This window comes from Helianthus annuus, chromosome 10 (genome assembly GCF_002127325.2).
Source record: "Helianthus annuus cultivar XRQ/B chromosome 10, HanXRQr2.0-SUNRISE, whole genome shotgun sequence".
NCBI classification, from domain to species: Eukaryota; Viridiplantae; Streptophyta; class Magnoliopsida; order Asterales; family Asteraceae; genus Helianthus; species Helianthus annuus.
Genome location: NC_035442.2, coordinates 10,413,502 through 10,485,590, shown reverse-complemented (window position 1 = coordinate 10,485,590; position 72,089 = coordinate 10,413,502). Strand labels below are relative to the sequence as shown.

Below are 72,089 nucleotides of genomic sequence, written 5' to 3'. Positions count from 1 at the left end.
GTAATCGTTCTGATCATTGTTTGGTCTGTTAGTTGGGCCGCTAATAAAGGTTAGCGGAACGAATTGAAAACACGTATTGTAATTTTGGTAAAAGTCGACTTGAAAACTGCAATACATGTTACAGGCATTAAAAACTAAATTCTTGAATTAACTGATCTGATATTTTAAAAAAATTGCCTATAAATGACTGGGCGTTGTGTGCCAATTACGTAAAAATTGATTTGAAAACTGAAGTACGGGTTACAGGTGTTGACGTTGTGTGCCAATTACGTAAAACTTCTGACGTGGTGTCCACATCAGCTAGTTACAGAATTCGACTACTTCGTCCGCATGTATAACCCGGGTTATAATACATATTGTAATTTTTCATTAAAGTTTCACAGCGTTAAATCTCGAGTGGCTACACCTCGCAAAAAAGTTTTTTATAATCTAAATTGAATAATAGTGAAATTTGATTACTGTTTCGTAACATATCATTAAAAATGCCTTACATCTTTTGCTAGGAGTCCTTCAAGGTTAAAATCCATCAGGGCATTAACAGTGGCGAGTGTCATCAACAAAAACTGCAAAAATTAAACTTTTTTTTTCAAAAAATGTTTTTAAAAAATAGCAAATAAAAGATATTATTTTTTCATCGTAATACCTCAACTTGTTGATGTAACGACTGTACATAGTTAATCATTTCATCCAACATAACTACTTGCCTGTGACCTTAAAAAATATGAGACATATTCAGTGTATGTCATGTACATATTCAAGTTTTTGGAATCAAACTCACTAATCAATTCAAATTCAATAACTAACCTTGCTTAAAGGAACTTCATTCTTTCACTAAATTTTCCTAACAAAATCCTAACAACTGTTCTAATCAAACATTTATACATCTAACATCAACTAATCAACTATTTAACCATTTAATTTCACTCAACAACAAAATGCGAACAACACAACAATGAAAAGACGGATTTAAACACCATACCTGAAGACACACGGAACTAATTTTAGGGTTGATTAGTTTGGTTTATGTTTCTACCATAAGGGTTAATCTTCTTATCACTTTCTGAGCTCCTTAATGATCCATTAATCCTGCAAAACAGAACATCGTTAGCTCGTTAAGAGGGGAATATGGGGGTTTCCCTCTTAACCAGACTCCGGTGTGAGAATAAGTATCTGCTTTGAGGAGATTAAAGTGTGTAAAGAGTGAGAGTCGAGGGAATAGAATGGTTTAACCTACGAATAAAGGGTCCTATTTATAGCCGGAGAGGTGTAAGAGGATGTGGGCTGATGGGCCTTGGGCCGGAAGGCGACAACATAGCGGATATGCTCCTTGTCTCACTGGTGTCGACCGTTAGTGTCTTCTAGAAGTTCTCAGGTGCTGGCGCACCTTGATTGGAGCCACGTGTCACTTTTGTCGGCCTTGTTGTCCCTCTGCCATCAGCAGGTAAGTGGAGATCGTGGGGCAGATGTCTCTGCCCTGTGATTGGTGCCACATAGGCGTCCTTGTGTACTCTCTGTCTCCTGCACGTCAGACGATCGTGGAGCATGATTGAGCATTGCATGGAGGACGCGGATTGGCTCTTTTCTTCTGCCACTTGTACCTTTCGTACCTTCTAAAGTGGCCCTGCGGCATAGCCCTGCGCGACCTCTGCTGGACACGTAACTAGCCCGCGCAGGGTATGTGTGGTTGAAGGCTCTTGTTCAGAATGCTAAGTGTTGAATGTGTTGTTTTATCTTGTTTAGACCTCGTGCGCGGTCATTGTGTGATGACGGTTACCGCGCGAGGTTGGTTATAAGCAGATTGATAAATAAGGAGTATGGTCCTGCGCACGACCTGGATGAAGGTCTGCGCGGCTTTCTGGGACCATACCCCTTCAAGTCCCCCCAGTGCAGTGCTGCACCACGCGCAAGGCAAGTGGTTGGAGCTCTGGACTTAGAAAAAGTGCGAAAAATGCTTGCCTTGTGTTGGGTAGGCGCGCGTGTAAATGTTTGACATTTGCTACGGCGTGACTACTATACCTGGCTGTTGGTGATTCTTTGCTTCTGATTGTAGGCGCGCAGGCTTGTTGTATAATATCAATATGCGCGGCCTGAGTGACTTCTGCATGAAGCTTGTAGTAATTTCGGGCGGGAAAATTCTCGAATTTTGAAATCTGACAGGTTGGTAAGAAACGTCGTCGATGGCGACGTTTGAGTTGACCGCTGACACTCCCGTCATCAAGTTGTCTCTGACGGTTTGGTTCTGTCAGGAGAGTGAGGTCCACGCGCGCGTGGTAACCGTCGCTCCGGGATTTGCGATTGACGTGACAGTCGCTGATTGGGTATGCGCGCGGTGAACCCGGCACGTCTATTCATCGCATTAAATGCGATGAGTATAAATAACCGTGGAGATGAGAGATTGGATCACTTTCTCTTCTACTGTTGCTATTTTCTCTCTTATATCTTCTTTGAATCTTCAAACTCAATAGCAGGTCTTCAAAATTCTTAGCCGATCTTCAAGCTTTTCATTAGTTTCGAAGTTTCGTTGAATATCAATGGCTGAAGAGCATCATCAAGAAAATCCTAGTGAAGAAGGTCCCGTTCCTATTCTTAAATGGGACTTAGGGTTGTTCGAGCAGATTTCACGGAGTTTCCAGTTTCCACCCGAATGGGATGCAAGATACCCCGGTCAAAATCAGACGGCCGCCGATGCACCGCCGGGGTATATCACGTTGTTTGAAGATTTCTTCTTACAGGGTAACTTCCGGTTGCCGGCGACAGAGTTCTTGGCCCACATACTTCAGTTCTATGGGTTCCATGTTTCGCAAATGAGTCCACCTGGAATGGTTAGAGTTCGACACTTCGAATTTCTCTGTCGATCCCATGATATTGAGCCGACTGTGGAAAGGTTTAGAGCCTTCTATCAACTGATCAGAAACATGGGCTTCTACTCATTTGCCAGTCGAGGGGCTGCGAAGATGATACTTCTGAACCCTCCTAAGAGTTTTCATGACTAGAAACAGAAGTTCTTTTTCACGAGGAGGTGATACCGGTTGCCATGGTCTTCCGCCCATGGTCCGAACCGATCGAGAAGGAAGAATTGGCGATTCCCAAGAAGGAAGATTGGTATCTGAAGCTTTCTGCCACTCTAAACCGAGTGTTTGGTGACAATGTTCTGGTCGCGGCGCAGATGAGTGACCAGTGGCCGCATGATAGCAAAGAGGTGCCGGTTTTGAAGTTTGAGGATAGAGGTTAGTTGCTTCCTTAATTTTCTGCTTACTTTCGCTGCGTTTAACTGTTGAATTTTGAATGTAGAGGCACAACTTTACCAAGCTACCTTCCCCAGTTTTGATGGATCCATGGGCGTGCGCCTGTTGAGGTCAGGGGAGCAGTATTGATATCATAGGATCAAGCCGCGCTTCATGTATCCAGTTCCCGGGGCTTTCGCCGAACCGCCTACTGCAACCGAAGGTGCGCATATACCTAATCCTCGTCCCTTGCGCGCTTTGATTTCTGCTGGGAAAGGGATTGTCTATCTTTCCAGCGAGGAGTCTGTGGGGTCTTCGAATGGCGAGCTAAGTTCCTGGTCTAACATCTTTGCAGGTGTGTTGCGCGACCTGGGTATTAACCCCGAAGAGAAGAAGAAGAAGATAAAGAAGAAGAAGGTTATCACCATTGATGCTGATGTGACCAGCAAAAGGGTGGGAGTAGCTGCGCAGCGACCGGTGCTGCTGATAAAGGTACTCTACGCTTTCGGTAGAGTAACTTGGAAGATTATGTGATTACCAGTGACTCACTTGAAGCTTTGTCGCGCGTAGGTGAGAAGAAAACAGGTGCTGCTGGTTCAAGGAGCTCAGGGAGCGCGGGTTCTCGCAACCCAGATGCTGGAGCCACCCCGTCTTCTCTCGCGCATGATGAAGAAGTGGAGGAAGAAGAAGAGGAGGAGCCTGCTGCGAAGTTGTTTGTTAGGAAGAGAAGTAGAGAGGAGACCACAGCTGGTGTGTCTGCTGCGTCGATTTGCTAATCATTCCGGTAGAAACGGAGCTTGTGCCGATTTGCTAATCACTCCGGTGGTTGCATGACTCAAGATCCGGATTCTATCCACGAGGTTCACCGATCCCGGGTTAAACGTTAAACTCCGTTCCGAACAGTTCACCGGTCGGATTTGGGTGATTCCTGTCCGAGCAGGAGAAACAAATAAGAAAGAGGGTTCTATGGTTCGACTCGTTGTCAAGATACCTCGATATAACGGCAAACAAACCAGAACAACCAAGTGTTAGACGAACAGGCCGACCAGGTCAGGATGCTGACCGATCGGACTGCTGTCCGAACGGACAGCCAGCCGATCGGACAGTCAGCCGATCGACCCGGCCAACCGATCGGCTAGCACATGGTCCCACACTTGAGCAATTCATTGAAGTCTAGTATTGAACGAACCGCTGTTCGATCGGACTACCGTCCGATTGGATTACTCTTCGGATCATGAGATACTATGCTTCAACACTTAGTCGATTTTCAACGTGTTCAACGCGTTTGGAGTGCCACCCGTCGAACAGCCATCCGATCAGGTGACATCCTGCTGAGAACCTATTTACTGAAGTACCTAATCGATCGGATAGCCGGCCGATCGAACGACTGTTCGATCGACCGACCTGAAAGGTAAAGATACTTCAATGTTTTCAAATGCTACAACAAAAAAAGAAACTTCAAAAGTCAAACCATCATACACAAACACATCCTTCTCAAAGGAAGAAATAATGCACTCGAACAGCCATCCGATCGGCCTACCGACCGACCGGACAGCTATCCGAACGGACAGTCAACCGAACGGTCAGCCGTCCGATCGGACTACCGTCCGATCGACCAGCTGTCCGACCCTGCAACACTTGCTTTCCGTTTTACGCGTTTCTTATCGGTATGGGACGTATTATATAAATTGAATAGTAATGATAATTGTTATGGAAACTTCTAGACAATCTGTTTCGCTCAGTGCCATGCCCCGATGATTCCGCCATCGGTTGGGGTGTGATAGATTGGTATCAGAGCCATAACTATAGGGAATTAGGCAAGACTCGACCTAGTCCGGGTCGATGTCTTAGAGACCTAGACTATAGTTAGGAACCAACAGACCGAGCTTATGTGCTATATATCCTGCTATTTCTTGCCTACACTACACTATCACCGCACTCGAATTTTCAAAGATGAGAAAGCGATTTAGCCAAGATTAGGTGTGAAAGCCGCAAACTCTCGACTAAATTGCTTGATCAATGCCATTTTTATCAACTTATCAATGATTTCTTCATTTCTTTTTAATAACGAACGCTTGTTCAACGGGAGAATTATACCAAACCAGGAGTGAAATCCATATTTTGATGAATAATCTCCTCTATTTTACTAAAATCAAGGGGAAGTTGTCAAGCCAGGGGTGAAACCCTAACCTTGACGGCTTATCCATGAATTTTACCAAAAACTCTCACCAAAGCCTCGACGGACTCCAACGACCTGAACTCACGAGTATGACCTAGGGAATGCGTGCTGAATGCCCAAGAATCAAGGCAGAAACACGATCCCGAAAGTCGAAATGTGACGACAAGCCTATTGAGAATAGTCGGATCGCTTTGGGTAGTCGATGTCTAATAGCCGCAGACAATCTATTCCTCGATTTTTACATGTTTCGATTCTGAGCCCGCAACTGCTGACTCTGATGTCTCTTTGATTTTATGTGTGTTTAACTGTTTATGTGTTTAATTTTGATGTTTATCCGATTTTGCCCTCACATCGATCGGCACACACAACCCGCATTGCTCTCCTATCTCAAAACGATAACAAGTCGCTGCAAATCTAGACGAAATTATATACTATACTCGACATGCTATACGATCATACTATACTACTTGATATACTATATGCGACCGAAATATACGAACGACACGCGAGCTTTGAATGATAGGTTTCTGTATTCTGACTGCTTCTGTATGCGTATGTGTTTCTGTGTCTCTGTGTTTCTGTGCTTCTGTGCCCTAAGTGCTTACATGCTTGTGTGCTTCGGTGATTACGTGAAACTGTGGTTATGTGTCTATGTGTTTATGTGATACGTGTTTCGACGTGTTCCTGAGCTTTAGTAAGTAGTAGACGTGTGAGGTGAGATTCGATTTTGATGTGTCTGAACCTACGACGATGTCTGTTGCAGATAATGTCGTCATCTGGACACCGAACCCCACTTACTCGCCAAGAAAAGAGAGACAGACGTCTTGCTGCCATCATCGCTAAACAAGTAGCAAAAGCTGTGAGCGATGTCTATGAAAACGTCAGCAAATCATCTAAGGAGTCGAGGACTGAAGCTCCCAAAGATGCTGCCAAAACTGTTTTTAGCTTCAAACAGTTCAAGGCATGCGGACCAAAGGAATTCACCGGAGAAGATGGCCCAACAGCTATGTTTCAATGGTTTGATTCCATCGAAGTCACTCTGCGCCAAAGCGGCTGTCCAGAAAATCTCCGTACCCTAAACGCAACCGGCGTCTTCCAGTCCCGAGCTCTAGACTGGTGGACGGCCGAGCGAAACAAATGCGGAAATGATGCACCTTATGAGCTGACGTGGAAAGAGCTGAAAGCCATTATGATGGACGAATTCTGCCCTCCCTATGAACGCCAAAAGCTGGAGGACGAGTTTTGGAACATTAAGTAGAAGGATGGAGACAACGCTGCCTTGACTGCTCGCTTTAAGCAGCTCAGCATTATCTGTCCCGACCAAGTCAAGATTCCAGAGATAGCAATCAAGAAGTACATTCGAGCTCTACCCGATTGTGTTGCCGATTTTGTTCACGCCGCGAAGACATCATCAATTGAAGAGACTTACTTGCTTGCCGCCGAGATCAACGACAAACGAGTAAAAGCTGGTTTTTGGGATAAGCCCTCCAAGTCTCTGCATCAAGCCACCACTGCACCGACCGCCGAAACCGCCACTGCTCAACTATCAAAGTCATCGTGCCGCAAGAAGAAGCACAACAACAACAACTCCAGCAACAAGAACTGCTGCTCCTCTGCAAGCTGTACCGGCTCAGCAGCAGTCTCATCATCGACCAGTACCAGTCACTCAAGCGCCGCCAGCAAAGCGTGCTTACACAGGTCCCCACTCGCTCTGCCCGACATGCTCATATCATCATCCGGTGGGTCTTGCCTGTTGCTTCTTCGCTCATTGCAATCTGTACGGTCATTTTACTGCCAACTGTCGCCATGGTCCCCGCAACACCGCAGCTCCTGCTACTGCTCATCAAGCTCTACTCCCAGCCCCGCAAGGCCAACAAGCAGCTCAGGCACCCGCGATCAACGCTCAAGTCTGCTTTGCATGTGGTGACCCTAACCACTTTGCAAACATGTGCCCGAACAGGGTGGTGAAGCAAGAGCCCCAGCAGCAGCAACAACAAGCAGCACGCGCCAGAACCTTCAACATCAATGCTCGTCAAGCCCAGGCTGACAACAACGTGGTTAATGGTACGTTCCTTGTGAATGGTGTTTATGCATCGTGTTTGTTTGATACTGGAGCCGACAACTGCTTTGTGTCGTTTGAATTCGAGAAGCTCCTTAGTCGTAAACGCTCTTATCTTCCCTCGTCATTCGAAGTTGAAGTCGCTACTGGAAGAACTGTTGCCGTTAATTCTGTTCTTCGTGATTGTACTCTCGAGCTCAACAATCACATCTTCCCAATCGACCTCATTCCGATGCAGCTCGGAAGTTTTGACATTATAGTAGGCATGGACTTTCTTCGCGAAAACCATGCTGAAGTTGTGTGCTTTGACAAGATGATTCGATTCTCGCTCGAGAATGGTGATTTACTATGTGTCTATGGTGAAACGGCTTCGAAAGGTCTCAAGCTCATGTCGTGTGTGCAAGCTAGAAAGTATTTCCGCAAGGAATACAGAGCTTTCTTGGCCAACATTGTAGTAGCGGAGAAGGGAAAGAAAAGGAAGACAGAAGTTAAGGACGTTCTAGTGGTTCGTGAATTTCCTCAGGTTTTCCCTGATGATCTTCCTGGACTACCGCCAAGTCGTGATATCGACTTCCGTATCGACCTCATTCCTGGAGCTAACCCCGTAGCCAAAGCCCCTTATTGACTCACGCCATCCGAAATGCGGGAACTCTCGAACCAACTCCAAGAATTACTTGACAAAGGTTTTATTCGCCCGAGCACCTTTCCTTGAGGCGCACCAGTCCTCTTCGTTAAAAAGAAGGATGGGTCGTTCAGGATGTGCATCGACTACCGGGAATTGAATAAGTTAACCATCAAGAACCGTTATCCCCTACCTCGCATCGACGATTTGTTTGACCAACTGCAAGGTGTTACGTGTTTCTCGAAGATCGATCTACGCTCAGGCTATCATCAACTACGCATTCAAGAGGAAGATATATCTAAAACTGCTTTTCGCACTCGTTACGGCCACTAGGAGTTCGTTGTTATGCCTTTTGGTTTAACCAACGCACCCACGGTTTTCTTGGATCTGATGAATCACGTGTGTAAGCCCTATCTGGACTGTTTCGTCATCATGTTCATCGACGATGTCTTGATCTATTCCAAGTCGAAGGCCAAACACGCGCAACATCTACGTTGGGTTCTCGAGTTACTCCAGGGGAACCAACTCTATGCCAAGTTCTCCAAGTGCGAATTCTGGTTAGAAGAGGTTCAGTTTCTGGGTCACATAGTGAATAGTCAAGGTATCCATGTCGATCCTGCGACGATTAAAGCAATTAAGAGTTGGATTACACCAAAGAACCCGTCTGAAGTCCATTCTTTTCTCGGATTAGCGGGCCACTATCGACGATTTATCGAAGGATTCTCCAAGATCGCTGTGCCGCTTACCGCCCTTACGCATAAAGACAAGTCTTTTGTTTGGGGAAATGAACAAGAGTCTGCTTTCCAAACCCTCAATCATATGCTTTGCAATGCTTCTGTTCTCACATTTCCTGATGGAAATGACGGTTTCATTGTCTATTGTGATGCTTCCAACCTTGGTCTTGGTTGTGTTCTCATGCAACGGGACAAGGTTATAGCTTGCGCGTCTCGTCAGCTCAAAATCCACGAGAAGAACTATACAACCCACAACCTCGAGCTAGGCTCAGTTGTTTTTACATTAAAGATTTGGCGACTCTACCTCTATGGTACCAAGTGTACGATCTTCAACGATCACAGGAGTTTACAACACATCTTTGATCAGAAAGAACTCAATATGTGTCAACGCTGATGGGTAGAACTCCTCAACGATTACCACTGTGAGATTCGTTATCACCCAGGCAAGGCAAATGTCGTTGCCGACGCGCTCAGCAGACGGAGTTATTTGCTCAGCATTCGTAATACCCAAGCCCAACACAATCTCGAAACCCTTATCCGCGAAGCCCAACATGCTTGCTTTAATGAACGCACCTTGAAGAAAGAGAGAATCTATCACGATGGAGCTCAGCTTGTAAGCAAATCGAATGGGATCTTCTATTTTCTGGACCGAATTTGGATCCCTAAGAGGACCGAATTGCGAAAGATTTTAATGGATGAAGCCCACAAATCTCGGTATTCTATTCATCCCGGTGCCGATAAAATGTACCAGGATCTTCGTTACAAGTACTAGTGGCCGGGCATGAAAAGGGATATCGCCCTCTATGTCGGAAGATGCCTGACTTGTGCAAGGGTCAAGGCTGAACATCAAAGACCCTCTGGCTTACTCGAACAACCACCAATCCCTATATGGAAATGGGAGAGTATAGCTATGGATTTCATAACGAAACTTTCGCCCACGTCATCAGGTCACGACAGCATTTGGGTTGTCGTTGATCGTTTGACCAAATCATCCCACTTTTTTGCCAATACGGGAAGACTACAAGGTAGAACGATTAGCCCGAATCTACACCGACAAGATCATTTGTAATCATGGTACGCCTCGTGACATTATTTCTGACCGTGATGCTCGGTTTACCTCGCGATTGTGGGAAACGTTTCAAGCAGCTCTCGGTACGTCGCTTAACTTAAGTACCGCATTCCATCCTCAAACCGACGGCCATACTGAAAGAACGATTTGTACTCTTGAAGACATGCTCCGTTCGTGTGTCATAGACTTCGGTGGTAATAGGGACAAATACCTGTCGTTAGTCGAATTCTCGTATAACAACAGTTATCATACCAGCATCCAGATGGCACCATTCAAGGCCCTATATGGAAGAAGATGTCGATTGCCAATTGTGTGGCACGAGATCGGTCACTCGCAATTAACCGGTCCTGAGCTATTACAAGAAACGACTGACAAAGTCCTCCAAATCCGAGACAACTTGTTGAAAGCTCGGTGTAGACAGAAAAGTTATGCCGATAAACGACGCAAGCCCCTTGAATTTGACGTTGGCGACTACGTACTCCTAAAGGTATCACCTTGGAAGGGTGTGGTCAGATTCGGCAAGAAAGGGAAACTGGCGCCTCAATATGTTAGACCTTTTAAGATTCTGGAAAGGATCAAAAAAGTCGCCTACAGACTCGAACTACAGGAGGAACTTAGTAACGTCCACCCAACTTTCCATGTGTCAAACCTCCGAAAATGCCTGGCTGAGCATGATCTAATTATACCTCTCGACGACCTTCAAATAAACGAAACGCTACACTTCGTGGAAAAGCCTATTGAAATCATGGATCGCCAAACCAAGCAGCTCAGACGCTCGCGCATTCCTATAGTGAAAGTCTGATGGGAAGGCAAACGAGGCGCAGAGTTCACTTGGGAACTCGAAAGCGACATGAAGGCGAAGTACCCGCAGTTGTTTAAGTGAAAGTCTAGAGAGAGAATGTAGCAAAAGGTGATTCACGGTGTTGTGCAGCTTTCAGCCTAATTTCGGGATGAAATTCCCTAAACAAGGGGAGGCTGTAACACCCCGTGTTACCGAAAGTCAAAGTCAAGGTCAAAGATTGAAGTCAAAGGAAGAAAAGATCGCTAATTGCAATCTGTCTCCCCTTGCTCAATCCCTGTTTGACTTCTTAGACGGTAGTTAGTCTATTTTATGTTTACGTTGGTTGTATTATGTGGAGTAATTAATTACAATCGGATTAATCGAAGTTTATTTATCAATGCGAATCGCTTTACGACTGTGAATAATAGGAAGTAACAATGCAATAAAGTCGACTAGTCAATAATCGAGCTAATCTAATAATCATCGAACTCGAGACTCGAATTACGCAAATTTTGGTGTTAATATACGTGTGTGTGTTCCTTATGTGTTACTTGTGCGTGTCTACTTTATGTTATGTGTGATAACCAATCGAAACTCGACTCGAAATCGAAACTCAATCGAAATCAAATCATGATAATTGGTGGAGAAGCGATAGCGTGAGATATAGATGATTGTATGTTAGATATAGTGGTTGGGATTAAAAGTAATTTGAATAGGAAACTCTATCGTATTCGCATCGTCCTCAATCGAAATCGAAATATCAAAAATCGTCGCATCGAACACTCGAATCGTGCAGCTGAACGATCAGGCTACCAGCTGATCGAATAGCCAGCCGATCGGATTGCTGTCCGATCGGACAAGCTGTCCGACCGAGCTGCCTGGCCGATCGGCCAGCACTTACCTCTTATGGCATCCTATAAATACCCCTTGTCACTCTCAAACTTTCTACTTTTGGAAACCTCTGACCGACCAGCTCGTGCTCCCTTCTTTTTCTCAGATTCCTCCCGATTCCGGTAAGATTTCATTCTAAATCTTGTACTTTCTTGATCTACACGCACTCCTACACCTTTCTATCTTTCAAATCTTGATTTCTACCCGTGAAATCATCAAGATTCAAGTGTTCTAGGATGATGTCATCATGGTGTTCTTGAAGAACTTCATGTTTTGGCCTCAATCCCCCAAGAATAACTTGGATCTAACCGATTTCCACATAAACAAACAAAGATCTCTCATGGATCTAAACATTTACACGGTGGGAAGGATTGAAAGATGGTTTTCAAACTTTCTTTCAACTCTTTTACACTCAATGCCTTCAAACCGGTAGAAACGGAGCTTGTGCCGATTTGCTAATCATTCCGGTGGTTGCATGACTCAAGATCCGGATTCTATCCATGAGGTTCACCGATCCCAGGTTAAATGTTAAACTCCGTTCTGAACAGTTCACCGGCAGGATTTGGGTGATTCCTGTCCGAGCAGGAGAAACAAATAAGAACGAGGGTTCTATGGTTCGACTCGTTGTCAAGATACCTCGATATAACGACAAACAAACCAGAACAGCCAAGTGTTAGACGAACAGGCCGACCAGGTCAGGATGCTGACCGATCAGACTGTTGTCCGAACGGACAGCCAGCCGATCGGACAGTCAGCCGATCGACCAGGCCAGCCGATCGGCTAGCACATGGTCCCACACTTGAGCAATTCATTGAAGTCTAGTATTGAACGAACTGTTGTTCGATCGGACTACCCTATCCGATTGGATTACTCTTCGGATCATGAGATACTATGCTTCAACACTTAGTCGATTTTCAACGTGTTCAACGCGTTTGGAGTGCCACCCGATCGAACAGCCGTTTGATCAGGTGACATCCTGCTGAGAACCTATTTACTGAAGTACCTAACCGATCGGATAGCCGGCCGATCGAATGACCGTTCGATCGACCGACCTGAAAGGTAAAGATACTTCAATGTTTTCAAATGCTACAACAAAAAAAACTTCAAAAGTCAAACCATCATACACAAACACTGTAGCAACCCGCACTTTCATGCGTTGTTACTACCCGCTATACTCGTTACGCCTAGCACCAGAGATTCGGATCATAATGTAACTATATCAGATATATCGCTAAATCGAAGTATAATCGAATAATTATGCATATTCTCTCGCTATTACAAACCTATTTTCATAAATTATAACACTCACGATGATGTTGAGTGAGGGCTTAATCTACCCTCCTTCCTTGCCTATAAATACCCCCCCTTTTCACCCCAAACACTTGTTGTTGCTGCTGCTACTCGACCAAGACGTTCCAGCCCCTTAATCTCCCGATTTCTCGTGATTCTCGTAAGTTTCTAACTCAAATCTTGTACTTCCTTAATCTATATGCATTCCTTCATCATTCTACCTTTCAAATCTCAACTTTTAACCGTGAAATCAACGGATTTGGAGTGTTCTAGGGTGATGTCACCATGGAGTTCTTCAAAGGTGATGTCACCATGGAGTTCTTCAAAGGTGATGTCATCCCATGAAGAACAACTCAGATCCGAATGGTTTCCATGCGATTTTACACAAATCTCGTCTAAATCTATGTTTTCCAATCAAGAAGTTATAGATTTGAGATGTTCTAGAGTGATGTCATCATGAAGTTCCTATGAACTTCAAGTGTTGGCCTCATTCCACCAAGAACAACTCAGATCTAAGAAATTCCGCGATAATAATCAAGGTTTTCACATCAGATCTATACATAAAAACGGTAGAACCAGAGCTTAGACTGACCTTCTACTCAGTCCTAGTGATGTGTTGGTCAAAGATCTGATTTCTAGCAATGTTACCACCAAGTACGGGTTAAACAAAGGAAAACCGTCAAGAACGGCAAGTCCTGATGGAACGGGGTGATTCCCGGCCGTTAGAACAGGTCGGAAACTGATGGAATTTCAGTTGTTCAACACGTCACAACAACGTCCCGACCAAACCACCGAAAACACGCGAAAATCGTCGAAAAACAGCTGGACAGGCTGGCCGATCGAGCGGCCCAGCCGACTGAGCGGCCCAGTCGACCGAGCGGTCCAGCCGATCGGCCAGGCTAGCCGATCGGACGGGCTGGCCGATCGAGCAGCCCACTCGATCGAGCTGACCATCCGATCGAACGGCCTATCCGAATGGGCCAACTTTCGATCTAACTTTCGTCCAATTTCGTGTATTCCGATACCATTTAACGCGTAATCCAATACTCATGTAATCAGTCTGAAGTCAGGGCATTCTCAGGCATCATCCCGTCAATCCAACCAAATACGCACTGTGAGTATACTTGACCCCTTTTATCGAATTTTGGGTGTAACATACTTTCCTTATAAATCGAACTTATCAAACGAATGATTCAAATTGTCAATTTATCACTTGCGAATAACTGTTTACATAGATATACGTGATGCTAGTTGCATGTATGCTAGGACTTATACTCGTGACGTCCCACCACGACTAGCATAGTACTATTGGGCCCGACGGGGTCTAGTTATGCCATCGAAGAGTCGAGCATCGAGGACTTAGCTGGTAGTATCAGTTTTGTGAGTATATATGTCGTGTATTACGTCTATGCATGTGGAAATTCGCAGCACTTTTAATCTATTATTCTATTACATATCAAACCTGTATACTCGCCAATACTTTTGTATTGACATCATTTTAACGTATGTTGCAGGTTTAGTCAAAGTCTACATCAAACCAAGCTAGGAAGTCTAGAAACTCGCCTAAAATCTAGGTTGTCGGATTTGAATTGTTCGAGAGGACAAGAAATCCGTGATAACTTATGTGATTGTATTGTTTGTTAGTATGGGATAACAAATGTAATGAATATTATCGCAATATAGTCGTTATGTATTCTCTTGAGCAATTCGATTCGCCTAGTGCCGCGCCCCGATGATTCCGCCATCGGTTGGGGTGTGACAGATTGGTATCAGAGCCATAACTATAGGGAATTAGGCAAGACTCGACCTAGTCCGGATCGATGTCTTAGAAATTGACCTAGTCTATAGTCTAAGCACCCACAGGCTGACTCGTACGAACCCGGTAGCGTTTGTATTGCGCCTACCTGATGCTTTCGATCGAAATTGCTAAGTCTACAACTTTGTGTGAACCCCGCATACTACAGCTTCGCACGAAGAAGCCTTTCCTAAGGCTAAAATACTACTTAGCCTTTCCTAAGGCTGACACAATACACATGTTTTCAAGAATAATCGCATCTCACAACCGAGTGATCCAGTCAAGACCAGGTGTGAAAACCAATAACTCTCGATAGGATTGCTCGCTCAGCGCATTTTCCTAGCACGAGAATCTTTCGTTGAGTTAGGAGTGACATCCACACCTCGACGAAAGCCTCCATTTCGAAATTCTAGTGGAGCTCTCGGATTAATTCGATGAGCACAACCACAACTGGGAACGAAACCGTTAAGTCAGGGGTGAAACTCGTACCTTAATGAGCCGTTCCACTCCCTAAAATATTTTTCAAAAGTTCTCACCAGGGACTCGACCATCACAATGACTTGAGCCACGCGATGACTAGGAGGACGAATGCCATGAGCTGCATCCCAGTGGAAGCATGAATCTTCAAAGTCAACGCGTGTACACAAACTTGTTGGGCATGATTGGGTTACCTTGGGCAGTCGACGCCTAAACACCCAAGGCACTCCGAGTACTTTACTAAGCCTACGATTCACTGGCCTTACATTTCGATGAACTTAGCCACATTTGTGTGTTTAACTACGATTTTTCGCTCCCTATTTTACAAAACGCACAACTCGCACAGCCATCGCAATCCAAAACAAAGACCGAATGTTCGCAACAAAACTAATGTCTAATTGCCCGCTTTTCTCTCGCATTCTCTCTCTCAACGCGTCCTCGCGTATTCTAAGCCATAATATGTGTGTGTAAGAATAAACTACAACTAACTATATCTACGTACAATCAAATTATTGTGTGAGACTCTAGGAAGTTTCGTGTCTCCTATGTGGCTCCTATGTGAAGTCTATTTATATTGCACATTACAAGTTTCGATCGCGCTCAATCGCATCGTAAACTCAAAATCATTGTGATCGAATCTCATTCCAAATCCCTCTCTGTCTAGATGCCTTCCAACAACTCTACCTCGAGACGAACAGCTAGGAGAAGAGCCAAACGAAGCGCCGATAAGAGGATTGCCTCGCTTGTGACCAAGGAAGTGGTCAAGCTCATCCCTCAAATTGTCGCTCAAGTGCACTCTCTCAGCAACTCTCGAGCCGCGAAGGACTCTAAGACGAAAGCGCCGCGATCTACTTTTCTCTACAAACACTTCAAAGCCTGTGACCCGATGGAATTCACAGGTGAAGGAGGTGTGACCCAACTACTCCAGTGGTTCAATTCTATCGAAGTTAACCTTCGTCAAAGTGGGTGTCCCGATAGTTTCCGTACTACTTGTGCTACCGAGGTATTTCAATCACGAGCACTCGACTGGTGGACCGCCGAACGCAACAAACGTGGAATCTCCGCAGCTTACGCCCTCTCTTGGGACGAGCTGAAGGAACTCATGAAAGAAGAATATTGTCCTCCTCACGAAGTCCAGAAGCTAGAAAACGAATTTTGGGAAATCAAGCAAACCGAAGGTGACAATGCCGGCTATACAACAAGGTTCAAGCAGCTTAGTACTATCTGCCCAAGTCAAGTCAACACTCCAGAGAAAGCCATCGCGAAGTACCTCCGCGGCTTACCTGAGAGTGTGGGTGATTTTGTCGAAGCTGCAAGACCTGCTACCATCGAAGAAGCCTACCGCTTAGCCGCAGAGATCAACAGTAAACGAGTCTTGGACGGGTTCTCCTCCAAGAAGCCTGTCAAACAAGCTCATCAAGCAATCATCATCAACTCATCTGACGATTCCTCTGATGAATCGGTCGCTGGTTCATCTGACAACTCCTCGGAGGGTTCTTCTAAGGATTGCTCCGACAATGTCTCCGTCAAATCATCAGGCGAATCCGACAACGACACTGCATCATCTCAGGAAGCTCAACCTAACCACAAACGAAAGACCGTGAGCCCAGACTCTTCAACAACTGGGCTGCCGCAACCCGAACCTCTCCGATCAGTCCCAGTTCAACCGAATCGTGCTTACAATGGGCCTCATCCCCTGTGTTTCACATGCACGTATCATCACCCGCCAGAAGCAAATTGTCGCTATTGCACAAATTGCAACTGGTATGGTCATCATACACAGCACTGCCGCGCAGGACCGCAACTCTGAAGGAAGTCAGCAACAACCGCAGTCTCCGCAGGTGTCCTCCACAGCAACGTTATTGTGCTTCTAATGTTGTTGTGATAATACGACTGATCGCTATCGTTTTCTTTTATGTGTGGAGCTTATTTCATCTATCGTCGCATGTGGACTCTATTTCTCTTATACTTGAGCACCATCTAAACACTAGCACTATGTACTATATAATGTATTTTACCTTTACAACACTCTTAGAATGAGGTACGATGTACGTGCAAGGAACAACTAATCGCGGGTGCACACGGGATTATTTTGGTCAGTGTACAGAGATCGTAGTGAAGTTCTAATGGTGCCATAACGTTTAAAAGCATGATCAAGGGTCTTGGCCATGTCAACAAAGCGTGACACCAAAGCACGGGGCATAAGTAGTAGGGGTAGCGCAAGGTGTGCTTTACCATACTACCGAAGCTTTGTGAAGAAAGTGCCATGTGGAGATGGACGTTATTAAACCTATTATATTATAATAGTTATTTTCGGCACAATGCAAATCGATCGCAAGGCGTAACAAAACTAAATCGCATCACTGCGGGACTTCCCGTAAGTCTGCGTAAGCAACACAATTGCCACATCGATGGACTTGGGTAAGTTCACCCCGAAGAGCAATTGGAGCAACGCAAGACTGGTCGTAAGTCTACATCGTAACTCAATCACAGTTTTGCTAGATCTACCTCGCAATCAAGATCACTCAATATGTGGCCCGAAATCGCAATCGCATCATGCGTTTATATCGCAGTCTCTAACGCTGGCTATTGAACTATTGTGTGAACTTCTACCTCCTGGTGTGGATCGCTTATTGTGGATCGCTAGACGAGTATCGAAAATCACTCGCTGCTTTTCGCTTTAGCGCATTTCGCGCCTATTTCATCAACTCGATACTCTCATCGCATGTCGCTATCACTCATCGATACTCATGTTATCTGTGTTATGTTAGCACACACGACCTCGCTTCACGAGACAAAACTAATAGGGTCGAAACATGGTGGTGTTTTAACCATATTAGCAGGCTTTCGTGGAAAAAGGGCCATGTGGGCTAGCATTAGTTACTGTTTTTGGTGTGTTTAACTCAATCGAATCGCATATCGTTCGCAGCGCAACAATCGTTACTTATCAACTATCAGGGTCTATTGCCTATCGATGTTCGGTTATCGCTTGGAAGTCAGCGCAGTTGTGTAGAATTAGGGTACATGACATTGCTTCACGGGACAAAACTAATATGGGAAACGTGGTATTTTCCATATTAGCAACTCCCGTGGAGACATGCCGTGTGGGTTTTATGTGGAATCAAATCGAAATCGCATCTAGTCGGATCAAATCGCATACTTCGCTATTGCTTATCAATCGTCATCTAACCCTGTGTGCCATATCAATGTTTCGTATGATCAAACTACTCCCACTCGCTATCAACGCTTTGTCTACATCCAATTCGCTTCAATTCAAGACTCGATCTAACATTCTATCGCTTGGACCGAGGGATCGAAATTCTATCTGTGTCTTATCGGCGCGCGTGACACCGCCTCACGAAACAGAGGTAATATGGGCAAAACATGGTGGATACGCCGCTGGTACTTCCTATAAATAAGTGTTTTAATCATATTAACAAACTTTCATGGGAAAGTGCCTCGTGGGGCTCGATGTAAATTATTTTTCCGTACTATTAAAGAAAACCAATTTTTATAAAATTTTGTTAAAACCATTGGACAAGTGAAATTTCCTTACAACATAGAGAAAACATCGAATCAGTTTAGCTCCGTGCCCAATGGAAGTTTCATAATTCCAGTTTTTCCTTAAAACTTTTGCAATGACAAAAAGAAATCTTCCCGAAAACGATGGTTCGACAATCGAGTTTCAGCTCGAACTCACGTTGTAGGAAAAATTTTCTGAAAACTTATTTTGCCACCAAATTCTTTTAAAATGTATAACTCAAAATCTGTTATCAAAATAACAAAAACCCTCCCCATAGCGTTGGTGTGGACATCAATGCAGTTAGCGCCGCGCCATGAGGGGATTTTCCTAAATATCTTCGAAGATTAATCGATTATCGGTAAGTTTAAAACGATATGGAATCGCTTTTGTGTGTGTCATCTCTTTTGGTTATTCGAATCGTATCTTCACACCGCTCTCGCTCGTCGAATCTCAATCGATCGCTCGCTCATCTAGACGCTTTTAGTCGCTACACCCATTCGCATCAACTCTTACGACCCTACTAATGGATTAATTTCGGGACGAAATTTCCTAAAGCAGGGGAGACTGTAGCAACCCGTACTTTCATGCGTTGTTACTAACCGCTATACTCGTTACGCCTAGCACCAGAGATTCGGATCATAATGTAACTATATCAGATATATCGCTAAATCGAAGTATAATCGAATAATTACGCATATTTTATCGCTATTACAAACCTATTTTCATAAATTATAACACTCACGATGATGATGAGTGAGGGCTTAATCTACCCTCCTCGATAACCGTGAGGTGTCAAAACGTAAACAAGCAACGCTAACAAAGACTATCGGGTGAGTACCATGTCTCCAGCCATCGTGACGATGACGGCAACACAAGCAAGTAGTGCCCCGATAATCATTGTGGCACATCACATCGAAGAACGCACTCGAAGGCACGCGTAAATCGATCACCGCACCGAATATTGGTTATATAGATACGTATATACGACCCTTTTGTGAGTAATTATGATAAATAATTTAATAATAATATAAATATATGAAAATATGGCCCAAACAGTCGTAAACGCACCAAAAACGAGGATCGAAAGGCTTCCGTACGGACGGGCCAGCCAAACGGCTGGGCCAGTCGATCGAACGGACCAGCCGAACGGCTGGGCCGCCTGATCGAACGGGCCAGCCGATCGGCTGGGCCGGCCAATCGGACAGGACAGCCAACCGGCTGGGCTACCCAATCGAACGGACGAGCCGATCGGCTGGGCCGCCCGATCGGACAGGCCAGCCGATCGGTTGGGCCGGCCGACCGAATGGGCCAACCGATCCGGGCCACCTTTTCCTCCTTTTCCCTCCTTCCTTGCCTATAAATACCCCCCCTTTTCATCCCAAACACTTGTTGTTGCTGCTGCTACTCGACCAAGACGTTCCAGCCCCTTAATCTCCCGATTTCTCGTGATTCTCGTAAGTTTCTAACTCAAATCTTGTACTTCCTTAATCTATATGCATTCCTTCATCAATCTACCTTTCAAATCTCAACTTTTAACCATGAAATCAACGGATTTGGAGTGTTCTAGGGTGATGTCACCATGGAGTTCTTCAAAGGTGATGTCATCCCATGAAGAACAACTCAGATCCGAATGGTTTCCATGCGATTTTACACAAATCTCGTCTAAATCTATGTTTTCCAATCAAGAAGTTATGGATTTGAGATGTTCTAGAGTGATGTCATCATGAAGTTCCTATGAACTTCAAGTGTTGGCCTCATTCCACCAAGAACAACTCAGATCTAAGAAATTCTGTAATAATAATCAAGGTTTTCACATCAGATCTATACATAAAAACGGTAGAACCAGAGCTTAGACCGACCTTCTACTCATTCCTAGTGATGTGTTGGTCAAAGATCTGATTTCTAGCAATGTTACCACCAAGTACGGGTTAAACAAAGGAAAACCGTCAAGAACGGCAAGTCCTGATGGAACGGGGTGATTCCCGGCCGTTAGAACAGGTCGGAAATTGATGGAATTTCAGTTGTTCAACACGTCACAACAACGTCCCGACCAAACCACCGGAAACACGCGAAAATCATCGAAAAACAGCTGGACAGGCTGGCCGATCGAGCGGCCCAGCCGACTGAGCGGCCCAGTCGACCGAGCGGTCCAGCCGATCGGCCAGGCTAGCCGATCGGACGGGCTGGCCGATCGAGCAGCCCACTCGATCGAGCTGACCATCCGATCGAACGGCTTATCCGAATGGGCCAACTTTCGATCTAACTTTCGTCCAATTTCGTGTATTCCGATACCATTTAACGCGTAATCCAATACTCATGTAATCAGTCTGAAGTCAGGGCATTCTCAGGCATCATCCCGTCAATCCAACCAAATACGCACTGTGAGTATACTTGACCCCTTTTATCGAATTTTGGGTGTAACATACTTTCCTTATAAATCGAACTTATCAAACGAATGATTCAAATTGTCAATTTATCACTTGCGAATAACTGTTTGCATAGATATACGTGATGCTAGTTGCATGTATGCTAGGACTTATACTCGTGACGTCCCACCACGACTAGCATAGTACTATTGCGCCCGACGGGGTCTAGTTATGCCATCGAAGAGTCGAGCATCGAGGACTTAGCTGGTAGTATCAGTTTTGTGAGTATATATGTCATGTATTACGTCTATGCATGTGGAAATTCGCAGCACTTTTAATCTATTATTCTATTACATATCAAACCTGTATACTCGCCAATACTTTTGTATTGACATCATTTTAACGTATGTTGCAGGTTTAGTTAAAGTCTACATCAAACCAAGCTAGGAAGTCTAGAAACTCGCCTAAAATCTAGGTTGTCGGATTTGAATTGTTCGAGAGGACAAGAAATTCGTGATAACTTATGTGATTGTATTGTTTGTTAGTATGGGATAACAAATGTAATGAATATTATCGCAATATAGTCGTTATGGATTCTCTTGAGCAATCTGATTCGCCTAGTGCCGCGCCCCGATGATTCCGCCATCGGTTGGGGTGTGACAAACACATCCTTCTCAAAGGAAGAAACAATCCACTCGAACAGCCATCCGATCGGCCTACCGACCGACCGGACAGCTATCCGAACGGACAGTCAACCGAACGGTCAGCCGTCCGGTCGGACTACCGTCGGATCGACCAGCTGTCCGACCCTCCAACACTTGCTTTCCGTTTTACGCGTTGCTTATCGTTATGCTATTAAACTATTCAGGCTAATCCTACTCTCAAGCGCTCCCTTCAATCCATCAAGCGTTGTGAGTATACTCGATCCCTTTTTGCTTTTAGCAATTTTGGGTGTTACATACATTACTTATACGAAATCACATCGAACACACTACTCAATTACTTTAAACGCTAACCGTTACCGCATGTATTACGTGACTAAATGAATGCTTGTTGTTATGTTTACACGTGGAATGCTGTCTACCTGCCTTAACGACAATAGTACTAAAGTTTGGACTCAGCACCCGTTCACACGGGGGTTGTTAAGGACAATTACTTGCATGGATTATGGTGGTAATCATGTATTGGCGAACTGCCTCGGGCAGTCAACCCGCAGTCATTGGTATCGATAGATCCATGTCGATAATTAACATGCTTCGTTTTCCTCTGTATACATGCTGGTTATGCGTAAACAATTTCGAACTCTATTATGCTATTATCAAACTTGTATGCTCACCTTTACATTTTATGTATTGACCTTATTTTAACGTATGTGACAGGTGTTTAAGATGCTTATCTGCTAGGAAGGCGAAGCTAGGATAAAAGTCTAGAGCATAGTTGTCTGTAGATCTTGCAGCTTGAGTCTCTAGACATAGATAAACAATATTTATATTTAAATCTGAGTTGTCGGAACAGAATATTTGCCTGGATTTTACCTGTAATAATTTGTTTGCTATTTGAGGTACGGTATGGGACGTATTATATAAATTAAATAGTAATGATAATTGTTATGGAAACTTCTGGACAATCTGTTTCGCTCAGTGTCATGCCCCGATGATTCCGCCATCGGTTGGGGTGTGACACTTTCTGAGCTCCTTAATGATCCATTAATCCTGCAAAACAGAACACCGTTAGCTCGTTAAGAGGGGAATATGGGGGTTTCCCTCTTAACCAGACTCCGGCGTGAGAATAAGTATCTGCTTTGAGGAGATTAAAGTGTGTAAAGAGTGAGAGTAGAGGGAATAGAATGGTTTAACCTGTTAATGAAGGGTCCTATTTATAGCCGGAGAGGTGTAAGAGGATGTGGGCTGATTGGCCTTGGGCCGGAAGGCGACAACATAGCGGATATGCTCCTTGTCTCACTGGTGTCGACCGTTAGTGTCTTCTAGAAGTTCTCAGGTGCTGGTGCACCTTGATTGGAGCCACGTGTCACTGTTGTCGGCCTTGTTGTCCCTCTGCCATCAGCAGGTAAGTGGAGATCGTGGGGCAGATGTCTCTGCCCTGTGATTGGTGCCACATAGGCGTCCTTGTGTACTCTCTGTCTCCTGCACATCAGACGATCGTGGAGCACGATTGAGCACCGCATGGAGGACGCGGATTGGCTCTTTTCTTTTGCCACTTGTACCTTTCGTACCTTCTGAAGTGGCCCTGCGGCATAGCCCTGTGCGACCTCTGCTGGACACATAACTAGCCCGCGCAGGGTATGTGTGGTTGAAGGCTCTTGTTCAGAATGCTAAGTGTTGAATGTGTTGTTTTATCTTGTTTAGACCTCGCGCGTGGTCAATGTGTGATGACGGTTGATGTGCGTGAAGTGTAATATATTTTAGATGTATATTTAAGCCCCTTTTTACACTTTTAGCCAAGTTTTAAATTTATAAAACACGATATTTACTAACACTAAACACACATATGGGCAAGTGCACCCATCGTGGACGTAGTATAGTGTTGGTAAGATACCGAGGTCGTCCAAGGACACAAGAGCTTTTAATACCGGTTTATCCTCAACGTCTAACCAAATCAAAAAGTGAGAAAAATGTTTAAACTAAGAAAAATAAAAACTAACTAAATGCTGAAAAATAAAATAAAATAAAAACAGATAGACAAGATGAATCACTTGGATCCGACACGTGTATTAGTATAACCTTTGATTATTTTCGCACTTTTGCACTTGTTTAAGAGATTATCTTAGTTATTGTAGTAGGCCCCTCTTTTGAAGGCGACGTTACCCTCAACCCAGTAGTTTGAGTCAGCAAGGATACAATCCTAAAGGGTCGGATTATTGAAAGATAATGAATTAAGTTATTAATGCAAATTGTGGTAGGCCCCGCTTTTGGCGGTGACGTTACCCTCGGCTAAGTAGTCTGAGTCAGCAGGGATACAGTCCTAAATAGCCGGGTTATAGTATTAATAGTAGTTAACTTATGAGGGGGTCAAAGAGTTTGGATCCCCGCCATCCAATACCTATGGGCATTGAAGGAGATCCTACTAAATTTGACCCAGGTCCCAAGCAGGACCTCTAAACGCTGAACAAGGGCAAGACCCTTACCAAACCGTTCCCTTAACCCCCGACCAGGTAGCCAACATACCTCCATATAGACCGTGGAGATATGAATGGTGAAAATCTTTTATTTTATATAGACAGTAAAATAATGCCAAGACACCACGGACAAACGATAAGGAAAGATCACCTTCAACATAAGTAACTAGTTATTAAAGTCATTAATACAAAACCAAATAAAAAGTGCAAAAGATTAAAAATAAAAAGTATTATACTAAACACTTGTCTTCACCAAGTGATGTAAGAGACTTAGGCAAACATGGCCTTGATTGTCAAGAACTCTTACGATCAATCTTGGATCCCGAGACGACTCACACACTCTACGATGGACAATGGATGATGGTGGTGGATGATGGTGTTATGGTGGTGGTGGGTGGTGGATGAGGTGTGAGAGAGGTGGTGTGCCAAGGGATGAGAGAGAATGAAGCCAAGCTCCTCGATTTATAGGCTGAACAAAAGGCTGGACACGGCCCCGTGTCCGCTGGACACGGCCCCGTGCCCGTCTGACATTCTCTCACTTCATTAATTGTAATTGCGAATTACAATTAATGCGCCTGCTGTACTTTCACCACGCCCCCGTGCTCGCTGGACACGGCCCCGTGGTGGGCAATGGAAGCTTCTACTGGTTTGTCTTTTCTACTGCTTCCTGGGCACGCCCCCGTGTTCGCTGGACACGGGGCGTGTTCAGACTCTGTTTCTTCTCCTTTGCCTTGGGAGGTGCCGTTGAGGGTCCGGGCAGTCCACTTTTGTTCCTTTTCTTGTATTTTATGGTAGAATTAGTTGTCTTTTTGCTTCTTTTGTGATTTTGAGCTCATTTCATCCTGAAAATACAAAAGGAAGACAAAAACACTCTTTTTCCAACATTAGTACTTAAAAAGCGTTAGTTTTATGCCTTAATTGATGTGATTTATATGTTGAATTTTACACACATCAAATACCCCCACACTTGAACTTTTGCTTGTCCTCAAGCAAAACTCTTTAAATGTGGCTTACACTCCCAAATGGAATAGGTAGAAGAGAAGTTTTTTAGCTTGTCCTAGAGTGTCGGGAATCCAAGGTTTTTATAGGTTTTATTTTTATTTATTTACAATCCTATTCGTTATGATTTATTTTGAACGTTTCATAAGATGAATTACTTATTTGGGCATAGCATGTCTTATTAAAATTCCATTTATATACAAGTTCACATACCTCACGGGAGATCACTCAACACTCGGCCGAAGGTGTATATTTTTAGTGAATCACTCGAGAGCGGCACGGAACTCACGTCTTCCATAGGCTTGCCAAGCAATCAATCCTCCTCCTTTTTAACTTTTTTACCTTTGTAAATATCAAGAGGACTTTTTGGGTGAAGGCTTGGGTTTAAAGGTGGGTGGTTGGTTAGTGGTTAGTAAAAAGGGCGAAAATCGTAACAAGCGTCGGTTTTCGTGAAGTACCTTGTTTTTAGTGACTTTTTATTTTGAAGTATTTCTCCAAACAAGCTTTTATAGCTTTTGTTTGTTTTTGACTTCATCATCATCATTTTTTTTTCAACCGTCACATAAAAAGGTGAGTTTACGAAAAAGCGAACTTGTTACTAAAAAAAATAAATAAAAAGGTTTTTGGTGGGTAAAAAGGGTTTTGGGGTAATGAAATGAAAGGTTTAGGCTCAAAGGGGCTATCTAGGGGGATTTTGGGTAGGTAAAAAAAATGAAAAATAATGGTTTTGAAAAAAAAAATGGTTAGTCCTAATGCCTCCATCATTTACTTACTTGGGTTTAAGTTGGTAAGGACCGGGAATGTATCGTCGTGGCAAGTTCTAGATTGTAAGAACCGAGCTGCTATTCACACAAGAAACGAAAAATGAGCATTTAATCTAAATATGTGTATTTTTGTGCTCAACAAAGGCTCAAAACTCACTTTTGTGGGAATGGGTTTTTAATGTGACCAAGCATATATAATCGAATTTTTAACTCGACTCGTTATACCGTTTCATAATTTTCTTATGTTGGTTCTTTTTTTATCACGACGCTATCGGTTGTAAACTTGTAAAAATATAACCTTTTTAGAACTTGTTATTCCCAACTTAAACTAAGACAAGTAAATAAAAAAATGAAAAAGTTTTTTTTTTTGAAAAAATTTGGGTTGTTTAGCGGTTCCAATAGAGTTTTGTGTAAGGCTTGTGTTTAGGATTTTGCAAAATTTCAAGGGTTTTAGCATCCCCCCCCCCACACTTAAATTACACATTGTCCTCAATGTGTCCAAAAATAATGTTTTTGGTTGATTAGAATGTATAAAAGTGGGTTAAAAAAGCAAAGATTTATGTTACTGGCATCCTGGACACGGCCCCGTGTTGACCGGGCACGGCCCCGTGGTCAAGTGCCAGTAACAAAAATTACAGAATTGAAACAGAAGCCTGGACACGGGGGCGTGTCCGCTGAACACGGCCCGTGTCCAGTTACCTGAACTGGGTGATTTTCTGCAGGGGCTCAGCACGGGGCCGTGTTGGTTGGGCACGGCCCGTGTTGAGCCTTCTGTGATGGAGATTTTTGTCGGGTTGCTCTGTTCTTCGTGCATGGTTCCATTTTTCTCGTTCCTTTTTTCATCCATTACCACCATGAGTGTGTTTTATTCTGCAAAAACTAAAAGATTAAACTAAACTAAACTAAGGATAGATCCGCGGAATGCCTCCGTGGTGCGCCACGTTTATAAGGGTCCTTGGCTAGACCCGATTCCTGGTTATATATCTTCTGAGTGGAGTGCCTTGCTTCCCAAGTTACACCGTCGGAGAGCGGCATCCAAGCTTGAATCAATAACCTTCATGTAATTGACTGGGTCGTCGTCCTCTATTTTCTTCCCAACTCCGAACTTCACCTCATCGTCCCCATACCTCAAAGTCAGTGTCCCGTCATTCATGTCTACCACTGCTTGTGCTGTGGCAAGGAAGGGTCTCCCTAGGATAAGGGGGACCTCGATGTCTTCCTCCATGTCGAGTATGACAAAGTCAACTGGATAAACGAATCTGCTTACCCTTACCAAGACATTCTCGATGACACCTTGTGGGAACTTGACTGATCGATCAGCGAGTTGTATGCTTATTTTTGTAGGGCTCGTGGTTCCCAAGCCAAGCCTTTTGAACATCGATGAGGGCATGAGGTTAATGCTAGCCCCTAAGTCGGCCAAGGCATTGCAAACGGGTGACTCCCCTATAGAGCATGGAATCGTGAAACTTCCGGGATCGATTTTCTTTTGGGGTAGTTTATTGAGTACGAGGGCAGAGCATTCTTCGCCTAAATTAACTAATTGCAAATTTTCAATTTTCTTTTTATGTGTAAGGAAGTCCCTCATAAATTTAGAATATTTGGGCATTTGGGTTAGGACTTCGATAAAAGGAATATTGACATGCAATTGTTTTAACAGACTTTCGAATTTTGCGAACTGCTCATTGGTCTTTTGACGAATTAACCTACCGGGGTACGGAACTCGAGGAGCCTTAGTAGGCTCTGGTGATGGGGGAGAGTTCTTTTCCTGCAGATGTGTTGGCATTGTTTCTTCCGTTGGTGGAGGTACTTCTGCAGGTCCTACGGTGCGGTTTCGTAGTGTGATGAGGTGAACTTGCGCCTTTGGGTTTGTTTCGGTATTGCTAGGTAATGCGCCTTGCGGTCTCTCGGAAAAATTTTGTGCTAGTTGATTTATTTGTTTTTCTATGTTTTGAATGCTAGCTTGTTGATTCCTAAAATTAGATTCTAATTGTAGAAATCTTTCCGAGTTTTTCTTATCAGTGTCAGAGACGAGGCGAGATATAGTATCTTCGAGCCTTTCTCGTCCACCTTGTTGTTGAGTGAAATTTTGTGACTCATTTCTTGATTGCTGAAAGTTTGTTCGTTGGGTTTGTTGGTTACTACTATTGCCGGTTTCCCTCCAACCAAGGTTTGGGTGATTTCGCCATCCTTGGTTGTAAGTTCCCGTTGGAGGACCCGACGGCCTAGGTCTATTATCAATGTAGTTTACCCTTTCTTGTTGATCGTCCGTTTCTTTCATGCAACTCCAATTTTCATGTGACCCACCACACCCTTCACAAGCCATAACCGAGACTGTTTTTGTCATTTCTAATTTTTTTATTTTTGAAGAAAGGGCCTCGATTTGGGCTTGTAAAGAGGTGCTTTCGTCGACCTTATGGGCGCCCGGGGCAATAGACTTATTTCCCCGGGGAGTGTGCCATTGAAAATTGGTTTGAGCAATTTCCTCAATCTGATTATATATTTCGTGTGGGCGTCGATTACCTAAAAGTCCCCCGGAGCTAGAATCAAGTGTCTGCCTAGTGTGTGGCAACAATCCATTGTAGAAAGTGGATACTTGTTGCCATATTGCGAGGCCGTGATGGGGACACTTGCGTAATAGCTCCTTGAACCTTTCCCAAGTTTCATATAAGGATTCCCCGTCCTCTTGTGAGTATGTATTAATTTCAGCCATTAATTTAGCAGTTTTAGAAGGAGGGAAATACTTATATAGAAACTTTTGGGCTAGTTCATCCCAGGTGTTTACCGATCCAGCTGGGAGGGTGTTGAGCCAAGCTTTTGCTCGGTCTTTTAGTGAGAATGGAAACATACGGAGGCGGATGGCGTCGTTTGATGCTCCATTGATCCGAAAGGTATCACATATTTCTAAGAAATTAGTTATATGTAGATGAGGATCCTCGTCCGCAAGCCCGTGGAATGTTGCGGAGTTTTGGAGCATTTGTATCAAATGCGGTCGAAGTTCGAAGTTATTGGCTTCGACATTCGGAGCATTGATAGCGGCGCCTAGATAAGCTACGGTGGGCCGTAGATAATCCATAAGGGTACGTTGGTCCGCCATTGGGGGTGGATCACCCGAAACCTTCTCTTGGTTTTTGGCTTTTAACCTTTTTCTGAGAAAGCGTTCGGGTTCTTCTAGCGGTTCCTTTATGTCTTTATTGGAACTCCGGCGTGAGAATAAGTATCTGCTTTGAGGAGATTAAAGTGTGTAAAGAGTGAGAGTAGAGGGAATAGAATGGTTTAACCTGTTAATGAAGGGTCCTATTTATAGCCGGAGAGGTGTAAGAGGATGTGGGCTGATTGGCCTTGGGCCGGAAGGCGACAACATAGCGGATATGCTCCTTGTCTCACTGGTGTCGACCGTTAGTGTCTTCTAGAAGTTCTCAGGTGCTGGTGCACCTTGATTGGAGCCACGTGTCACTGTTGTCGGCCTTGTTGTCCCTCTGCCATCAGCAGGTAAGTGGAGATCGTGGGGCAGATGTCTCTGCCCTGTGATTGGTGCCACATAGGCGTCCTTGTGTACTCTCTGTCTCCTGCACATCAGACGATCGTGGAGCACGATTGAGCACCGCATGGAGGACGCGGATTGGCTCTTTTCTTTTGCCACTTGTACCTTTCGTACCTTCTGAAGTGGCCCTGCGGCATAGCCCTGTGCGACCTCTGCTGGACACATAACTAGCCCGCGCAGGGTATGTGTGGTTGAAGGCTCTTGTTCAGAATGCTAAGTGTTGAATGTGTTGTTTTATCTTGTTTAGACCTCGCGCGTGGTCAATGTGTGATGACGGTTGATGTGCGTGAAGTGTAATATATTTTAGATGTATATTTAAGCCCCTTTTTACACTTTTAGCCAAGTTTTAAATTTATAAAACACGATATTTACTAACACTAAACACACATATGGGCAAGTGCACCCATCGTGGACGTAGTATAGTGTTGGTAAGATACCGAGGTCGTCCAAGGACACAAGAGCTTTTAATACCGGTTTATCCTCAACGTCTAACCAAATCAAAAAGTGAGAAAAATGTTTAAACTAAGAAAAATAAAAACTAACTAAATGCTGAAAAATAAAATAAAATAAAAACAGATAGACAAGATGAATCACTTGGATCCGACACGTGTATTAGTATAACCTTTGATTATTTTCGCACTTTTGCACTTGTTTAAGAGATTATCTTAGTTATTGTAGTAGGCCCCTCTTTTGAAGGCGACGTTACCCTCAACCCAGTAGTTTGAGTCAGCAAGGATACAATCCTAAAGGGTCGGATTATTGAAAGATAATGAATTAAGTTATTAATGCAAATTGTGGTAGGCCCCGCTTTTGGCGGTGACGTTACCCTCGGCTAAGTAGTCTGAGTCAGCAGGGATACAGTCCTAAATAGCCGGGTTATAGTATTAATAGTAGTTAACTTATGAGGGGGTCAAAGAGTTTGGATCCCCGCCATCCAATACCTATGGGCATTGAAGGAGATCCTACTAAATTTGACCCAGGTCCCAAGCAGGACCTCTAAACGCTGAACAAGGGCAAGACCCTTACCAAACCGTTCCCTTAACCCCCGACCAGGTAGCCAACATACCTCCATATAGACCGTGGAGATATGAATGGTGAAAATCTTTTATTTTATATAGACAGTAAAATAATGCCAAGACACCACGGACAAACGATAAGGAAAGATCACCTTCAACATAAGTAACTAGTTATTAAAGTCATTAATACAAAACCAAATAAAAAGTGCAAAAGATTAAAAATAAAAAGTATTATACTAAACACTTGTCTTCACCAAGTGATGTAAGAGACTTAGGCAAACATGGCCTTGATTGTCAAGAACTCTTACGATCAATCTTGGATCCCGAGACGACTCACACACTCTACGATGGACAATGGATGATGGTGGTGGATGATGGTGTTATGGTGGTGGTGGGTGGTGGATGAGGTGTGAGAGAGGTGGTGTGCCAAGGGATGAGAGAGAATGAAGCCAAGCTCCTCTATTTATAGGATGAACAGAAGGCTGGACACGGCCCCGTGCCCGTCTGACATTCTCTCACTTCATTAATTGTAATTGCGAATTACAATTAATGCGCCTGCTGTACTTTCACCACGCCCCCGTGCTCGCTGGACACGGCCCCGTGGTGGGCAATGGAAGCTTCTACTGGTTTGTCTTTTCTACTGCTTCCTGGGCACGCCCCCGTGTTCGCTGGACACGGGGCGTGTTCAGACTCTGTTTCTTCTCCTTTGCCTTGGGAGGTGCCGTTGAGGGTCCGGGCAGTCCACTTTTGTTCCTTTTCTTGTATTTTATGGTAGAATTAGTTGTCTTTTTGCTTCTTTTGTGATTTTGAGCTCATTTCATCCTGAAAATACAAAAGGAAGACAAAAACACTCTTTTTCCAACATTAGTACTTAAAAAGGGTTAGTTTTATGCCTTAATTGATGTGATTTATATGTTGCATTTTACACACATCAACGGTTACCGCGTGAGGTTGGTTATAAGCAGATTGATGAATAAGGAGTATGGTCCTGCGCGCGACCTGGATGAAGGCCTGCGCGGCTTTCTGGGACCATACCCCTTCAATACCGGTCCTGTAAAATCGGAATCTGTAAACATCCAACGCTATTCAACAGGTGCGAAATTTCGTTTATGAACTTGGTGTTCTTGACACCGAATGTGGAAGTTTCTACTGTTGACAACCCGACGACCGCCGCCAACAACTGCGGAGGAAGATGAAACTTAGCTCTGTACTTCGTCGGGAATCTCCACAACAACCGTCATCTGAACCTTAAATCTATTTCAGAAAAAAAACTACACACAACGAAAATAAGAACTAATGGTTGTCGGATTGCACCTAGCCACCGAAATCGGAGTTTAGGTCCTTTTTTACTGCCGGCAAACACCCCTAGACAATTAGAACGCCACCATCGCCTTTCTGCGTGAAAACCCTAACACCCTCGTCATCTTGGTTCGTGACCACCACCGTTCAGACTAGGTCTTGAATGTCGAGTATAGTTCATGCTGTCGGGACTGGTGGTGGACTGGTAGGTGCGATGAAATTGGATAAAGAAGGCAACTGGTAGGGTTTGAACTTTGAAGTGATTCAGTGACGAATAGACGTCTCATAAAACCCAAACAAAAGGGACATGTGTCAAAATAAAAAAATATAAAGCAAATGTACAAACCTAAATCCTCAAAGTACCATATCACAATGCTAGAAAAACCTTTTATGCCAAGAGTACAACATACCACAACACAAACATGTTACGAATTAGACTATTATATAATATATAATATCCATAAAGTCTTCTTGAATGCCAAAGTCCATTTGAATTTGCCGCATGTAGTAATGTCTTTCAAAGGTACACATTAACTTCAGTCGTTAAATTTATCTATTTAGGGGACTGGGGTGGTCATCACTCATCACTTACTCATCACTCATAACGTACAATCAAGTTTTGCCATGTCATCAACCATTATATCACTCAAAAGCTTTTTTTAGTTGCGGTGGTCATCACTAGTGATGGAATTCCATCACTCACAACTTTTTTTTTATTTTTTTTAAATTAGAATTTAACAATAAAACACTAAAATTATAAATTTTATTAAAATTAAAACATACTAGTTCAATTAAACATACTAGAAATATTTTAGACTACAATTAAAAAAAAAATAAAGAAACTCTACTCCTCGTCCGAATCATGAAACTCCAAACCTAAAGAACCTACTAGTTCGATTAAATCGTATCTCAACCGAAAGTGAGTTTCTTCATCACGCAAGTCTTGTTGGATATATTCTGGAACGTGAACATGTGTAGGAGGATCCGGCACCCAATCCGGAGATATTGCACGTCCGTTTTCTTTGATTATACGATCACGTCTGTATACGATCACGATCCACCATGTTCTTCTTTGGGCAGGACGAACTTGATTCAAGTTCGTTATACACCGAACAAAATATTTAAGAACCTACTAGTTCGATTAAGCGTCTCATTGTTCGGTGTATAACGAACTTGATTACACCGAACAAAATGTGTGATTTGTGTTTGTGTTTTGGTGTGGGTGAAATGGTTAAAAGTTTTGAAGTATATATAAATGGTTTAAAGATTATTTTTTTTATTAAATATAACCGTTGAAAAACGGTCAAACTGAAGCAACGGTCATAATTTTCAACAAGTTCAAAGCGTGATCTTTTCCACGCGTTACATTTTGGGGTGGCGGTGGTGTGCAAATCTCCATCACGAGTGATGGGGTTCCATCACGGATCCAACCCCAGTCCCCTTATTAATTATTATTATTATTATTATTATTATTATTATTATTATTATTATTATTATTATTATTATTATTATTATTATTATTATTATTATTATTATTATTATTATTATTATTTTAACGGCAAGTTTTAAAGTAATCAGTACAACACACATAATTACAAGTGCTCTAGTAAAATAATAACATAAAATATAAATAGAATGTTTACAGTTTCACTAATTTATGATTTAATTACATGTTTGGCGATTATCGGTCCATTTGAGACCTTATAATTCTATTAGATGGCTTGATGGGAGCATCCACTCTTGTTGATAGATACGCGAAAATTCTGAGCGCCTCATAAATTTTGGAATCGCCTCTCAAACTTTTGAAATCAACCGTCGTGAAATTTAGAAACTGAGCACTAAGAAAAACCAAATCAGAAAATTATAAATTTATAAATATGAATTTGATATAAACACTCATTATCAACATAACTTATATAAGTACCAATATCCAAATGTTAAAACCATTGTAATTTAGACCTAAATTGGTTTAAACCTTATTAGTCTAGTGACCATAAGCTTACTAGCTTAGACTCTTTACCCTTAGGCATTAACTCATTAATTTAAAGGGTTAAACCTTATTGAAATATTACCTTAGGCATTAACTCACTAATTTAAAGGTTTAAACCTTATTGAAATAAAATTAAAATATTAAGCGGCAATCGCAAAAAAAAAAGAATAGCGAGTAACGATAGACAATGCCTAGACCCACCACTAACCATCTTTCGTCGTTGTTAGATCCTGGTAGAATTCCGACTTTAGGTAAGTGATTAAGTGAATCACTCATTTGACGGTTACTTTTATTGTTTAATTTATTTGATTAGGCAATATGGATTGGGGTTTGAAAAATTATACAAGTTATGAACTTTAGATTTAAAACATTGTTTGTATGAGTATACGAGTAGTTAATGTGGATTAGAACATTGAATGTTGCTTATGAGTTATCATTAAATCCAAAAATGAAAACCTGTAAAGAACAACTTTAGATATATTATATTTTAAATTTTCATTACGCATTCGTAATGGTGTTTGACGTACTTTTGTTGTCTATGTAATATTTTGTTTGATTCTTTTTTTATATGACTCTATCAGAACCAGACTAAAAAAAATATTATATAACGATGGACAAGTGATCCTATAAATTTTCGCCTTCCATGAAAATTTGTTTTTGTGTACACCGCTAGATGGCCTTCCTTTTTATAGGTGTGAGGATATAACTCAACATGTGTGTAAATCCAACGGGCGGACCCAAGCCCAGCCCAAGGTGGGCGGGCGCACCCCCGAGGGAAAAAAATTTAGTGCTCAGTTTCGTCGAAGATCCCGTCCGCACCCCTTGGAATTTTTCGTCCACACCCCTTGGAATTTTTCGACCGCACCATTGAACCTTAGGTAAAAAGTGTTATCAATTTATATTTTAAATTTTTTTAGTAAACTTCTATTTAAAAAAAATACTATCTAAATTATATAACTTTTAATGCTTAACTAACTAAACTCAAATACCCATACCTTTACCCACTTATATTTCCTAACTAGCTAGCCCACTAAGTTTTAGCCCATTAACCAAACCCAACAATATTTCAAACTATAATAAAATAATTAAAGCCCGAAACCTTTAGAAATTCTCTCCCGCTCTCTCTCTCTCTCTCTCTCTCTCTCTCTCTCTCTCTCTCTCTCTCTCTCTTGCGTCCCTGCACTGCCAACGAACAACATCACTCAGCGACAACAGTCCAGCAGCCGGCGACCACCGTAATCAGCCACCATACCACCGTCGTTTGACACCAAATCTAACCAGAATCCGAACACGGGTAAGTTTCTTTGTTATTTTGATGATTTTGGTTGATATTATAGGAGAAAAAAAGGTAATAAAGTTGTTAAATAGGTTTGAAATTTTGTGTGTTTTGACGTTGTTTATGGTTGTTTAGATGATTTTTAGGGTGATTATGTTGTTTATATATTTTTAGGGTAATTACAACTTACGTTATGATTTCTAGGGCTTGAATAGTTGAAAATTAAATTTGAAACATTATGTTATAGAGCGATGAACTTATGTTATATAGAGAAAGAATTGCTTAAGAAATTAGTTTTAGATGATGTTTTGAATAGATTTCAAAAATGAAAACCCGTATGGCGTCGACGTTTTAATTATGTTTGTAACAAGGTTTGACATGTGACATATTTTTGATGATTATATAAGTTTAGTTTGATGTTCGTTTGTTTTAAATGACCCGACCCGATACGAACCGATTTTTTTACTTTATACCTAGGGGCCTAAAATTTCTAAAAATATTTCGCACCCCCATGGAAAAATTCCTGGGTCCGCCACTAATCCAACCTCTGACAAACTAAACAAAAACGAAGCATATTAGGCCGTGACCAGTTGTGTTTAGTACACGATATGACAAAAAATTGGTTTTGGCTCCGATCCGGTCTAAGAGGATGTTTGGCAACTTCTGAATGGTTAAGTGTTGAACTAGTAAGATGTCTGAACCATTAAGAGTCAGTATAATACTTAATCGTTCAGAGGCAAATGTCTGACCAATTCAGATTAGAGGTCTTAACCATTCAGACTCAGTATAATGCTTAACCATTCAAAGGTAAATGTCTAAACCATTCAGACATCTGCTCGTGAAACAAATAATCTGAACCATTAAGCGCTGAACCAGTAAGATGTCTGAACCAGTAAGATGTCTGAACCATTAAGAGCTAAACAAACAGCCCCTAAGACACAAAATTATTTATTTAACTTTATGAAATATTTTTTCGGTATTAGATTTAAATCAGGAATAACATCCAGCTTGATCAGTTACAAACCAAACCAATACCCGATGTGTACCACAAGGGCCACAAGGCCAATGTGACATCTTAGTATCTTAGTAAACCTCACATAATCACGTATTGTCAGCTGAAAAGCTTGTTTTTTTTTAACGGTGGAAGGGAGATTTTTTTTTCAGCTAAAGATATACCGTGCTCTAAATAATCCCGTATTAAAAGATAGTGATGTGTTTTGAAAGTATTGATTGCGGTAGCAATTTATGAGTGGGGGAGACGCAAATGTTATGAAGTATGATTGTATGAACAAAGGTGAGGACTCATATTCGTAATATGCACGTAAGATATGACACATATTTGCCGAGAAGCCAGGGAATGAGGAATTGTCAAACCTACCCCAGAAAGATCCAACAAGTCAAGTCCATTTCAAGTATTTGACAATTGCCGCCACCTAGAAGCACTATGACATCAATCCGGATCGTAGTCAGAATTTTTTTTCCAACAGGTTTGAAAAATTTCAAGTGTTCAATTTAAAGGATTTTACGGGTTTGATGACGAAATATCTACAGATACGATGTCAAAAACACCTAATATATAACACTAAAAATATTTTTTGGTACGGATTCGGCCGAACCCGTACCCTTCTATGTAGCTACGCCCTTGAATCTGGTGCGTCATTCACATATGATATTTTCTTGTGATAACATGAGTCAGTTATTTGAGAACATTCATGACATACTGACATGGCCCGAAACCAGGGGCGGACCTAGGTGAAGTTTAGGGTGGGCGAGCACACCTTTTGAAAAAAAAATTAGTGTAGTTTTTAGGCAAAAAAAACTCCGTCCGCACCCCCTGAAAATATGCTTGAACCACTCATCCGCACCCCCAGCAAATAATTGCTGGGTCCGCCACTGCCTGAAACAAGAAACTAACAAGTAGATTTAAGTTTAGATAATATAACCGGTTTATAAGTTTATTAAACGAATTCAACCCGAAGACAACTTGTTTAATAAACTGGTTAACTCAAACACGATTTGTTTTTTAAACGGATTAGTTGTTAATACTTTTAAGTTTTAAGTTTAAGGGTTTTTTTTTCTCAAACTTCATATTTAGATTTTAAAGAAAGTTATTAAAGGTGACGTTAACTTTAATTATTATTTTTCCTTGGAAGTACTCATTTTTCAGAAATGATTAACTATCGTCATTGAACTCTTTACCAACTATTTATTTTTAGCCAATTTATTCATCGATAGCAACTACAAGTAGGGCTGTAAATGAACCGAACGTTCAGCGAACAGTTCGTGAATTATTCGGCGGGAAGTTCGTTTATGTTCGTTCGTTTAATAAACGAACGAACATGAACAAGGAATTTCGTTCGATTAGTTAAATGAACGAACATGAACAAAGGTCTCGTTCGTTCAATTGTGTTCGTGAACGTTCGGTAAGGTGTTCGTGAACATTCGTTCATTTGCGTTCGTTTATGTTCGCATGTTTGTATTTTAATGAAAGATTTTTGTACTTTCATATATTTTATCTATACCTTTTATATTATTAAACTTATATTTATTTTACTACCCTAAGAATTAAACTTGGAAAACCCCTTTTCACCTTGTTTATGCATCATTTCCCTTTCATTTCTTATTATTTACATCGACGTATACGATCGACCTCCGTTCCACAATAAGGAATTCAAGTTCTAGTGCTACTCTCTGGGTCATCCACCTTTATTCTTCGTCGCATTCATCAAATTTAGTTGTGTTCGTGAACCGTTCGTGAACACGCCCATTTCCTTAATGAACGAACACGAACATAAAATTTCGTTCGGTAACTGTTCATGAACCGTTCATGAACACATTTATTTCTTTAACGAACGAACACGAACAAAGCCTTGTTCGTGTTCGTTCAGTTCATTTACAACCCTAACTACAAGTTTTCACTTTCACATTGTCGTATCTTTTCTATCCGGTTTGTCTATACTCAAGATAATATATATATAAACCCAAATTTATTATTTTAAAATACGAATTACAAAACATTTTTTTAAACACCAGTTACACAAATAATAAGTTCATAAACACACTGTTTAACAGTGTTTTAAGTTTTAAGCATAAAATTCACTGCATTATGTCTTAAAATGTTATGTTTGGTGTTCAAAATATGATGCCTACATATCAAACTCCTATATCTTCTTATACTTTTTACGAAAAAATGTTATTTTTACAAAAACCTAAACCTATATATCTACACACAATTAGCAAGAAAATCTATTGTTCCTTTTTCAAGCATTATCTACAACTTCATAAAAAACAATGTCGATATAAGATTGGTGCGAGGACAAATTCCATCGGTTCCTCCCTAGTTGTTATATACGTATTTAATTAGTGGTTGGTCAAATAATTCTCAATCGATTAAAAAGACACTACTATAATTTTGCTGGGAAAAAACTAAAACGATGATAAGACCGTAATTTTGGGCTCAGAGCAAAACTGTATTTTTTCAGGACTAATGAGCGAGTGTTAGGCAGCTCCTTGACACGGGAAAAAATTAAATGGAGTTAACCAATGAAAACAAAAAAAAATTATAGTTTTGCTAAAAAAAAACTAAAACCATGAGAAAAACGTAATTTCTAACTGAGGGCGAAATCATAATTTTATTTTAGGGATAAAATCGTAAATTAAATGGACCAATGAGGGAGTGCCAGACAGCTGCCGGCATGCCTGTAATTTTACACTGGGGGCACAATTGTAATTTAAGCAGGAAAACAAACAAAAACGATGGAGAAAATGTAAATTTAAGTTGAGGGCAAATTCGTAACGTAGCTGTGAGAAAAACCTAATGACAAATCTGTAAATTTAAACGGGGCACAATCGTAATTTTTATCTGATAGCAAAATTGAATTTTTTAACTGGGAGCAAAAGCGTTAATTTATTTTTAAGTGGGGGTAAAAACATAACTTTGAACTGATGGAAAAATCGTAAGTTTAAGGGAAAAAAACTAATTACAAAAGCGTAAATTAAAACGGGGCAAAATCGTAATTTTGAACCGAGGGAAAATTTAAATATTTAGCTGTGAGTAAAAACGTAAATTTATTTTTATGTGGGGGCAAAAACATATTGTTAAACTGATGGCAAAATCGTAATTTTAAAGCGGGATAAAAGCGTAAATTTATTGGGCCAATAGAGGAGTGCCATTGTTAAACTGATGGCAAAATCGTAATTTTAAAGCGGGATAAAAGCGTAAATTTATTGGGCCAATAGAGGAGCTGCCTGGCACTATTACGTTAGCCGCCCATTTCAGCCATTAACGGGCCAACACTATTACGTAAATATAAGCTGGAGGCAAAGCAAAAATTTAATTTCTAACTTGGGCAAGATCATAATTTTAAACAGGGGATAAAATCGTAATTTGATAGGACCTATAAATAACTATTTTAGTAATAAAAAAAAAAAAAAAAGAAAAGGTGGCCGCCACTTTTGGCCAACCACCTACTACTTATCTTTGTATGTATGGTAAATATTTCCGCCCACTTTTACTACTTATCTTTGTATGTATGGTAAATTTCAACGAGGTGGTGTTCTATTTGCAAAAACAAAATACAAGAGGGGAGTCAAGTCTCACAGACAAATTTAACGTTTATAAAAAAAAAAGTTGTTACATATTTACTAGATTTAGTTGGTACGAATCACTAAATTCCCCTATTCTTTCTTAAAATATTCTAAAACCACAAATAAAAAAAAAAATTAAATTAACACGTCTCTTTCTCTACTTCAGTTTTCTCCTTCCACCATATATTATTTTCCTTTCATCCCTTTTCCATTCACACCCTTTATATTATTATATATATTTTTGAAACTTTAAACCATCTTGTATTCAACATCAAAAAATACCAATGAAGCCACTCTTTATTCTTTTTGCACTATTCTTTCCACCCATTCATACTCTTGCCTCAACACAAGAAGCTGATTCTCTACTCAAATGGAAAACTACCCTCATAAACCAAAACAACCCATTCTTATCCTCATGGTCACTCGACACAAACCGAACCGCGAGCACCGCACCATGCACTTGGTACGGTGTTCATTGCAACGATCACGGGAACGTGATCAAACTCAACCTATCCACTTCTAGACTAAACGGTACACTTCAAAAGTTCCCGTTTTCAACTTTCGCTAGTCTAACACATCTACAACTTAAACTAAATCATTTTTCCGGTCCCATCCCGGTTGATATCAGGTATCTTTCTAACCTAATGTTTCTTGATCTTTCGTGTAATCGTTTATCCGGAACTATTCCACCGGAAATAGGAACGTTAGCGTATCTCGAGACCCTTTCGTTGCATAGTAATATTCTTGAAGGTCATATTCCTGTTACTTTAGGAAATCTAACCAACTTGGCCCATCTTGCTATCGATGATAATAAGTTATCGGGTCATATACCTCGCGAGCTAGGAAATCTAGCCCATCTCGTGACGGTTAATGTCTCGTTTAACTTTCTAACGGGTCACATCCCGTCTAGTCTAGGAAATCTTAGTAAACAATCCGAGTTGTACCTTTTCCAAAACAATCTAACGGGCTCGATCCCATTATCGTTAGGAAACTCGAGCTCGTTAAGGATTTTATATTTATACATGAACCAACTTTCGGGCCGGATTCCTAACGAACTAGGAAACATGAAGAGTTTGATCGCTTTACTTTTGGGACATAATCTGCTCACGGGTTCTGTCCCGGCTTCACTCGGAAACCTGAGCAAGTTAACGATCCTAGACGTTCACGAAAACTTACTTTCGGGTGTTGTCCCGCAAGAACTAGGAAAACTAGAGTCGCTAATTCAGTTATCGTTTAGTCACAACGAGTTAAGCGGTCAGATCCCGGTTTCAATTGGGAATCTAACAAAACTCGAGCAGTTGTACCTTAACGACAACCAGTTTAAAGGATCTATTCCCGAAGAGTTGGGAAACTTGAACTCTCTAGTTGAAATGCTCTTGCTTATAAACCGGCTAACCGGTTCGATCCCAGATTCGTTCGGTAACCTAAGCAAGTTGGAACAGTTTGTGCTTCATGACAATAACCTTACAGGTTATTTTCCTGAAAGTATAACCAAATGTGAAAGATTAAGATACTTGACTTTAGGTAACAACTCGGTTACGGGCCGGGTCCCGGAATCAGTCTGCAAGTTGAAACTGTTGGAGATTCTTGATCTCGGGACTAACCGGTTCAGTGGCCCGATTCCACAATGCGTGAGTCGTTTCAGCCCGAAGCTCAAAGTGTTGGACCTGCGGTTGAACGGTTTCCATGGAAGCATTCCCACAACATATTTGGACCGAAATAATGATTTACGGAGAGTAAACATGAATGGGAATCGACTTGAAGGCTCGGTTCCTGAAAGTTTGATCAATTGTAGGAAACTTGAAGTTCTAGACTTGGGGAACAATATGCTAACCGGCGGATTCCCGCACTGGATTGACACGATTCCTGAGTTGCAAGTTCTCGTCTTGCGAGGTAATAAACTCAATGGCCCGTTACAGACATATTCCAACGCGAAAAGCCCGTTTCCAAAGCTGCGGATTCTTGATCTATCTAGCAATGAGTTTACGGGCCGTTTGCCAGGAAACTACTTCAAGAATTTTAAAGCGATGATGAGCGGAAATAGATCTGCATCGGAAGATCTGTACATGGTTCGACACTTCATGTATGAAGACACACTTGTGCTAGTTGTGAAAGGGATGAGCATGGAACTCCAGAGAATATTAGTCGTTTACACGACTATAGATCTTTCGGTTAATAACTTTGAAGGGGAGATTCCCGACACGATTGGACAGCTGAATTCGCTTCGGTTTCTCAATCTATCATATAACGGTCTCACTGGTGAGATCCCGAAACACCTGAGAAATCTCGCGCTGCTTGAATCGTTAGATCTTTCTTCGCACAAGATGACATTCCTTGCAGTTGTAAATTTCTCAAAGAATCAGCTTCGAGGAGTCATACCGAAAGGTGGACAGTTTAATACGTTTGTAAACAGTTCGTATCAAGGGAACGAAGGATTATGTGGATTCCCATTGACGAAAACTTGTGGAGATGATGACGGGTCATCATCTCCAACACTTGAAGAAGATGAAGAAGATTCAAGTTTTTTTAATGGGCTTTCTTGGGAATCTGTTGTTATGGGATATGGATTTGGGATGTTAATCGGGTCGGGTCTTGGATGGCTTATGTTTTATACTGGAAGGCCCAGATGGGTTGTCAGGATGACTGAAAGAAAACTATGTAGACATGAAATAAAATCACTAAAAAACACGAGAGCTCGGGTTTCTAGTGTTTCTGATGTTAATTCTGCAATGTCGTTTTAAATGTGTTTTTCTTTATAAATTCAGTGTATAAAAGATGTTTTAGCATAAGATTATTTAGGATAGTCAGTGTTAGATTCTTTAACCTATCCGTTAACGGGCCGGGTCACCAGTGAAACCCCGGTCAAAATATGCTTATCATGTAAAGACCGCTTGTCATTGCATTAGTTAGTTTCATTCTGATTCCAACTCACCAGTCACCACACCAAACATACAAAGTCGAGGTGCCGCATTGGCCAAACAAACATAACACTTCAATACTTCCACAGTTCTACCTGACTACATAATTCTAGGATACACCAAACTAATTAAAAACAATAAGTCTTACCTAATAAAATTTCATAATCGAAAAGCAGGCAATGGTACATATATTTACATTACAGTATGGTTACATTTCTTAAGACGATTCAGTTGATGACACCTCGTTTAATTTAGCACGTTTTGAGGGTTGTGATTCCGAGGGTTCACGTTCTTCCTCTTGCTTCTCTGATGATGGTGACATAACTTTAATCGGGCCGGGCTCTGTTTTGGCTCGGGCTGGAGAACTTGAGATTTCATTGGTCAACTCGGTTTCTGATTTCTCTAGGGTGGATGATGCGGGTTGCAATGCGTCGATGCCAAACTTGCATTGCTTCTCGAATATCATCTGGAGGTATCTCCCTTGTTCTTCTATTCTCATCTGTAGATTCTTTTGAATCTGCATAAAAGATGGATGTTCATGTAGTAATGTTTGACTTGACATATTGGTCAAATGCCCAAAAGAAACTGATGTATACTATTTTTGCTTAAGCTTCTTGAAACTTACTATAAATAGATTACGTTGGAAATATTCGAGTAAAATGCCATTTGGGTCCCTGAGGTTTAGCCGGTTTTGCGACTTTCGTCCAAAGGGTTGTTTTTCCACATCTGAATCTAAAAGGTTTGAAATCTTGCCATTTTCATCCGCTCGTTAACTCCATCCATTTTTCTCCTTTAAGTCAGGAGTATTTTCTGTCTTTATTGTTAACTTAAAGGCCAATTCGGTCTTTTTCACTTTATGTAAAAAGACCAAATACCCCTGAAAAAGACTGAATTGCCCTTTAAGTTAACAAAAAAGACAGAAATACCCCCGACTTAATGGAGAAAAATAGATAGAGTTAACGGGCCAGATGAAAATGGCAAGATTTCAAAGCTTTTGGATCAAGATGCGGAAAAAACAAACCTTTGGACTAAAGTTGCAAAACTGGCCAAACCTCAGGGACAAAAAAATGACATTTTATTCTAAATAAAAACTGGGAAATTTTGACCCGTTCACCCTTCCTTAGAATAAAATGGCCAAACCTCAGTGTTTTTTTTTTTACGTAATTGACTCTTAATAAAGCACAACCTTAGTTGACCCATTTGTAACTAAATGGATCACAATTACCAATTTGTCACCTCTAATTCAACTTACTGATTATTGACATGAAAAAAGGAAAACTGCAGTAAAAAACAGTACCAGAAAGGAATCCCAAGTTATAAAAAAGTATACCTCAAGTTGCTCGTGTAGTCTTTTTTGAACTTCCACCTGTAGACGTAACGCTTCAGTGATCTCTGAACTCCTGTTGTATACGAAAGAGTGTTGACTTATAAGTTAATACAGTGATAAAAAAAAAGTACTGTAATAAACTACCTAACATAGTACATTAATGAGAGTAATCCTCAATTTCATGTGAATATATAAAGGTAAAGAAAAAACTAACTTACGTTTTCAAATCCAATGACGATAAATCCTGCGTTGGAGTAGGCTTTTTCTCGGAAGGTCCTGCAAGAAGTGATATATAAACTGTATCACTACATATCATTGAAATATATATTTCTTTTACCATATCATTTTCTGAAAACAAACTAAGATAAAAATTGAAGAAATATTTTGCTTACCTTCTGCAGAAGGTTCAGGTTTGTATCGAGCTGTCCGATATTTCTGCAGAAAAAACAGAAGCATATATACTCTACATGAAATAAAACAACTTCCCTTTAGGTATGTAACAGAAATACCAGAAATGCACCTGTAGATGACTTTTTACATGATATATGGTTAAGCCCTCAACCTTCATTAGCTTCAATACTCCCTTCGGGGTAGCTCCTATTGTTAAAAAAAAAGTTAATTACAAAAAATATAGCAATGGAGAAATAAACAAAAAAAAAAACAAAAGTAAATATATTTACTTTCACTTCCACCGAGCTTGTTGACCGCCTCCACGAAGGCTTCATGAAGCTCTGGTGTCCAACGCATGCGTGGCTTGCTTTGGGACCCACATGATGACGGTGTCGCTGGGGTGCAAACTTCTCCAGGAGATGCAGGAACAAGTGAGTTTACTTGAAGTGACAGCGAGGTTCCCGAGGATTTTCCCACATGATATTCCATCTAAAATAAACAAAACAACACAAACATAAAAAACGGTCAATTTTAAGATGACAAACATTATACAGAATCTGAACAGTCACTTCTAAGCAGTGTTGTAAGAATCGCTAGGCACTAGTTGGCCGGTGGCGTACAGACTAGCGATTAATTGGATTGGGATTTTATATGTAATTTTCAGTTGTATATCTTTTTGCACACATCGTTATATTTTGGTCAAGAATCTGGCCTGAATTTGGCCAGAATCACTAGACTGCCACCGATTTTTGGCCAATTAGGACTGGATTTGACCACTGTTGACCGCCTACTGATTAATTGGCTAGTTAGATAAAAATTAGTCGGTGAACCTCCGACTAGCAATTAATCGGCGAGTAATCGGAGGCTAGTCGGGATTTTTACAAGAATGCTTCTAAGATGACAAAGATTCTTGCTCATGATAACTAGAATAAAAATTTCAGTGACACCTTTGGAGTTTGATCAGCAACAGCAGTGTCAACAAGAATCTCATTCCAATTCGGCGTTACACCATCATCCTCAGTAATTAGCTGATCGGCCCAATCTTGCCAATCATTCGGCTTGCCGACGTCTTCGGATGGCATAATTTGTACGTTACTAGACTGGATAGGGATATTTTCAGGGTAATCAAGAAAATCAGACAGTGAATCAGTACACCAAGAAATAGTGTTGTTTTCTTTCATATAATCACGGAAAGCTGTAGCTCGAAGAACTCCGGATGATTGATTGACAAATGGGGCTTTTTTCGAACAAGTTTCTTCCGAAGAAATGTGGAGATTTGTAGATATTCCTGAAGATGAAGAAACTATGTGGCCAACTGTCCCGTTTGTTGAAGACATCGCTGATAATTCAACAACTACAAAAAAAACTGTTTCCTGCAAAAGATATTTGCCAGAATAAGCAAGAGTACAGGATCAATAAATTCTCTTTTCATTAATATAAACATGGAATCTTCTGGATGAACATGCAAAAATCAGGATTAGAAGAATAGTAACACCTCAAGTAGACAGGATGTTCAATTATGTGTTCAATTTTATATACAAATTGCATATTGTACTTCTTGTACTAACAAAGTGCACAGGATATGATTCTGATTCATGATTGGCAGGAATAAGCATAACTTTTAAGTTTGATGGCATAGTTTTGATTTTATCCTTGTTAGATTCATGCTAAATAAAGCCCTAAATCAAACACTCAAGTCTGAAACCATACTAAATCAACTAAATCCGTAGCAGAATCGTTTCAAATAAAGCCCTAAATCAAACACTCAAGTCTGAAACCATACTAAATCAACTAAATCCGTAGCAGAACCGTTTCGAATTCCAGCGAATATTCAACACTTTCAACCTTTCAATAGCCACCACTTAACAGCTAACAAATAACATAAAATTCACACAAATTACCTGCACAACACAACACAACACAGTTCAACTGCTGTAATGTACAAAAAGTCAAACGTAACACAAATTATCCTGACCGATAATCTGAATCATTCTCACGGCGTAATCCATCACTATAATGCAGTCGAGGCAACGAAACGATCATAATCAAAAACCTAACCACAGACTCGAGTGTTTACAATAAGTCTATCCTGATTTAAACACTCTAAGTAGTCTAAAATCATACCTAAATCAACTAAATCCGTAGCAGAATCGTTTCAAATTCCTAAAAATCTTCAACACTTTCCACCTTTTCACAACCATCACTTAACAACTAACAAATAACACAAAATTTTACACAAATCACTAGCAGAAAGTTGATCTATAACACAACTCTGTTCAACTACTGTAATGCACAAAAAGTCAAATCCAACACACATTCTCCTAACTGAAAGAAGAAGTTGAATCATTCTCACAACCTAATAATTCATAACTATAAACGATTTTAACAAACCTTACACAGAGTTGAGTGTTTACAATAATGCTATCCTAATTTAACCACCTAAATCTACTAAATCCGTAGCAGAATCGTCTCAAATTCACACAAATGACTTACACAAACTCGATCTATAAAACAGTTTAATTGCAGTAAATCTGTAATGCACAAAAAAAGTCAATTGTAACACAACTTATCCTAACTGAAAGAGGAACTTGAATCATCCTCACGACCTAACTCATCGTTATAATGCAGTCGAAATACAGAAACGAACTTAAATTTAAAAAAAAAAAAAAAAAAACATACCTCAAATAATAAGCAAAAAATCGGAATAACCGGAAAACGGAAACAGCTCCGATTTACAGTGGCGAAATGTACGGGTTGTAACGAGATTGAATCGCTGCAAATCTGACGTTAAGTTTGTTGAAGAATAAACGGTGATGATTGGACGACCTCATTGTTTCACTTGCCCTTTGATGTGTGTATGCAGCGAGACGATTTAGTGTTTGAAAGGTGTACTCGCGTGTGGTGGCGCGTGAATGTGAAGTGGCGGAGTATGGGGGTGAGGAGGTCGCTGGCCCCACCGGCTGACGTAATGTAAGTTGTAGCCGGTTGAGGATTGGGAGGTTTGGAGTGTAAGCGCGTGGGAGAGCAAGTTGGATACTTTCCATTTCAAGTTTTGGAAAATTATTGACAACATAAAATATCTTTGATTATCAAGTCAATAAACCAATAAATAAAATTGGGATAAATCTTTTTTTTTTCCGTATAAATTCATGTTTTACGTTTCAATGTATTTTTTTTATCGAAAGTGAGTCATGTCAAATATAGGGTATGTTTGGCAAAAGTAGCCGGTGGCTGGTAGCTGAAAGTTGAAAGCTGGTAGCTGGTGGCTGGAAGCTGGTAGCTGTAGCTTTTTAGATATATTTGGTGTTTGGTAGAGTAGTTGGAGCTTTTAATAAAATATATAAAATGACCAAAATAGACATAACTAAAAATTTAGAAAGTTGATGCATTAAAAAGTTCCTTATTTTTAGTAGTTAAAATAGTCATTTTTTCCCTAAAAGCTTGTAGCTCCTTCTAAACGCTACTAGTAGTAGCGTTCAACCAAAAGCTTCAAGTTCCTAACCTAAAAGCTTAAAGCTCCTTCAACCAAACAAGACTTTTTATTGAGTAAGAGCTTTTTCTTAAAAGCTTAAAGCTAGAAGCTCCTAAAAGCTTCATGCCAAACATACCCATAATATGCTTTTGTGATTATTTTTATAGACGTTTTTAGTTGTTGGTCTACATTTACACGTTAACTTTGTTCAGAAATGAATCGGGTCAATATAATACATTTTTGTTATACATTATAAATTCGAGTTACTTTACATTTCATAAGTCATGTCAAATATAATGTGCTTATTTTCATGAACGTTTTCCGTTGATCTATCCTTTAATCGTTAAGCAATTACAAAAATAAAATCAATACGCTCAAATCACGTTAAAAAAACAACCCCGCAACATGGGGAATCAATTCTAGTTAATCATAATCAAGCTCATTTCAAGATTGAACCCTACTCTTCCTCTCAAGAGACAAGAGCTTCTACGTCAAAGCTTGATTAATTTATTTAATTAGTTTTTTTAACAGCAAACCAACATACTCTAAAACACATATACATGTAGCTTACAGGTTTTGAACCATCAATCTCTACTTCTCTAGGGTTGATGGAAGACACTACACCACTAGACCACAAGTTCATAAATAATTATGTTAAATATTATGAATTTAATTTAAATTATTGTTTTAGCTTAATATATTTATAGAGACACTGATTTCAGGAATTAATTTTAGGATTGATATAAAATAAAATAATATTACAAATTTCGTCAATAAATAATTGAATATATGTTTTTGATTCTTAGGGGATACGGAGTGGGAGCGGCAATCGATCGGCAAAGAAGTTTGCCGCGCGGCAAACACCGCCGCCGACCAACATAGGTCGCGGCAAAACATTGAAAGCGGTGTAGGTTTGCCGACGCGAGGAAGAAGAGAGAGAGTGAGGGAGCAGGAGAGAGAGAGGGAGTGTATGAGAGAGAGGATGTTGTGTGGTGGGGTCCATGCCATCTCTCAACCAATCACACCTTTTTCCTTTTTTTTAAAAAAAAAAGTTTACCACTTCACCAAGTGTTTAAACCATTGCCAACACTTTTCACCAAAGTTTAAACACTTTTCACTGATTGACGTGGCACACTCTCATTGGTTGATTTTTTAGTTTGCTACTCCAAAGTGTTTAATCACTCCTTACACCCTTAAAGCATGTATATTTTGGTGAACCCATAAACTTTTTGTCAGGGTTTTTCTCTGTGTATTATTGCATATAAAAGCAGTTATCACACATCAGATGACGCTAACATCGAAATTCTTCACGGGGATGACTTGACCCAGTTTCTAACACCTGGATCCGACCCGATGGATCGATGATAGTATTAATTGTATTCATGGGGTTAACCGGATAAAGTGGTTGACTAGTTTAATTGTAATATATACATTGGGTCAGGTTTGATGTTTGTGTATTTAGAAAAAGTGTATCGTACAAAATGTTTAACGTACGAAGCGTACGTTATGACAAGTTCGCGTGTTATAATCCTAGAAAGAAAATCTCGCATGTTGAAAAAAACCAAAGATCGCATGTTTAAAAAAATCACATGTACTGAAAAAGCCCAAAATCGCATGTTAAAAAAAATGCATATTGATATTGCATCTCGTACGCAGCGTACGTTAAGGTAATTTGTACAATAACCGGCCTCGTGTATTTATTATTTAATAATGTTATGAGGTGTGTAATCCTGTATGTTTTGTTTTTAGTCCGATGGTACCATATATTGATTATGTTCCATCATGGTCATGGACGTCACTCCCACCGAGTTAGTATTTTATGATTAAGTGACCCCAATTAAGCATTTATATTATATAAATAAGAATAATTTGATTTTAATCAATCGTAAAAAATGTTACTACTATAAGTGACAATCGATTGCTGGTATGTATATGAAATGTCTTGAAAGATTTCGGTATCGTGTGACTCACTTTCAAATTTAGAGTATTTTATGTGTATAAGAAATCAATAAATTAGATGAGAAAAAAATGTTTATGCAAAAAACGATGGTGTTCTCCTATGTGGAAAATGATTTTAAAAAACTGTGTACTAAACAAACAAAATGGATTTCTTTATATAATAAGGACATAACTACCACAAAGGTTAGGAAAAAAAAAATAACTAACTCTTCATGAAAAAGTATGACCATTGAAGTATAGCACTGCAATTACATCAGTTAAAACTTCATTAGTAGTAACATTAGTACCTTTACACTTAGTTTAATTTATGTAATCTTTCATTGTAATTTTAATTTATGCAATGTTTGTAATGTTTATTTATTAATTTCCAATTTAAAATTTCCTTTTAATATTTCTAAATTTTAATATATCTTATTATGAAAATAATACAAATTAGGAAAAATAGTTAGTATAGAAAACAATTTGAATATGAAAAATAAATGTAAAAACCGATGATAAAATGATAATATGGAATGATAGGAATTAGGATGCGTGTTACAAAGGCCAAAAGAATGTTAAAATCTAGATTTAACATTAATATCTTTTACCTTCGGATTAATGGTTGTCAATTTTGCTTAATATAATATAATGTATACAATCGTGACGTAGGTCCATACGTTAGGTTTAGATATGTTTAGCTGTAAATTTTGAATGCCAATTTTATATGATAACTTATCATCTAATTATGTTTGTTTATGGATATGTAATAATCCCGTGGCGCAGCGCCTACGGGTTAAATACTAGTTAATTATATTTTTGGATTTAGTTTAAGGTTTTAAGTTAAGAGAGAGTTTAAGGCACACTTTTGATATATATAAATCAGTAGATTACCTTTGCTGTGAAATAATATTATTTGATTATTTCAATTGGAAGGAGACTTGTTCATCCCTTTATAGACAACTGTAAACCTTTTTTGGTATGATATTTTCTATTAAAAAGAAGTGAAAGTGACCATGTAATGACGACTTATGTTGAACACTGGCCTCCCATCAATTTTCTATTCATGTCATCACAACTTGCACATAACCAATAATTATATATGCAACTTGGAACCACTCTTTTTCAAACCTTTGTTATTATTGTGGGTTAATCAGAGAAGACACTAGTGCTTGAATATATACATGATAAGAATGGTATGAAAGAACTCTGATAGTTGAATCATAATATTCAACTCAAACAACATTAAACTTAGGAATGAAAATAATAATACACTAAAATTTGTTTAATGTTTTAACTCGAGGTGAAAAACCTTCAAGTTTCGTCTTCCCAAGGGTAACTGAGCAGTAGCAACCCATGTTGTTTCCGATCAACGATAACCTATGAGTAGTAGTATATTACACCAACAACAATATGCGACCTATAAGAATTTCTTGTTGCTGATCGCCATCAACAGCAACTGGATGGTCAAAAGTAAATTGCATCAACAGCGGCTAGACGCTCAGTAGTAACACAAATCATCAAGGAGTCAATAATAATACGCATTAACAACAATGTGTCAACTGTAACTGGTACCTGCCCATCACTAGTAACCAATCAATATGAATTATTATCGACACTTGCCAATCCTGTTGATGACAAACCAACCTTGAAATATCAAGTCAGCTCTAGAGCGGCTCATGCTGATGTGTTTGTGCAAAAGAGCGACATTTAAATGCCATATTACGTTCATCCCCACAACTCGTGTGTGGGTGCAAAAAATATCCAAGAAAGGCCCTCACTAATATACCTTGTAAGGTTTCACCCTCCTATGTGGGAGTTGAGACAAGTTCCCACCTATTTTCTTACACGTTTTCCATTTCAAGCACACATCGTTGAGCATCAATATCTCCTTCATCTTAGCTCTGGAAATGATTTAATTCGCTATGAAACTCTCATCAAGAAGAACACAAACCCATTAAATAACAATAAAATATAGTTATTTATGTCCAAAGTTAATGAAGCATAATATTTTAGAGCTCTTAGATTTTCCATTTTTATTATTTTTGTAACAAAGTTCGTTACCATTGTATATAGAGCTTGCTATTGTAAAAAGTGGATTTTATATGCATTACGTCTTGAGTGTCCTATACGTGAAATGTGTTATATATATGCATTCATTAAATATCAAGTTTATGTATGATGATTGTGTCGTTCCGATCATATAAAAACCCAATTAACCTAGGTAGCTAGGGTAAATCGGGTATCATATCCACAAAGAGCATGTGGTTAGTATTACAAGAGTTGTTTGGTTATCTAAACTATTTACGAAATAAATGTACTAAATAATTATGAAGTTTGCTATGATCTTTGATTAATTTTATTAATAACGTTATAATTAATAAATAGATAACACTTGGGCTTCATATTCATAAGTAATTAGGGAAAACTTACAAAAAGGTTGTATTTTTAGTAAACATAATTTATTTCTTCTGATTATTAATGTGAATTGTGAAAACCTAATTGAAGACATCAACCCTCGTCTATAATATGTAAATGGTGCAAGAAAACCTTCACGGTACGAATTCTGGATAAGTGTATGTTTTATGAATTAAGAAAAATTAGCAAACCCTAACATGATTCAAAACTAATAACAATTATCATCTCACAACGTCAATGATACAAGAAAATCTTAACAATCATGAGTTCATAACAATATTAACAATCAATTATGCAATTTCAATCAAAAGATTACAATAATTATCAAATTAAACCAAGTGGACAAGAAAGAAACCCTAAAACTTACAACCCTACACCCAGGGATGATCTAGAAAAGATTATCCACACATAATGGTTGACTAATCTTCAAAATCTTGAACTGAATATTGAAAAATTGATTTGGATCCTCAATTGGATGGATTGGATCCCAAAAATCACCCATTGGGACCCCAAGAATTGTCCTCCCCCAGAATATCTTGAATATGAAATGTTTCTTTTTAAAAACTTGGTCAACCCCCTTAATTTGTGAACTGAAACCAATATGGCCGTAAGGTACAACCTCCAAGGCGTAGGGTACGACTGATCAGGATTTGGCTAGAAGCATAAGGCATCCTTAAAGAAATCAGATATAGGCGTAAGGTATTGCATGGTGTACGTTGGGTGTAGGTTACGATTGTTACAAAATTTTGCCATTTTCTACTTTTCTTTAGCTTGAAATTTTAGGAAGTTCAATCCCGTGTTTTACACAACTTTCCCGCTACAACCTACAATCCAAAAAAACGCATCAAAGTGACCAAAAACTTGGAAATAACAAGAATAAAATGGGCAGTTTAGATCTATTAACATGTGTATTTCACACAATCCCACATGTTTCATAAACATAGGGTATTCTTTTGATGTTTTATAATGACACCACACAATCATACATGTTACCATGGGAGATTGGGAAACTTAGTTAGTTAGTTAGTTAGTTAACACATACAACATCCATACCATAATATTCCTTTGATGTTAACTATTATTTCAAAACTCCTCACCCAAGCGGTTGGGTTTGGGATCTAGTGTTGGAATTCAGCTAACATTGTGGCTTGGAGGAAAGGAATGGTCCATGAAACAGAACACCATTAGTTTCATCATCGACATAAGGGAGTTCTCCATGTGTCCAACCTCTAACATAAGAATAAGTACACATTTATAAGAATAAAAGTATTTTGTGTGAAGGTTGAGAATGCCATGGATGTTACATGAGTTGTTTTACTTCTATTTACACTACTCATTTGTGTGAGCTTTCATTCTTACTAGTTGGAACTGTATTCTATTTGTAAAAACATGCAATTAACTATCTATGTATGGATATCTATCCTTTATAGTGAAAAAGGTTTGCAAGTGTTATTAATGCTTATTATAAGTATAGTTGACTTAGTTGATATGTCTCATTGCCTACCGCCTAACTTAGGCGGGTCTCGAGTTGCTTTCATGTTCTAGGGGTTGATTTTTGTGTTTATCGTTTTGTGGTATATGGTTTTAGAACTCGACCAATGGTTAGGTTTTGTGGCGTGAACCCGAGATGGTCTTTTGTGTCTTGGGGCGTGTGTCATGTCTCGAGCCTTATCATTTGTTCCATTGGTTATGACATGTTGTTTGGGAGACTATTCAATAAAACAACACATGTCACTATCAAGAGAGAAATTATTAGTATCTCAGTAATTTTTAGATATTTCAATTACAAAAAACACTAGATTGTGACAAATATATGAAAAGATATACAATAATGTGTATTTTCCTAATCAAATACAATGGTCTAATAATCAAGCATTCTTACTAGTTAATAATTTTAGTATTTTACTATTAGTTGGGAATATTATAAAAGGTTTATGTAAAAAGTTCTCTTAACATCTAATTTATGTCGCGTGAACTTTGTTGTTATGTGAATTCTTAATTCAATAGTTGTAGGGAGGGATTTATGTCGCCATAAATAGATATTAAAACACGTGTCGGGTTCAAATGGTGTTAAAGAAAGATTATAAGTTTAACTTATTGTACTCCTAAATATGAAACAAAGGATACGGATATCCTAGAAGCATTGTGAGTAACTCATCAACCTGGAGCTACACCTAAAATGGCAGGGGTTGCAATAGCTGACGATCTTCTACCGGCACATGGACAACTATATGGGTCGATGGACTTACAAGCCATGAGTGTTGGTTGATGCTATTCAAAAGAGTGTGTTCCTATAGAAGATAATCAATATATTGCTTTATTGCTTGTGAAACCTTTTTTAAAGAAGGTCATGTCATAGCGATCAGAGTGTCACGCCCTGGTCAAAGATAATACTTATAGTCCCAAATTAACTCAAACTTAGAGTTAGTGGAAGTAAGGGGTCGAACCACGAAGAGTTTGTGGTTTGTGTCCAGACTTGGTCAATTATCAAAAGTGGTACAATTATGAAGCTTGCAATTTAATTTATTTCTTGTTTGTTGATTGGTTTGAAAAGATGTCGGAGAGTACCGATAATTTGGTATTGGCTACTGAACTAGGATTAACTACAATTATGCAAAAACTTGATTAAAAACAATAATTTGAAATAAGGTTTACACCCGGTTCAATGATCGCAAGTCCTAGGGTTTCTACACGTTTTAAATTGATTTAATTGAGTTAAGTGATTAACGAATTTAGTGTCACGTGGCTTAGGTTCCAAGAGCTATCAACGTTACAATAACTGACCGCAATGCACTTCTTTACCAAGAACATGTAAATTCTAACCTAAGACAACACATAATTGCACATAACCATTTCGCAAAGTCAAATTTAATGATCACTCGACAATTCACAAATTCGAAACAAATGCAAGACAATTTTCAAATGTTTCAAATGCTTAAACACAAGTTGTCACAAAATCAAATCAAACACAAATGTTTAAACCCTAGAATATCTTACGAAAATCTACACCAGGGTGAAACCCGAGGAGACTAGCTGCTCATGGATGATGGAACACGATCACCGGATGATGAGGATGAACACCGAGCCATGGTCTTGGTCTTGGAGAGAATGATGATTAGGGTTAGTGTTTGGGTGATTGTAATGGTGGTGGATGATAAATGAAATGGTGATGATGAATGATTAGGTTTAAATGATTGATGATGATTGTGATGGAATATGATGATGGAGGAAGATTGTGAATGATAAGGATGATGAAAAGTGGCTCAAAGAGTGTCTAATTGTGTTTAAAATCCGTAACTCCTCATAATACCTTCAAAACTTAGTCAAAAACTCGATCAAACAACCCAATTAGTGAAACACATCGTCTGAAGAATCAGATTTGCGTCGGCGACGCGATGTCTGGGGTGGCTTTGGCTCCGACGCATTCCGCTACTACATATGGCTTCTTTTGGTTGACGCGACGCGGCTTTAGGCCTTCGTCGACGCACCCTTTAAATCTGGTTGTCTATTTTCTTTGTCTCGCGTACCCGGTTGATCCCGATCGCTTCCCGGTGTCCGTAAAGCTCCTGAATAACTCCTTAAACTCCGTTAGACCTATAAAACACAATTCCAATCAAAGCAGGCTATTCGAAACTCTAATTCATGTAAAATATAAAATTTAAAAAGATTAAACAACAGGTTTTCAACCACGTATCACATGTTTCCTTCCATTATAGGTAATGTATTTAGGTTCAAAGACATTCCTACTCCACGTCTAGAAGATTTGTGAATCCCTATTGCGTATGTTGAAACTTTCGACGATCTGCCTCATGGAATCCAAGTTCTGATAAATAAATGAATTATATATTTTAAAGGTGTTGGTTAGTCCATTAACAATAATGCATACTTGAAATGAAAATTCATTAACAAATAAAGAAAAACTATCATGACATGTAATATAATATAAATAAAGGCTAGTAATACTCAAGGATAAAGACAAATTTGATGAGCACATATAGACTTTTATTATTTTAACAAAAAGTGTACATAAATGTATTATAAACCTATCATTTCGTAAGGTCTATTATGTAATTTTCTGTCTTCTTTTGAACTATGTTCATATTTTATTAAATCATAGATAGTAGAACTCTCTTCTCTATCATCTTTCTTCTCCTATCGATATAGCACATATCAGGCATCAAACAAGTGAGTATTATAGCTCAAATTATTGGTTTAACACAAAACACAAAAAAGTTTTGAGTTCTCATCTTGTGGAACTCTTCTTATTAAATCTGTCTTTATCTAGTACTAGTTAGCTATATAATCATTTATTGACATATTAAATCATTTCTCACTTAGATGGGGAATGGAAGCCGCGCATGTCGCAAGTAACACCATCTTGCGTCCCCTCCTGGATGCAGGGCAGATCTATGTAGAGGGCTAGATGGGCGGGCGCACTCCTTAAAAAAAAATTAGTATATTTTATAAGGCAGAATCCCGATCGCAACCCCTTGAAAAATTAGCTAAACCCTTCATTCGCACCCTAGAAAATATTTCATGGTTCCGCTAATGTTGTCCCTCTCGAAGTAATGCGGTCCCTCCACCGTTTAGTTATCATAGTTCAGTCAAGTGATAAGTATATAAGAATATAAAGATTCTTATAAAAAGAATATGCCACCTCCACTCCCATTAGTGTTACCCATTTCACGTTTATTTGCCTAATTATTTTTCTTTTGTACTTCTGTTTGTGTGTGCCTGGATTTTTTTTTTTTTTGGAAGCTAATACTTTGAGCCACAATTAAAAAGAGTTAATTATGTTTGGGGTTTAAATATTAAAAGTTACGTGTTCAAAGTTATGTAAATCTAGGGTCTGATACTAACATATGTAAAATAATCTGTTAAGTACATGTAAAATTTCTAAAATGTTTGTCAATAGTGGCGAGCTACATATACTATCTGTGAAATAACAAAAACAAATATATATAAGCACACTAGGATAGAACCCCGTGTATTACACGGGTTGAATAAACGTAATTTTGTATAACAAATAAAAAACAATATATTTTTAAAAACCTCATTTATTACACTTTTTGAGTAAATATAATTTTATATATTAAATAATAAAAAAGTTATATCTTTAAGAACCTCGTTTATTGTGCGGGCTGAATAAATGTAATTTTATATACCAAACAAAAAAATTATATTAATTACATTTTAAAAAAAACCTGGTGCATTCATGGGTGGAAGAAATGCAATTTTATATACTAAATAATAAAAAAGTTATATTTAAAAAAAAACTATGTTTATTGTACAGGTTAAATAAATCTAATTTTATATAGCAAATAATAAAAAAATGTTATATCTTTAAAAACCATGTGTATTACACGTCTTTATATATTGTTAAAAAAAACTTTCTAAATCAAAATGGATTTTTTATTATTTTTTAAATTAGTTTAATTTAATATATTTTTAAAACAAATACATCTCTTTCCTACTTATCTTATATTAAATATATAAATAATAAATTAATATTAAATGTTATCCTAATTAATTAAAAATATAATTTTTTTATTTGATATACAAAATTATATTTATTCAACTCGTGTAAAACGTGGGGTTTTTAACAATATTTTGTTTATTATTTACTATTCAAAGTTACATTTATATAACCCGTGTAATACACGAAGTTTTTAAAGATATAATTTTTTATCATTTGCTATATAAAATTAGATTTATTTAACACGTGTAATACACGGGTTTTTTAAGGATATATATTTTTTTTATTTGGTAGATTTTTTAACCCGACTATACACGAGTTTTTTAAAGATACGGCGTTTTTAGTATTTAATATACAAAATTACATTTATTTAATCTGTGTAATACACATGGTTTTTAAAGATATAACTTTTTTTAAGATCTATTCAACACGTGTAATATGCGGGGGTTTTAAGAATGTATTTTTTTATTATTTGGTAGATTTATTCAACCTGATTATACACGGGTTTTTTTTAAAGATACGACGTTTTTAGTATTTAGTATACAAAATTACATTTATTTAATTTGTAATACACATAGTTTTTAAAGATATAACCTTTTTATTATTATTTGATACTAAAATTACATTTATTTAACCCGTACAATATACGAGGTTCATAAAGATATAACTTTTTATTTTGTTATACAAAATTACATGTATTAAACCCGTATAATACACGGGGGTTTTAACCTAGTATTTTTATATTTTTATGTATTGAGCTTTTTAGATTCTCCGTATAACACCGACTTAATAAACTAATACCTTTAAAATGATAAGTTATTTTAAATATGTTGGAAACACAAAAAATATTTATCCACCTTTACGTGTAATATTTATCCACCTTTACGTCTTTGTCTCCAGGTTTGTTTTCATTGGTACATATAATTTACAGTTATAAGATTTATATTAATTTAATTAATATTTAATAATTTAAATTAAATAATAATTATTTACAATTGAGGGTTAATTTGGTAAATAATAATATATAAGTATGAAAAGGTAGGAAATTACAAATATAGACATCTTCAATGAATGACACGTGTCCAAAATCAGGTTTCTTTTATTGTATAGTATAGTTATAGATATTTATTAATGTTTGACTATTTCTAGTTAGTTAATTTAACTTCAAACCCATGTTATCATTGTCATTCAAATTAACCAGTGTGGTCTTTGGAATATAATAAACTTTCATCTTCGGTAAGTTTTAAAATAAAATAGTTATAATACTATAAATTATAGCCAACTGGATTTAAATAATCCAATCTTTCTGGTATCGGTTAATAATAATCCCAAATGGATTTATTTCTGATAGTGGTCTAACCTTTGTTATTTTGCTTGTATAGTGGTCCGCCGTTAAAAGAACATAACGGAGTAAAGTTTTTTTTTTTCGAATTACAAACTGATGTTTTAAGGCTTTTGATCAGAACGAGAATACGAGTCGATTGATGTAAAGCTTACCTTAAAAACAGGCTCCAAATTAACAAAAATCAAGTCGTTTGGAACACCGTTTCGAAGTAAGTCTTACATCAATCGACTCGTATCCTCGTTTTGATCAAAAGCCCTAAAACATCAGTTTGTAATACGGGGCAAACCATTATACAAATGAAATGAAAAAAAGTTGGACTATTGTCAGGAATAAATCCAGTTGAGATTATTATTGGCCAATACCAGAAAGTGGTTGGATTAATTAAATTCAATTTGCCTAAATTATAGTGTTAGACCATCCGTAGTCATAAATGTGACAACTCGAGATTTCAAGCTCTTTCATTTATGTATCGCTCGTGTCGCAATTTTGTTTTGATAATTTGTTTTATGTTATGTAATGTGTAATGTTTGAAAGATTAGAGTCTTGAGGGTTATTGGATTTATTTGTGCATGTTTTACAACTAAGACTCTTGTCATGAACCCTCGACGAAGATGGTTCTTCGTCGACATCAAACTCGACGAAATACAGGTCTTCCATCATTGTTATACTCGACGAAACTCAGGACATTCGTCATCACCCCACACGATGAAAGAGGTCTTTCGTCAAGACCTTCGGCCCAGGCCCACTGGTGGCCCATAACTCTCGGACTTTATAATCTCTTATAATCATAACCATAAACACAACACAAACCCTACTGTTCTCTCTCTGTTAGACGACAGCCATTCTCCTTGCTTAGGAGCCCTCAATCGATCTTTCCATGTGTTCGATCATCGTGTGGTTAGTAACCCTTTCATGATTCGAATAAACCTATATGTGATTCCTCTATGTGATTCCTGTCCGTGTGTACTTGATTCGTTTATTGTGGAACCAATGCATGATCTAATGCCTAGTTAGTAATTCGATATGATTGATGTTAGTTTTAGGGTTGCGTGATAACAAGGTTTTGATGATTGACTAGTAACAACAAATCGATCAGATTCGAACAGTAAGTGTATGAGTAGGGTTAGTTGTTAAAAAGGGTTTTGAAGTGTTGATACTAAATCTGAGAATTTAGAACATGTATGATAGAGATTAGATAATCTGTGTATATTCATTGTGTGGTTTGCTAAATCTATTCGATGAACTAGTGCTAATAGGAAGTCGTTTGACAATTGTATGATGATACGTGAAACCGTCTTGATTTGGGTTTAGGGAAATGATGAAACTGTCAAGGGTAGTCGACGAAACATGGGTTGTTCGTCGACAAGCATCTCGACGAAACATGGGTTGTTCGTCAACAAACATTCCGACGAAACATACGGGTTTTAGTCACACCTCACCTCGACAAAAGATGATCTTTCGTCACAAGGAGTGTTTCGCCGGGTAAGTCACTGAATTGAGCAGTAGGTGCCTGTGATGTTAATGATGATAGATACTTGTGTGTGTACACGATCCATGTTAAATGTCAATGATAATAAGAAACTTGGTTCGATTAGTTGGTATAACAAACCCACCTATTATGTTATGTGTTACATGTGACAATCACATGAGATGTGAACTTGCATTAGAAAGGTTTATTGGCTACCTGATATATTGTGATCTTGTGAGAAATGCAATCTGTGTGAAAATAATGACTTGTTTATTTGAGAAACTGATATTCATTGGTAACCACGGTAGGGTTGGTTGATTAACTTGGAAACGGGTAACTTAAGAAACCGAGCAAACCAAGGTGAGTTCACTACTCTATTTCCAAGCATGCGTCCCGGGGAGGGACATCTGGTAATCATTCCGGGGAGGAATGTCGGGTTATTGGGATGTTGGTTATTACACTCATTTCTATCATTAAGTCCCATCATGGACCAATTGGTTCCCGGGGAGGCAACGGGGTTATTAGTTGATAGCGCTATTAGGTTTGGCACCCTCACACCGTACCGGGGAGGACGGTCGTGAACTAATTACCTTAACCACTTGACCAATGTATGATAGAGCATTGGGGTTTGGGCAAATAATCTGGAGCCATCGGCGGTAATCGAGTTAATAACAACATTTAATCTCTGAAATGTTTTATACTCATACCTGGTAACTAAAACGTGTTAACAAACTTTGAACTCACCAGCGTCGTCTGACACACTTGTCTGCATGCTTGCAGGTCGTTAGATTCTTGGTTATGGACTTGCTATCTGGGAGTGCTGGAGTGGTCATGGGTCGAGACTCTTGGATACTTGTTTCGTTGGTTTTGAACACTTGTTTTGAAACAATTGATTAACAATTTACATTATGCTTCCGCTGAATGTTTACTTTGGTTTTAACTTATGACTTGGAATTATATTATGAAATGAATGGAATGTTTTGCTTCAATATTTATTATAGTTCAATGTGATTGGTGGCTTGGATCCTGGTACGTCACACGTCCCGCGGTATTTCCTCATGTGGTATTTTGGGGGTGTGACAGTCTGGTATCAGAGACACTGGTTATAGTGAACTAGGTTTTAAAACATTTTCATAAAACCAGACTATAACCAAACGACTTCGAAATCGACCATGACACTAAGCTCCAGATCGCAAGGTTCGTATCTCGTTTACCTATTGCATAGCATATCTAGAGTACACTATTGTATGATGTTGCATAAGATTGCACACCTAGCACTACGGACTGAATTCATGTGTACTTGCCTAGTTTATGTGACTGATAGAGACACAGTGTGATATTCCGTTAGATTTTCGTGACTCATGTTTTGTGGTGTCTTCTGATTTGCTATTCAAATTTGAAGAACCTTGTAGTACGATTTGGGAGGAGCTGAGATAAACATGCAAATTGCGTTATTATTATGGGTGCACACATAATAATAGTGTGGGGTGCATGTGAGTCCCAGTGAGCCTTAACGAGTGTGAAAGGGGTTCCGCTCTGTTGATTGATGTGAATGTAGAAGTCTGTAGAATTCTTCGTGAGCTTTGACTCCTACCTTATCTCGACCCTTAACCATTTCTCTTTTCGTATTTAGAATCATGAGCGGACGAGGCCATGGGTGTGGTCACATCGCGATGACTCAGACCGAACTGACAAATCTGATAAACACCCGCGTAGCTGAGGCTTTGGCAGCCTACCAAGCTGGTACGAAATGTGCCAAATACTCTCTATTCTTGTGTTGCGTACACAGCTCTTACCCTTGTGTTGAGTTTTCTTTCGTCCTTAGGTCAACAAGCACATCAGAATCAAAACCATCCGCCTGCTTGCACGTTCAAGACGTTCGTGGATTGTAAGCCACAGACGTTCAGTGAGACTGAAGGGGTTGTGGGGTTACTACGTTGGTTTGAGAAGGCTGAGTCGGTGTTCGCTATGTGTAACTGTCCCGAGGGAGACCGTGTGAAGTATGCTACACGCACTTTGGAGGACGGTGCCTTAACTTGGTGGAATGCCCAGGTGCAAATGTTGGGCATCGAGATGGCTAACTGTAACATCCGTCAAAAATGGATATCCAAAATTGTACCCATTTCGAAATTCGGATCCTAACTTTGAAACCACAAAATCTTTTTTTGTGATATAAATAACTGTCGAAGGAAATATTCTCTAATTTATTCCCGTACCAATTTAGCTATTTACTATTTAATTACTCGTTTAATTTATTTAATTAACTTAATTGGTTCAAAAGTTTATATACATATAACCTAGTTGGTTTGGTCAACTATGTTATATAACTTGGACCAAGTTAATACAACTATTTATTTAAACCTTTCAAAGTTTAGGGGCTAGAATGGTCTATCCTAAAACTAAAATACAACAAACCCTATCCCTCTCGTTTATATGTGCAGACATCACACTCTTCACATCCCTTATTCTCTACACTCAAACAATAAACACAAAGAACTCATCACTTTCCCCTTTCTTCTACCTCTGCATGTAACACCCAGTTGATAGTACTAGATTTGATAACATAGAACCTTACATTTGATGCCAAAATTTAGAGTTCACAAAAACTTTTAATATTTTGGACCATAATTAGACACGACATACATGTATTGTTCTTACAAATCATAATCAAGACGTTAACTACAATTGTTTACATAGTTTTTAAAACAAAAGTTCATGTGCGGAAGCGTTTGTTAGAGTGTTCGGTTCGGATACATATGCTTGATCATCACCCTTATGCTGGAAAACCTGAAAAAAAAAACTGAGCATTTTAATCCAATGTTAGCATTATGGTCCTTGACCAATAATATAAACGAAACGGTGTATTAAAACCAATTAAAGAAATCAAGAATTATGAATTTCAGCGTTTGGAAATGGGGACTACCGTAACTTACGGTAGTCACCGTAAGTTACGGTGGCACCTGGGAGCTTATTGTTCTGCCGTAAAACAGTAGAGTACCACCGCACCGTAACTTACGGTAGACTCTGCACATGTTTTCTTGCTTTGTGATCTTAGTCATTCTAATTCCATTTTGCAGGGAATTAACCTTGAACATGTTTATCACTTGCCCGAGGTTAATTACCCATGATCGGAATTATTACTCGCTATCATGTTTCGCTTTCCCATGAGGAATCGCTTACATAATCATCTACATGTTTGAATCCAAGACTTCGTGTTTATCAACTATACTACTTAGACATGCTTATCAATTCAGGTCCTTAACTCCTATATGAGGAGTTTAACTTCGCAACTAGTTTAGCGCGTCCAACTTACAACTTACACAAGTAATTATAACCATGCTTTATGTAGTGGTGTCCAACTTCATGTTATTTACAAAATTTGTTTTGACCCGTTTGGGTCCTAAATAAAACACCATACGGACATCCAATTTCCATGTTTATTACTTGTTTAAGACTTTAGTCGAGTTCATGACATAAGATAACTCTCGGACATCATGTTTGAATAATGACATAAAACTAACAACAAGTATAATGTAATGAAACGATAAATTTCATACCTTTAGAGCGCGCCTTTCCCCCGTGAATTCCCTCCGGCTTGTCCGCTTGATGATCCGGACTCTTTGCCTAGGAAATTCAGTTTACAACTTGTTTAGAAATCTTTTAAGGACCATAATCACATCATTATGAGCCATGATCAAATCTGCGTTTTCATCCTACTTTTAACACCCAAACACTTAAGCATTTCAACAAACACTTACTGGGTCAGATTTTTACATAGTCATTACTTGGTTCATGGCTTGTTATTAACATCTAAATTCACTTCAATTAAGCAAATCTTACACACTTAACATTTAAATTGCTGAATTTCATCATACAATTCAGCTTTTCACTAGATTAAAAACCATACCCCTAGTGTTTGTCTAACTTTACAATATCATAAATCACCTACAATGGTGATTGTAATTTCTTCAATTATCTTGCAATGATTTTCACTAATAATCATCTAGGGTTCAACCCTAAACATCATATTACTTCAAGACTTGTTCATGCATAACATATCTAGGCTCAATTTCAGTTTTTCATCAATACCCTAGAATTCATGGTGAATCAAAACATCAAACTTTTACATACCTTTTGATCTTTATGACGAGGTAATCACTAATTTTGTGTTTAGAATTCGATTTGAACTTGATTTAGGCTTCAATTTGCAGGTTTTAGAATGAAGCTAGGGTTTGAGGAACACTCTGGTCGCCCCCTTCCTCTTGTTCGACCAGACACACCTAACAATGGTGTGTTTGGTGAATTTTTGTTACTAATCAGCTTTTAGTTTTCAATGTTTGGCAAGTTTAGTCCCTTAACTATGATTTCTCTTAAGTTTAAGTGTTTTTAGCCATATCATGGATTATTTCAAGACTTGAAGTTAACTAGGTTATGTTCCTAGTTGGTAAATTCTTGTTTGTAAATTCTTTAAAATTTCAATGTAAGGGTTTATATTTTCGGGGTGTTACACTGCAACTCTTCAAATACACCACTGACCCTCCACACTTACACAACAACACCTACAGCTCCACAAGTCGCACACACAGCAGGACCCTCCCCATCTCTTCTCTCTGCTCTCGCAACGCCAGCCGCCGGAGGAAGGGTTCCGGAGGTGGTATACCTGGTCCGACGACAACAGCCACATCCCCCTCATTCCTCTGACTGACGAATGACCAACACCACCACTGTCGTCCGGTGGTGGCGTGAAGACAAAACGAGAGAGGGAGAGACACATATGTTGAAGCCGGAACGATAGCGACGCCATTGCCGGCGGCTCCTGTACCGGCAGTTCGGGTCGAGTCGGGTTTTGGCTCCGGATTGTTTCAGCTCTTGTTGCGAGGTCGAGTTCCGGCCGATGTCAAACAACTCCGGTCGACATCAATTCAGGCCCGGTTCAGTGCAGGTTAGCTTTGTTAACGAGATATGCAATATGCATGTTATTCATATTATTATATTGTATTTATTGTATTAATTGTAATTTTATATTTCTATAGATAGCCACTAACTATTAGGATAGTTTGTTAGACTTTCTCCTATTTATTTTGACTTTGTAACATTGGTAGGCATTCAATAAAAATCCTTTTGATCACATGGTATCAGAGCTGATACCCTAGTTCTCTACCGCCGTTTTATTCTTTTCGGTTCGTCATTCCACCGGACTACGGTCCATATCATCTTGTCTGCCATGGGAGACAAATCAAATACAGCTCCGGTCAAATCCGAATCTCTACACCCGGTATACACTGTCACGAATATTCAACATAAAGTTCGAATCTTGGATGGGAAGAAGGTGACTTACTCGGCATGGGTCAAACTTTTCCAGCTGCATGCCCGCGGATACAAGGTTCTGGATCATATCGATGGTTCGGATCCTCCCGCGGAAGACGACCCGAACCGTGAAGTCTGGATGGAGATTGATGCAATAGTGTTGCAATGGATCTACGGATCGCTCTCTGATGATCTTTTAGCACGAGTCCTTGAACCAGAATCAACCGCTCTTGACGCTTGGAATCGCATCAAGAACATATTCCACAACAACAAAGGATCCCGCACTGCCGCTCTCGAGCATCAACTGACCAACCTTAATCTCAGATCTATGCCGTCCATAGACGCCTACTGCCAACGTCTGAAAGAATTGTTTAATCAATTGAAGGACGTGGGCAGTCCTATCACAGAACAGAGGCTCGTCATTCAGTTAGCCCGTGGGTTACCGCCAGAGTTCGATGTCACAAGTGCACGTATCTATCAGACCATGCCGTCATGGGATGAGGCAGTGGATCTGCTACAACTAGAGGTAGATCGACATGAAGCGCGAGAATATTTTTCAAACACGTCTGCTACTCCAGAAGCTCATGCTGCCATTCACCAGACAGGCCCACGTCGTGACTCCAGGTCTCGTCAGCCCAACAATAGGCAACAACTCAATCGTCAGCCCAACAACAGGCCGTCACATTGGAATGGGCCGGCCCATGCTCAAAGTTCACAACGCCAGGTCTCGTCTGGCCAATCCTGGAATGGGCCTCAACGACCCAACAAACCAGCCCATCCGCAACGATCTTCATCTGCTTGGGCTGGGCCCGACTACACTCAAGCTCCCTACTGGGCTCCATACTGGGCCGGGCCGTACCAGCCTCCACCTTGTCCGTATCCTACTCAAGGGGGTTGGGCCGCCCCATGGGCTCCACCTTCAACTGGCCCATCTCGATCTCAATTTGTGAAGCCCACCGATGACAATCAGCAGGCCCACCTTACCGAGGTGAATCCACTGGATGCACAGGAGCTCGAGGTTGCTTTCTCAGCCATGACTATGGAACCTGAGGAACAAAACTGGGTCATGGACAGTGGTGCAACGTCTCATCTAACTCCCGAATCAGGTATGATTACTAATCCCACTGTCAGTTCTATTAACTCTGTATTAGTTGGAAATGGAAATCGTGTACCAGTACTCGGATCAGGCCACACAATCCTTAACCATTCCGAAAAACCTATCCAACTCAAAGATATTCTTCACACACCTCATATCATTAGAAATCTTATTTCTGTGCGTAAACTCACTGTTGATAACTATGTATCTGTCGAATTTGATCCCTTTGGTTTTTCTGTGAAGGACTTCAAGACTGGGAAGGTCCTGACTCGACACAACAGTAGCGATCCATTATACACGCTCACCACCCCGGTTAAACCTACGGCTTCCGCGTTTCATGTTACTTCGTCACCTTCGTCATGGCATAATAGACTAGGACATCCAGGATCCCATATCATGGATTTACTTAGTTCTAAACATTTCATTCCATGTAATAAACTTAGTTCTACTTTTGTTTGTCATTCGTGTCAATTGTCAAAGAATAAAAGGTTGCCGTTTTCTTTATCAACTTCTCGCACATTGGTCCCTTTTGACATTGTCCACTGTGACTTATGGACATCACCGTTACTAAGTAAAAATGGTTATAAATACTACATGGTTCTTATTGATGACTTTACCAATTTTACATGGGTGTATCCATTACGTTACAAATCCGAAACCTTCACAAAATTTACCCAATTTTATAAATATATCACCACGCAATTTAACCGGCCAATTAAATCATTCCAATGCGACATGGGAGGTGAGTTTGATAACAATAAATTCCAATCGTTCACCTCGGCTAACGGCATTCAATTCCGTTTTTCCTGTCCCCATACATCCCAACAAAACGGGAAAGCCAAAAGAATGATACGACGACTAAATGATCTCATTCAGTCTATGCTTACTCATGCCTCTCTTCCGCCCACGTTTTGGGTCGAAGCTCTTCACACGGCCACATATTTACACAATATTCTACCCACCAAAACTCTAGATTTTAACACTCCCACCAGTTCTATATCTCAAAACCCCAACCTACGACCACTTACGCGTCTTTGGGAGCGCATGTTTCCCGAACCAATCCGCAACTCAACCACATAAACTAGCACCGCGATCCATGTTATGTGTGTTCTTAGGATACCCTACTAACTATCGTGGATATCGTTGTCTTGATCTCAAAACAGGAAAAATTATTTTATCACGACATGTCACATTTGATGAAAATGTTTTTCCATATTCCTCCACAACTCCTACCACTTCTACTTATTCCTTTCTAGACAGTGAACCTTCTCCATCAATTTTTCATAACCAACCTTTCCACCATCCCTCAACCAACAACCCTATTCCATCCCACACCTCAACTGACATACCTTCCCCACCCCAAACCTCATTAAACACAGCTGCTACCACTCTTCATCCTCCTACACCTACATCGACTGACACACCCACTCCAAACACACAAACCTCTAACTCCCGTATTCATTTTATTCCAACCACCACTTCCGCCCCCACCTCAACTTCTACTGCCACAAACACCATGCAACCTACTGATACAAACCCCATTACACCACCTACATCTCAACCCACAACTTCAAACTCGACACCCACAGCACCTCCTCCTCAACCGCGTCACCATATGACCACCCGCTCTAAACACGGGATCGTCAAAACAAAAACTCCATTAAACCTTTACACCGACACTTCACAACCACCATCCACTATATCCCCGATTCCCAAGTCTTACAATCTAGCCTTGGCTGATCCGAACTGGTCCGAGGCCATGAAAACCGAATATCGAGCATTAATAGAAAACAAAACATGGGACTTAATGCCTCGTCCTTCGGGTACTAGCATCATACGTTGCATGTGGTTATTCAAGCATAAGTTTCACGCAACTGGTTCTCTTGAGAGATACAAAGCACGTCTTGTCGTAAACGGCAAGTCACAACAAGTGGGAATTGATTGCGACGAAACGTTCAGCCCTGTTGTTAAACCGAACACCATTCGAACCGTTCTTAGCTTAGCAATTTCAAAGCAATGGCCGATTCATCAACTTGATGTTAAGAACGCGTTTCTTCACGAGGATCTCAATGAAACAGTATATATGTTCCAACCACCCGGTTTTGTTGACCAACGGCACCCAACCTATGTGTGTAAACTGAAGAAATCGCTATACGGGTTAAAACAAGCTCCTCGAGCATGGTACCAAAGGTTCGCAACATATATCACTTCATGTGGTTTTAAAAGTGCAGTCTCCGATAGTTCGTTATTTATCTACCGTCAAGGCACTAAAATGGCGTACTTACTATTATACGTCGACGACATTATCTTAACTGCATCCGATACTACCTTACTTCATCATTTTATCAAGTTAATGTCACGCGAATTTGCAATGAAAGATCTCGGTCGCTTGCACCAATTTCTCGGCATACAGGTTCGCTCTCAACATGGTGGCCTCTTTTTATCTCAACAATCTTATGCTGAAGACATACTTACTCGTGCGAACATGCGAAACTGCAAACCAAGTACCACTCCCACTGATACACACAACAAGCTTAGTGCAAACACCGGTGCACTCCTTCCAGATGGCTCTCTTTATCGAAGTATCGCCGGTGCACTCCAATACTTGACCATAACCCGACCCGATATTGCCTACGCTGTACAACAAGTTTGTTTATTCATGCACGCCCCTCGCGAACCACACTTTAACTTCCTCAAACGTATATTAAGGTATCTAAAAGGAACTCTTGATCAGGGGCTTCTTTTGAGACCCTCCAACTCGGTCACTCTAACTGCATATTCGGACACCGATTGGGGGGGTTGTGCCGACACTCGACGCTCAACCTCGGGATATTGTGTCTTTCTCGGCAATAACTTGGTTTCATGGGCTTCAAAACGTCAACCGACTATTTCACGATCGAGTGCCGAGGCAGAATATAAAGGCGTCGCCAATGCTGCAGCCGAACTTACATGGCTTAGAAATCTTCTTCTGGAACTTCATGTGCCCATTACCAAAGCGTCAATAATTTATTGCGATAACATCTCCGCCATGTATTTAGCTCAAAACCCGGTGCAACATCAACGTACAAAGCATGTCGAGATTGACATCCACTTCGTCCGCGAAAAGGTTCGACTCGGTTTGGTTCGGGTTCTTCATGTTCCAGCTGACTATCAATACGCAGATATCTTTACTAAAGGACTACCACGTCATCTGTTCAACCGGTTTAAATCCAGTCTTTGCATTCGATCTGCTCATGCTGTGACTGAGGGGGGATGTTAACGAGATATGCAATATGCATGTTATTCATATTATTATATTGTATTTATTGTATTAATTGTAATTTTATATTTCTATAGATAGCCACTAACTATTAGGATAGTTTGTTAGACTTTCTCCTATTTATTTTGACTTTGTAACATTGGTAGGCATTCAATAAAAATCCTTTTGATCACAAGCTTGATTTTGGGTATTATTCATTCAGTTTCAGACTTGGGTTCGGGGTATGTTTGGTTTGATTTGGTTTCGGTTCTAAATCATGTTCGGGTTTACTTTGGTGTGGGTTTGTTTTCAGGTCCGGAGACACCGACGCCAGCGACAACGGTGGCAAATGGCTCAGGTTGTTCTTGGTGTCTCGGGTCAGACTCCGTTGTCGTGGTCAACACCAGTCAAACCGGTCAGATTCTACCTCGTTTCAGTCTCGGGTGGCTCGAGACTTGGCTACTATTTCGGCTCACTTCAGTTTGGTGTTTGGTTCAACATGGTCAAATGGTCAGCCTCGGTCAACTGTCGGGATAATGGTAAACACGAGACTCGTGGAAACATTAACGACACGAATATAAATTCTATAGTTTGTATGTTTTTTTATATATAACAAAACCGAACCTTATAACTTATTCATACAAATAGATAGAACTATACTTATTTATATATTATTACTATTATCGAATTGTAGCGTTTGTCATTGTGTTTTGACAATATATCGACAACTTGTGTTGTCGGGGTCGTCCAAAAATAGAGGAAACTCTGTCCGTTTTTCGTTAAAATCCGAAAAAAAAACAAAACATGTTGAATTATAAAACGAAACCTATCAAATTCAATAAATTTTTCTAAAAATAAATATAAACGTATAATTATTTTAACAACACTTCTGTAACCCTTGTTTGCCCATGTGAGGTGACCTCGGTGTTCCATCATTCAACCTTCAACTCTTCACGGGATTTTCAAAGGAAGCTTTGCAAAACTGTGAGCATACTCGATCCCTTTTTACGCTTTATTACCTTTGGGATGCAATACATGTACTTTGAATCAAATGCACAAACATACTAGAATTTTGTACAAATAATCTTTATATATGCTCATACGTGTTATACTTGCAATCATACGTGTTGTACTTGCATTCATACGTGTTTAAATTCGTATGTTCATACTTAGTTATTGCCATGAAAAATCTGTTTAAAACATTTTTATACTTATACTAAAACTTGTATGCTCGCCAATACCCTTTGTATTGATCTATTCTTTAACATGTATTGCAGGATTTGGATGATGCAAGGAATCTAGTAGGGTTGCCTAGAAACACAATTAAACTCTGTTAGGAAACTTTATTTGTAAGTATTGAAGAAAATTTCAATCAACTGGATCTCTGAAGAGATAACAGTCCTGAAGATCACAACAAGAAGAAGAAGATCAAATGGGACAACTAGAAAATGCAAAGCATCTACTTCAAAGAATCACAAGTTGATCAAGAGTTGATTTGGATTATCAGAGAAGGTCATTTCTGATGGATCTGATGATATTTCTAATGAAATATCATCAGTTTCTGACGATTCTGATCATCAGACTTTCTGATGATATGTTCACCAGAATTTCTGATGAAGTGGTTTATCAGAAATTCTGATGAAAACCCCACTTGTCTAAAATCACAACTCTATCCTACCACCAATGACCGAAGCATGACATTATTGGTTATCATGATTACAAATACAACTTGAACGCTGGATTCAATGAATATGTCAAATTGCTACTTTACACAGGACTTATTGCATGAATAAACAATTGTTTATTCATGTACACAGCCTTCTATAAATAGAAGGCTCGCGAGGCAGAAGATATTTGAGTTTGAAGCTTAGCATTCACATACAAACACCCAAACTCCACTGCTCTTCTCACCCACAGAATTCAAGATTCATTTGTATTAGATAATAATCTTACAATCACCTTGTTAAACTATTTTGTTTCAAAGTGATATAAACTTGATAATTCTGTAGGTCTTGTTTCTTGAAAGTCTGATTTCCATTTCCGCACATCTTTTTCACATATACTGAAATCTCTTGCCATAT

At 39.6% G+C, this 72,089-nt stretch overlaps 2 protein-coding genes and 1 non-coding gene across 3 annotated transcripts; 2 read left to right on the top strand and 1 right to left on the bottom strand.

Moving 5' to 3' along the window:
* The first annotated feature begins 28,518 nt into the window (after positions 1-28,518).
* On the top strand, positions 28,519-28,625 carry LOC118483579. The gene has a single exon (XR_004870868.1). It is a non-coding gene; the product is annotated as a small nucleolar RNA R71 (small nucleolar RNA).
* An 11,277-nt stretch (positions 28,626-39,902) lies between these two features.
* Positions 39,903-42,359, top strand: LOC110883978 (receptor-like protein 9DC3). Its single transcript, XM_022131644.2, has one exon. The coding sequence runs from the start codon at positions 39,903-39,905 to the stop codon at positions 42,357-42,359; it is 2,457 nt and encodes an 818-aa protein (XP_021987336.1).
* A 153-nt stretch (positions 42,360-42,512) lies between these two features.
* On the bottom strand, positions 42,513-47,136 carry LOC110883979 (protein PHOSPHATE STARVATION RESPONSE 1). Its single transcript, XM_022131645.2, has 8 exons — positions 46,933-47,136; positions 45,201-45,626; positions 44,544-44,742; positions 44,384-44,460; positions 44,256-44,298; positions 44,082-44,139; positions 43,867-43,936; positions 42,513-43,053 (listed from the first exon to the last, which is right to left on the bottom strand). Exons 2-8 carry the CDS (start codon positions 45,588-45,590, stop codon positions 42,754-42,756), a joined length of 1,137 nt encoding a protein of 378 aa, XP_021987337.1. The 5' UTR covers positions 45,591-45,626; positions 46,933-47,136; the 3' UTR covers positions 42,513-42,753.
* Positions 47,137-72,089: the final 24,953 nt, after the last annotated feature.

Bases quoted from the DNA above. Each gene is read 5' to 3' on its own strand.
- LOC110883978 (XM_022131644.2), top strand. From the start codon at position 39,903: ATGAAGCCACTCTTTATTCTTTTTGCACTATTCTTTCCACCCATTCAT.
- LOC110883979 (XM_022131645.2), bottom strand. From the start codon at position 45,590: ATGTCTTCAACAAACGGGACAGTTGGCCACATAGTTTCTTCATCTTCA. The intron at 44,140-44,255 runs GTAAGCAAAATA...CACTTCTTGCAG, and splicing joins ACCTGAACCTTCTGCAGAAG to GACCTTCCGAGAAAAAGCCT. The intron at 43,054-43,866 runs GTATACTTTTTT...TCTTTTATGCAG, and splicing joins GACTACACGAGCAACTTGAG to ATTCAAAAGAATCTACAGAT.